We start from the raw sequence: 68,693 nt of genomic DNA on the forward strand, positions 1-68,693 counted from the left end.
GCACTATCAATATTGCCAATACATTTTTCTCCATTCCTCTAGCAGCAAAATACCAGCCTCAGTTTGCCTTCTCCTAAAGAAACACACAGTACACCAAAAACTGACTGCCCCAGAGGTAAAAGCACAATCCTACCATCTGCCATAGACTGAGCCAAAATGCACTAAAAAAAGGTAAGGCTCCAAATCATCTACAATATATTAATTACATCATTGTGTAAAAAAAACTAACAACAGCAAAAGTGTTTAAGAAAAAACACTCGGGTGGCACCAGCCATTGTGCTGCCGCTGTCCCAGCTTGGTGCCCACTGCCACTTCCCACCCTGGCACTGCCACATGGCCACAGGAATGGCTGGAGCAGGGCCTGCTCTGCCTGGTTTTCCCCCCGTGCCACGCTATTTCAGGCTGGGTGTGCTGGTGTGGCAGCCTGTGGGCAGCGGGAAGGGGAACACGTTAAACCACGGAGCGTGGGCAGCCCCGGCCGTGTTCTGTGTGTGTGTGGGGAGCTGTGCTTCCCCCGGTCCTGCCCCACTGCCCCTCCTGGGCAGCTCAGCCTCCTGCTGGCCCCCTCCCACAGACCCACAGGCCGTGGTGCTGGGGGAATTGAGTCTCTGAGAGGGGTGCCAGCGGTGATGGGGATGCTCTGGCTCGTGGGATGCGCACAGGAGCTCCAGGACCTGCAAGAGCCATCTCGCAGCGGCCTGACTCACTGCCCTGCGTCCTGAGCAGCCAGCCAGCCCAAATCTGGGCTGCCACTGTCCCTGGGGCACTGGAAACCTCTGAGCTACAAGTGTCATTGTGCCCCAGGGTGACACCGGCACCGAGCCCGCGCAGGAGACCCTCACCCAGGCGCGGTGCCTGGGGCAGGGATGGTGGGGATGGAGCTGAGCTGAGCCGTGCCAGCACGGAGCCGGGCTGTTGGGGATGGAGCTGAGCTGAGCCGTGCCAGCACGGAGCCGGGCTGGTGGGATGGAGCTGAGCTGAGCCGTGCCAGCACGGAGCCGGGCTGGTGGGATGGAGCTGTGCCGAGCCGTGCCAGCACGGAGCCGGGCTGGTGGGGATGGAGCTGAGCTGAGCCGTGCCAGCACGGAGCCGGGCTGCTGGGGACGGAGCTGAGCTGAGCCGTGCCAGCACGGAGCCGGGCTGGTGGGGACGGAGCTGAGCTGAGCCGTGCCAGCACGGAGCCGGGCTGGTGGGATGGAGCTGAGCTGAGCCGTGCCAGCACGGAGCCGGGCTGGGTCTCTGCCCGCTGCAAACCCGCCCGTCCTGTCGGGGCAGCCGCTCGGCCGCGGGGCCTGGAGCAGGGCCAGGGAGCCGGGCTGGGCTGGGCCGGGATCGCTGCGAGCTGGGCGGCCTGAGTCACACACAGCGCCCGGGAGAGGTGCGGGCTGCCCCTTTCATCATCGTCATCATCGTCATCAGCCTGCCTGCTCACCTTCATCATCATCTTCATCATCATCCTCAGCCTGCCTGCTCGCCTTCATCATCATCACCCTCAGCCTGCCCGCTCACCCGCAGCACCCTGCCCAGCATGGGGCTGCAAGGGACACTGCTCCCTTCATCATCATCATCATCCTCAGCCTGCCTGCCCACCTCCATCACCCTCAGTCTGCCTTCTCACCTTCATCATGATCATCTCCCTCAGCCCGCCTGCTCACCCTTTCAACCCAATAACTAATCACTCAAAGTCCACAATGCGGATTTTTCTGTCCGGTTCCAAAATACCATTTGAACTTATGAAGAATAAGCTGCAGAAGAACAGCTAGCTGTTGTTCTAAAACTTCTATTTTTCTCCATATATATCACTATGTTTTAAAACTTTAAACTCCTAAGTCTTCTACTTAGTGATATTACACACATCTAATCAAACTACAGAGTCATAATCCCACTGTTATCAATTAATTTTGGAAGCTTTTTTCACGGCCTCAGGTCAAATATGGTATTTTTTTTTTTTGTGGGTCTGTGCCCTTCAGCACAGAAAGTTTAAAATTTTCAGTATCTAGGATTCCAACAACCATTCTCATCCTTCCTGCTCACCCTCACCACGCTCAGCCTGCCGCTCCAGTGGCTGCGTGGAGCAGAGTTCATCTGCCACACAAATAAAAAAGGTCCTTTTGTTTTATGGAGCACAAGGCAGGGCAGGAACGAGTGTAGGTTTATTTTGGGGCACGGCCAAGGCAGGGCTGAGTTAAGGAAGACAATTTCCCACCTGGCAGTTGCAGGAGAGCGAGGAGCAGGAGCTGGGCCGAGCTCTTTGCTGCACCCTGAGCCTGGTGGTGCTGGGATAACCCTCCTGGAGCAGGGATCAGTGCCACCCATGCCAGGCCCCTGGCACCCACAGCCCTTCTCGCACCAGGGACCCGTCCCAAACACGATCCAGCCCCGGTGCTTCGGTTTTCTTGTCCCCGCAGCTGCACGTGGCACAGAACTGACTGAGCCAAGCCCTCGACGCCAGCTGGGAGCACCCAGGCACTGCTGTTTGCCCACGGGGCAGGGCCCCAGCTCTCCTCACCCAGCCCCATCCTCCTGTTTGGGTTCTGGGGGAGCCAGGCCTGCAGGACCCCTGGGGAACAGGGGAGATCCCCTTGAGGGTGTCAGCACACAGACTGATCCCGCCAGCATTTCCCCAAGCTCGGCTGAGCACCCCTTATCCCTGCTGGGCTTCCCTGGGGCTCGGCTGAGCACCCCTTATCCCTGCTGGGCTTCCCTGGGGCTCGGCTGAGCATCCCTTATCCCTGCTGGGCTTCCCTGGGGCTCGGCTGAGCACCCCTTATCCCTGCTGGGCTTCCCTGGGGCTCGGCTGAGCACCCCTTATCCCTGCTGGGCTTCCCTGGGGCTCGGCTGAGCACCCCTTATCCCTGCTGGGCTTCCCTGGGGCTCGGCTGAGCACCCCTTATCCCTGCTGGGCTTCCCTGGGGCTCGGCTGAGCACCCCTTATCCCTGCTGGGCTTCCCTGGGGCTCGGCTGAGCACCCCTTATCCCTGCTGGGATTCCCTGGGGCAGGCTCTGTGGCATGTGGGACCCTTGTGGGATCTGGGACCTCAGTGGGATTCTGGGCACAGCAGGAGCGGCAGCTCTGGTGCAGAAACCCTCGGCGCAGGGGTGACATTTCCTCTGCCACCAGCACCAGTTTTGGGCTGTGAGCTGGAGCTGTTCTTGCCGGTGCCAGCAGTCCCAGACCAGGCCAGCATTCCCAGGCTGGCATTCCCACTCTGCCATTCCCACTCTGCCATTCCCAGGCTGGCATCCCCAGGCCGGCATTCCCAGGCTGGCATTCCTACTGTGCCATTCCCAGTCTGCCATTCCCAGGCTGGCATCCCCAGGCCGGCATTCCCAGGCTGCCATTCCCACTCTGCCATTCCCACTCCGGCATTCCCACTCCAGCATTCCCAGGCCGATATTCCCAGGCTGCCATTCCCAGCCCGGCATTCCCAGCCTATATTCCCACTCCGGCATTCCCAGGAGCGGAGCAGGGCCCCGGCCGAGCCCGCAGGAGGCTCCCGGACCACGCGTGCCCGGGCGGAGCCGGCCCGGGTGAGGGAGCGCAGGAGCGGGGGATGAAAGGCGCCGAAAGGAGGTCACGGAGCTGCCCCTGCTGCTGCTGCTGCGGGCCCGGCACCCCCTCATTAGGCTGATTACAGGCACCGGCTCTGCTAACGAGCGCCGTGGGCCCCAGCGAGCCCCGGGGCTGTTGTGGCACGCTCGGCTCGGCTCGGCTCGGCTCGGCTCGGGTGGCAGCCGGGGAGGTGCCCCAGTGCTCCAGCCCGTGCCAGCGCCCTGCCCTGCACAGGGCACCCCAAATCCTGCAGGTGCAGTGCACCCCGGGCTCTCTGTGCATCCTTGGGGCGCTCCCTCAGCCCGGAGCTGGGAATATCGAGGAGCAGGGAGGGCCCAGAGCACCCAGAGCACCCTGTTCCATGGAATTTACAGGGGGTGAATATTGAGGAGCAGGGAGTGCCCAGAGCACCCAGAGCACCCTGTTCCATGGAATTTACAGGGGGTGAATATTGAGGAGCAGGGAGTGCCCAGAGCACCCAGAGCACCCTGTTCCATGGAATTTACAGGGGGTGAATATTGAGGAGCAGGGAGCGCCCAGAGCACCCAGAGCACCCTGTTCCATGGAATTTACAGGGGGTGAATATTGAGGAGCAGGGAGCGCCCAGAGCACCCAGAGCACCCTGTTCCATGGAATTTACAGGGGGTGAATATTGAGGAGCAGGGAGTGCCCAGAGCACCCAGAGCACCCTGTTCCATGGAATTTACAGGGGGTGAATATTGAGGAGCAGGGAGCGCCCAGAGCACCCAGAGCACCCTGTTCCATGGAATTTACGGGGGGGGGGGGGGGGGGGGGGGGATGAATATTGAGGAGCAGAGAGCACCCAGAGCACCCAGAGCACCCTGTTCCATGGAATTTATGGGGGGATGAATATTGAGGAGCAGGGAGCACCCAGAGCACCCTGTTCCATGGAATTTACTGGGGGCTGAATATTGAGGAGCAGGGAGCACCCAGAGCACCCTGTTCCATGGAATTTACTGGGGATGAACATTGAGAAGCAGGGAGCACCCAGAGCACCCAGAGCACCCTCTTCCATGGAATTTACTGGGGATGAACATTGAGAAGCAGGGAGCATCCAGAGCACCCTGTTCCATGGAATTTCAGGGTGATGAAGGGGCTGCACCTCGGGGCAGTGCACAGGGGGCTGCTCACAGGCTGAGCATCCAGGAGCTGGCTCAGCAGCACACGAAATGCCTGGGGAGGAGCTGCAGAGGCTCGGGATGTGTTCGGGAGAGCTCCTGCCCAGGAAGTGAACCCTTACCCGGATCCCACCCATCCTGCCTGGCCCCTGGGCTGCGGACAGAGCAGGAACATAAAGATGCTCAGCCTGCAGCCCAGAACCTGCAGACGCACGGGAGATGCTCAGCCTGCAGCCCAGAACCTGCAGACACACGGGAGATGCTCAGCCTGCAGCCCAGAACCTGCAGACACACGGGAGATGCTCAGCCTGCAGCCCAGGAGCTGCAGCAGGACCCCCAACCCCTCCCCGTGCCGAGGATTCAGCCCTGGGCGCTTCAGCCTCTGCCTCGTGTGGCTCAGGGAGCGTCCCAGGGCTGTGTCCCCAGGGCTGCTGCCTTGGATAAGGACACGAACGAGCGGGAGCTGCAGGGCTGACAGCTCTGATAAGGCACCGCAGTGAGCGCAGTCCCCAGGCTGGTGGCATGGTGGCATCGTCCCCAGGCTGGTGGCACTGCAGGCATCCCATCCTGCCCATGGCACAAGTTCGTGGTCAAAGCCATTGGATCACAGAAAGACCTTAATTAGAAAATGATGCACATTGGGCGGGGAAAGTGTATTTTCTCGAGACAAATAAGTCACCCTTGTTGCAGGTTCATGTTGAGGGATTGGCCTGACAGGTGCTGCTTCAGAAAGTGGTGGCAGGTCCTCGTCCCCTCGTGGCAGGTGGAAAGCAGTGTCACCACATCCCGGTGACACGGTGACATCCACGGGGCTGCTGCTGCCCCACGGGACATTGCTGCTCCGTGAGGCCAGGCAGGAAGCAGCTCCCTGCAGCTGCCCTGGGGCACGTGCTGCTGCATTTTTCTGCTGTTTCATCACCTCTAATTCCTGCTAAACAGCTTCTGGGCTTGGGGCACAAACCCCGCATTCCCCCACAGGGCTCCCCACTCTCTGCACCACTGGTGTGGAGGTGCCACGAGGATGGGATGTCCTGAGCCCCATCCCACCCTGCTCCTGCCTCCATCCTCTCCATGGGATGGTTTCTCACCCTTTTTCCTCTGGTTTTCAGCCCAAGTGTCTCCCTGGGATGGTGGTGGCCCCCAGCCTGCAGCCCCACAGTGGAGCACGGGGATCAGCACAAGCAGACCCTCATCCCACTGCTCCCACCGGGCTCTCCACGTCAGGATCCCGTGGCTAAGGCTGGACTCACCGTTCTCTTTTTCCTTACTGCAAAATCACGTTTAAATTAAAAAACAAACGCGTTCTTCCCCCGCGCGGGAGCCGCCGGGTGCTGCCCCGGCCGCGGCCGCCAGAGGGCGCCAGAGAGACGGCGGCGGCGTGTCCGTGTGTCTGTCCCTGTCCTGTCCGTGTGTCTGTCCTGTCCCTGTCCCTGCCGTGTCCGTGTGTCTGTCCTGTCCGTGTGTCTGTCCTGTCCCTGTCCCTGCCGTGTCCGTGTGTCTGTCCTGTCCGTGTGTCTGTCCCTGTCCTGTCCGTGTGTCTGTCCTGTCCCTGTCCATGTCCATGTTCGTGTCTGTGTCCTGTCCCTATCCTGTCCGTGTTCTGTCCCTGTCCGTGTTCCTGTCCCATCCCTGGCCTGGTCCCTGTCCCATCCGTGTCCCTGTCCATGCCCCTGTTCCTGTCCCTGTCCGTGTCCCTGGCCTGGTCCCTGTGTCTGTCCCTGGCCCTGAACCTGCCCCTGCCCCTGGCCCTGTCCCAGCAGGGACCAAACCCGGGCAGGGCTTCTCCAAACCCATCCAGCCTGGCCTTGGGAGGGATCCAGGGGCAGCCACAGCTGCTCTGGGAATTCTATTCCAGCCCCTCTCTCCAGGTGAGCCCCCCCAGGTGTCCCAGCCTGGCTCCAGAGGGGCTCCAGCCCTGCAGCAGCTCCATGGGTTCCTCTGGGCTCTCTCCAGCAGCTCCAGGTGCTGCTGATGTTGGACCCCAGGGCTGGAGGCAGCTCTGAAATAGGGTCTCATGAGCATTTTTAAAATATTATTTCTTTTAGTTTATATTTTTTAATCTGCTCTCAAATAAACACCTCAGTTCCATTATCTCTACTGCAGCAACCATCAAACCCTGGGCTTCACTCCACGCTCCTTCCTCTTTGCTTTCCAGACACTCTTCCCACTCCACGCATTTCTAGGAGACAAAACCAATCCAGATTAACGATTTAACGCCCCCTGAGCTCCCTGCTGCCCTCAGGAGCCCCAGTGAAGGTCACTGAGAACCACCCCAGCTCCCTGGTTCCGTGTGCATGGCTGGGGCTGGTTTGGCTCTGCTCACACCGGAGCTCTCCTGCACGCTGGGAAATCCAAGGAAAACCTGGGGAAAAAAGGGAACTTCGCTGCGGGAGGCAGCAGGGGCTGCTGGCTGGGAGGTGATTCCTTGTGGGGCAGGACAGTGCTCCCCCATGGAAGCGCTGCTTTATGGCCCCACGCTGGATGGACAAAGTTTGTTTTCATTCCAGCGCCGCTCTCCGCGTCCCCAGCCCGGACTTTGCCCGGCCTGGGCGATTCCCACCGGGGCTGCCACGCGTGCCCGGCGTGCCCAGGAGGGAACAACACCCGTGCCTGCAGGGAGAGGGGACTGGGGAGTGCATTCAGAGCAGGGGAATGTCCCCAACAGCAGCAGCACAGGATGGCAGGGCAGGCACAGGGAATGTCCCCAACAGCAGCAGCACAGGATGGCAGGGACAGGCACAGGGAATGTCCCCAACAGCAGCAGCACAGGATGGCAGGGGCAGGCACAGGGATTGTCCATGCCAGCAGCAGCACAGGATGGCAGGGCAGGCACAGGGAATGTCCCCAACAGCAGCACAGGATGGCAGGGCAGGCACAGGGAATGTCCCCAACAGCAGCAGCACAGGATGGCAGGGCAGGCACAGGGAATGTCCCCAACAGCAGCACAGGATGGCAGGGCAGGCACAGGGAATGTCCCCAACAGCAGCAGCACAGGATGGCAGGGACGGGCACAGGGAATGTGCCCGCCACAGCTTTGTCACAGGAGCCCAGCAGGGACTTGCTGGGGAGCACCTCACAAAAGATATCCCAGCTGGAAATATCCTTCAGCAGAAGGAAATGGTATTTCAGGTGTTTAGGCAGGGGGGTGGGACATGGGTGATCCATGAAATCACAGAATCCTGGAGTGGTTTGGGCTGGAAGGGACCTTGGACCTCACCCGGTCCCAGTGCCTTGGGGAGCAGGCAGGAACAGCTTCTCCTACCCCAGGTTGCTCCAAGCCAGCCTTGAGCACTTCCAGGAATGGAGCAGCCGCAGCTGCCGGGGTCTCACCGCCCTCACAGCCAACAATTTCCTGCTATCTGTAATCTCCACCTGCCCTCCTGCAGTTTAAAGCCATCCAAGCCCTCCCAGCTCCCGCTCCGCTCGCTGCTTGCAGAGCTGCTGCAGCAGCCAGGGCGACCCCGCTCCCTCCCAGCGCTGTCCCAGCTCCAGGGAGGGCAGCAGGAATGTGCTGAGTGCGGGCGAACCGGCCGGGACAAACACATCCACATCCACATCCACATCCACATCCACATCCACAGCCCCCTGCCCTGCCACCCTTGGGGAGCCGAGCCCAGGCAGGAGCCTGCAAAGGAGCCCGTGCCAGGCAGGAGGGGCCAACCCCGCTCTGTGCCCACCCTACCCCGTGCCAGGGAAGTGCCAGCCCTGCTCCGTGCCAGGGAAGTGCCAGTCCTGTTCCATGCCAGGGAAGGCCAGCCCTGCTCTGTGCCAGCCCTGCCCCGTGCCAGGGAAGTGGCAGCCCTGCTCCGTGCCAGGGAAGTGCCAGTCCTGTTCCATGCCAGGGATATGCCAGTCCTGTTCCATGCCAGGGAAGGCCAGCCCTGCTCTGTGCCAGCCCTGCCCCGTGCCAGGGAAGGCCAGCCCTGCCCTGTGCCAGCCCTGGCCCATGCCAGGGAAGTGCCAGCCCCGCTCCGTGCCGCCGAGCCGGGCTCTGGGCTGCATTCCCGTGCCCTGGGCGTTGGGAAAGCCGCTGGCACCGTGCCCGGCTCCGGAGCCAAGGCCAGGCGGGCTCAGACATCCCTGGGGCTGGCCAGGGCCAAAGCGTGCCAGCAGCAGGGGTGGCTGCAGCTGAACCCCGCTTCTGGCTCCACCAGGGACGGAGGGACTCCAAGGAAAACTCGGGAATTGTCTTCTTGCTCTTGTGCTGCCCGTGCTGGAGGGCACTGGTGGTGCCAGGGCAGCCGGGTCCTGGGGCAATCCCGGGCAATCCCGGGCAATCCCGGGCAATCCCTGCTCTACGGGAAGCCCGGGGTGGCCCTGGCATGGCAGCCCGGGGTGGCCCAGCAAAGGGGCACGGCCAGGGCATTTTCCACCGCAGCGGGATGGGACAAAGGTCCCGCGTGGGTAACAAGGGAGAGGATGAGGGACACCCCAAAAGGGCCAGCAGGGGCCAAGGGACAGGGAGCAGCTCCTGGCGCTGCTCCGGGCTCGGGGGCCGGGACACCCCGAGGCAGCCCCGGTGGCTCCGGCGGGGATGGGGCTTTGTCCCCTCTCGCTGACACCGTTTGGTGGCTGGTCTCATTCCCAAAAACCGGAATTAAACGACTCGATGCTCTTACGTGCAGGAAGCGCCTCCGCAGCTGGCCCAGACGCGCTCCCCCACCGAGGGCTCCAGCGGGCATCTCGCACATCCCTGGGTTAACCCATTGCTCCCCGAGCTCCTCCGGCCTCGGGCAGCCCAGCGAACATTTGGGGCGAGGGAAAGAGGAGCTGAGCCCCTGGGCAGAGCCCGGCACAGCTCCTGCCCCCCCGACTTTGTGATGCCAGGCACGGAGGGGAGGGCAGGCCCAGCCTGGAGAACGATGAAAGTCAGGATTAAAGGGCGGGGGGGAAGCGAAGCGCCCCGGCCGCTTTTGGCAGGCCGTGAAAGGGAGGTTCGGCAGCAGCTGCTGCCGGCTGGGAGCTGACGGAGAGACAACTGCGGGTCCGGCCCCATCCCGGAGCCCGGCACCGCACACCCCGCACGGGCAGCCTGGCCCCGCAGCGGGACCGGGGCACCCGGGAACGGGGGAACCGGGAAACGGGAGAGACGGGAAACGGGAGAGACGGGAAAACTCCGCGTTCCTGATGCTCCTCGGGAAAAGGGACAGCCGGGAAAAGGGACAGCCGGGAAACTGGAGAGCCGGGAAACGGGACGGCCGGGAAAAGTCCCCATCCCTGCTGCTGCTCGGGAAAAGGGACAGCCCGGAAAAAGCTCCTGTGTGAGCGCAGGGCCAGCGCGGTGTCAGAGCTTTGCTGCCGGCCCCGGAGGGACAGCAGAGGCTTCAGCTGCTCCCCAGCTGCCCCCACCCATCTGAGACAGATTTAGCTCAGGGCCGGCGCAGATGGGGCTGCGGGGCCGGAGCCACAGGCGGAGCCCTCGAGCCCGCATTGCTAATAGAGATGGAGCAAATTAAGCGAACTTAATTGGGAGGGTCACCGCACAATGCCCCCACCTGTTCCGCGGCGCTCCGGCCATCTGCCGCCCCGCACCTGATGCAAAAAGCGCTTTTCTCGCTTTGCCCCGAGCCGTGTCGGGTCTCACCAGCGGCAGGACGGGGCAGGGCCGGGCGGGGGCACAGAACAAACCCTGGGGACAGAGAAATCGCCCTCCGTATTCTGCTGCACAAACGCGTTGATGTGCCCCGAATGTTCCAGGCTGGACAGGACACGGAGCAGCCTGGGCTGCTGGGAGCTGTCCCTGCCACAAAACCATCCCTGGGGTCCCTTCCAGCCCAAACCATCCCAGGGTTCTGTGATATCCCATTTCCCACACGGCCAGCTCAGGGTTCTGCAGGAGGTGCACGGAGCCAGCATCACTCTGCGCTGTGCAAACCAGCTCCGGTGCTCAGGAGCTGCAGGAAAACCCTGACACAAGCCAAACTTTAAAGGGCACGCTGCCAAAATCCCCGTGAGGGACCACCAAGGGTCCCAGTGCAGCCCGTGGAGGGGGTGGGAATGTGCCAGCCCACAGCCAGGATGGGAAAGAGCTCTGGCTGTGGGAGGAGGGAGGGTCTGGGTGCAGCAGCTGAGAAAGCTCTGACACAGCAGCCATCAGGGGCCCTGCCCGGAGGTCTCAGGGCTGACACGGGACATCTGGAGCGGGAGCAGCTTCCCAGAGGAGCACCGAGTTCCTGGAAAGCTGCAGAGGGAGAGATCACAGAACCACAGGCTGGTTTGGGGTGGGAAGGACCTTAAATCCCACCCAGTGCCACCCCTGCCATGGCAGGGGCACCGTCCACTGTCACAGGCTGCTCCAAGCCCCGTCCAGCCTGGCCTGGGACACTGCAGGGATGGGGCAGCCACGTTGTGTCCTGTGCCAAACTCTGGCCCTGTGTTTGAAGTTGCTGAGGCTGAGTCTGAGCACAGGGGAGCTCCTGCAAGGAGCACGAGTGCAGTCCCTGTGGGGGCAGAGAACAGCATTCATCCAAGGGGGAATTCTGTCCCACTGCCCCTCCCAGGTGAGGCCCCACCTGCAGAGCTGCCCCAGCCCTGGGGACAACATCAGCAGCACCTGGAGAGAGCCCAGAGGAACCCATGGAGCTGCTGCAGGGCTGGAGCCCCTCTGGAGCCAGGCTGGGACACCTGGGGGGGCTCACCTGGAGAGGAGAAGGATCCAGGGAGAGCTCAGAGCCCCTGGCAGGGCCTGGAGGGGCTCCAGGAGAGCTGCAGAGGGACTGGGGACAAGGATAGAGGGACAGGACACAGGGAATGGCTGCCACTGCCAGAGGGCAGGGCTGGATGGGATATTGGGAATTGTTCCATGGGAGGGGCTGGGCTGGAATTCCCAGAGCAGCTGTGGCTGCCCCTGGATCCCTGGCAGTGCCCAAGGCCAGGCTGGGTGGGCTCGGAGCAGGGCCCCTGTCCCGGCTCCATTCCCGATCCGGGTCCCGCTCCCGAACAGGGCCAGGCCCGGCCGGACTTGGCAACGTTGTGGGCGTGGTCTCATTTGCATGACCCAATGGGAGCGGTGTATGCAAATGAGCCCTGCCGGGGCGGGCGGGGCGGCGCGCGCGGGGCGCCTTTGTCCGGCTCGGGCGGCGGGGCCGGAGCGGCCGCAGCGGCCGGAGCGCGGTGTCCGCCCCTGGCCCCGGCCGAGCCCCGAGCGGCCCTGGCCCCGTGATGACTCTGGAGGAGCTGCCCGGGGAGCGCCGCGCCACCGGGAGGTGAGGCCGGGGGGCGGCGGGGGCCGGGCGGGGAGCGGCGCGGGGTGGCCGGTGACGGCCGGTGCGTCCCAGCGCAGGATGGAGCAGGCGGGGGACGCGCTCGAGGAGGTGCTGAGCAAGGCGCTGAGCCAGCGGAGCCTCACCCTGGGCGTCTACGAGGCGGCCAAGCTGCTGAACGTGTGAGTGCCCCCCCCCCCGCCCGTGCCCGCCGGTGCCCGCTGCCCGGCGCGCTCGGTGACGGCGGTGCCCCGCAGGGACCCCGATAACGTGGTGCTGTGCCTGCTGGCGGCCGAGGAGGAGGAGGCGGGCGACGCGGCGCTGCAGATCCACTTCACCCTGCTGCGGGCCTTCTGCTGCGAGAACGACATCAACATCCTGCGCGTCAGCAACCCGGCGCGCCTGGCCGAGCTGCTGCTGCCCGCCGCGGGCCCCGACCCGCCCGCAGACCTGCACTGCGTGCTCGTCACGGTGAGCCCCGGCTGCCACCGCGGGGGGACATCCACGGCTCCCCGGGGCCGCTCCGGATCCCCCCGAACCGCCGCGCCCGGGACTCGAACCCGCGGCCTCAGGGGCTCCGCGCCGGGGGTCCCGCGGTGCCTCCCGGGGACAGCGGCTGCCTTCGCCCCTTGTTTGCTGTGGTTTCCCCATCTTCCTCCTTTGTTTCTCGCCTTTTTCTCTTGTTCTGTCTTTTCTTTCCCTTATTTTCCTCTTTCCCCCCTTCCCTCTTTATTTTCCCCCCACTCCCTCTTTATTTTTCCCCTTCTCTTTCCCCCTTTCCCTTTGTTTTTCTCTCCCTTCCCCCCGCTTTTATCTCTCCCTCCTCTTTTTTTCCCCCGTCCCTACTCTGCCCCAGAGTCCAAAGCTAAACTCCTCACATGCTCCCAGGCCTGACTTGTTTGTTTGCCTCGCCAGCAATTTAAGATGATTCACACTCCTGCTCTCTGTGCTGCGCTCCCCCCCCCCGCCGCTCTCGGGTTGTTTTTGCTGCCGTGCCGGAGCTTTTTGCCGTCCCCTTTCCAGAACCCGCAGGCGTCGCAGTGGAAGGACCCGGCGCTGAGCCAGCTGATGTGTTTCTGCCGGGAGAGCCGGTACCTGGACCAGTGGGAGCCGGTGATCAACCTCCCGGAGCGGTGACCCCGGCCCTGCCGCCAGCGCGCACTCTCGCTCAGGAAGGAACTCCCTGCCCCGGCTCCGCGAGGGAAAATAAAACCCGGCAGCAGCAACACAAAAAAAATAGATATAAAATAATAAAGCTAAACCCGATGTCATTGGGGGGTTTTGGCTGGAGCTGAGGAGAACAGGGATGAGCCCAGCCCGATTTCCTCCCCTCACTCCTTCTGTCCTTAAGTGCCACTTAAAAGTTCCTGCTTTAAACACCTTAACGAGCAAACGAGGTTAATCGAGGCCTTTTGCCAGCAATGTTGTTGTATTTTTGGGATGTAATTCTCACGTTTTTATGCTAAGATATAATAATAATAAGTTATTTTCTGATATCAATGGAGAAATTATTTATACTTGGAGGTTTGAGAACCAAAACGCCCTTGAGCAGTTGGTCTGCAACCACGAATCTTCTCCCAGCCGGCTGCAAAAGCAGTGCCATTAATATAATTGTTTGAAATTCGAGTGTTTTTTGGGGTTATGGTGTTCTTGTTTTGTGGGTTTTTTTTTTTTTTTGGAATAAAGTGTAAAATCAAACCTTTGGCCCGGGCTTTGATTTCCTCGCCCCACGAGTGCAGCAGACACAGGGGCTGAGCAGCAGCTGCTGCTTCCTCCTCCTGGCCATGGGCAAGGTCCTGTTGAGCAGCTCCAGTGTGGGTTCATTCCCGGCCCCTCCCAAGCAATTACGGGCTGAGGCAGCCCATGTGCTGCAGGAAATGTTGGGAATGCTATTCATTTATTTATTTATTTAGTTTGCTTGAGAGCTGCCACAACAGGAGCTTAAAAAATAAAATAAAAAAGGGCTTTGCTGCTGAGGTTTTTATGCTCCTGCAGCTCTTTGGCAGGTGGGAATCCTCATTCCCTGGGGAGGAAAACGTGGCCTGGGTTTTCCTTACAAAGCCCTGGGATTTGTTGGCAGCCCCAGCTGCTCCTCAATGCCACGGCCAGGCTGGCACGGGTGGCATTCCTGCGTGTGGCAGGACAATGGCGCTGCCTGGGGACAGCGGTGACACACACTGTCCCCCAGCCCGGGTCGCTGTGTGCCCAGCCCGGCCAGCAGGGGAGGCTGGACCTGTTCTCCCACTCCTGGGATGCTCCAGCACCAGGCCACCCTGTCCCTGTTGTCCCTGTGTCCAGCCCAGGTGCCACCCTGTGCCTGGGGACACTGCAGCAGCAGCAGCAGATTTATTTCTCCAAGCTCAGATTGAATCCAAACCCCTCTGGTTCTTCCACAAACTGGGGGGGTCCTAGGGGCACCTGGCCCGGCACACAAATTCCCATTTTTCTCCCCAGATCAGCACCCAAATTCTCATTTTCCTCCCCAGATCAGCCACCTTGGCCAAGGACAAGAGGGGCAGCCCAGTGATGCCCCTTGGTGGGGTCTCACCACGGGTTTCTCCCAGCACCTGTGGATGCAATGGCTTCACTTCTTTTTAAAAACATCTACTAAGGCAGAGTCTGCATTTCCCCAGATTTTACAACTCCTGTTCATTCTGGGGGTATTGATGGCAAAAAGCAAAGTGCAAACACAACCACTCCAGATTTCAGGGTACACTGCATTTTAAAAATGGCAAGTTCACCAAGAATCCCTGGATTAAACGCTGTCAGATTTGGGCAGGATAACCAGGCAGGATCCCACATCTGGATCAGCAGACACCAAAACATCCATGCAGCCCCACCAGGGATCTCAAACCAAGCAAAAAAATCCCAATTTCTTCCCAGATTCCTGGGAAAACAGCCACCAACAGCACGGGGCCTCTTCCCTGCCCAGAGCCCCCTGCAGCTGGGCACAGCTGGATCCCCTCAGCCCCAGCTGAGCAATTAACAGAGTCATTAATTGTGACCAGGGCTGTGACAAACACACACACAGGCACGGTGAGGAGGAATTAGTGCAGAGCCACGTCGTTGGGTTTTATCACCTGCCACTAGAAAAATACCCTGATTACAAAAATAATTGGCAGCCAAGCAGAGGGTAAGCAGCAGGTTTCTCTGTCAGGCTGATTTCTGGGGCTCTGCCAAAGAGATTTGTCAAGCAAAGTTGAATTTTTTTATTCTCTATCAAAAGTGGGTCTATAATTCCATATAGAAATGACAAATGTGCAACATAAATGACAAGTGGTTCATGAATTCTGCGGATATCCTCCCAGAAATGCAGGGTTCTGGCAGATGCCTTCAGCTGCCTGCACAGGAGGACATTTGCAGCCAGCTGAAGGCAGGATTATTTTTGAACCCTTCAAAATTTGCTGTTAATATATAAAGTTTATATATCTGCACATACACACACAGAGAAAGACTTTTTTATTATGTGTATATATAAAATATATACTAGATGGAAAGGCCCTCAATTATAGATGCATAACCACAAGCTGGAGCTAATTTGGCATTTTTCCTGTTTAAAAATGGATTTTTTTATAAAAATGAGTCAAGTTGTGACTCCCTGCTCAGAACTCAGCTGGGATTGGGAGCGAGGGCAGCGTTCCTCCAGCTCTGCCAGGGCACTTCCAGCCTCTCTTTCTTTTCTCATCTCTTTGAGGATGTGTTTTATACTAACAGATGTGGTTTTTTGAGAAAAAAACGCAGCAGAATCCAAGCTGGAAATTCTGCTTTTCCAGCTCACAGAAAGCAGGGGAACATCCCTGATTCCCATCTCTATCCTTTGAAAGCCCTGGGATGAGAGGCCAGCAGGAGGAAGGCTGAGGCAGAGCTCCCTGGCGCTCCCCAGCAGCTGCTACAATCGTTTTGCAAGGTAGATTTTGCTAGAAAATGCACTTTAGGCGTGCCTGCGCACAAACAGGTGCCAGGCACGACCCCCCCACCCTCCCCCCCAAAAAAAAACCAAAACAAAAATCCGTAATTTTATAAAATGTAAACCCAGTGATTCCATCAGGTCTCTACAGCTCTGCTTCGTCTGCAAAGCTCAGGCAACTTTGGTCGTGCTGGAGTTGGCAAATGCCACCAGGACCCCCCGTGCAGCGCAGAGACCCTGGAGCCCATTCCCTTGGCCAGGACAGAGAGGCAGAAAGCTCCTAAGGGGGACAGGGCCAGCAGGAATGCCTTGGGGAGCTCAGGGGGTGCCCACGGGGTGCAGGTACCTGGGGGAGCGGTGGTGCTTGGCCCAGGGGCTGGGCAGGAGGAGCTGCCCCTGCCCTATAACAAAATGCAGGTTTTCTTGTCCTTGAAGGGGTTCTCGGAGGCTGGAATGCCCATCAGCAGGGGATCCTTCTTGGCGTGCTCCTCACAGTACAGCATCAGGTCAGCCGAGGCCTTGGACACCTGCAGGGCACAGGGAATCAGCACAAAATGGGGTTTGACATGGAGGTGGCACCAAAATGGGGCACAGGGCTCAGGGAATCAGCACAAAGGAAATGGCACCAAAATGGGGCTCAGGGAATCAGCAAAAAGGGGGTTTGACATGGAGATGGCACCAAAATGGGCTCAGGGAATCAGCACAAAGGAAATGGCACCAAAATGGGGCTCAGGGCACAGGAATCAGAACAAATGGGGTTTGACATGGGAATGGCACCAAAATGGGGCTCAGGAATCAGCAAAATTGGGGTTTGACATGGGAATGGAACCAAAATGGGGCTCAGGGCACAGGGATCAGCAAAAATGGGGTTTGACATGGAGATGGCACCAAAATAGGGCTCAGGGAATCGGCAAAAATGGGGTTTGACATGGAAATAGCACCAAAATGAGGCTCAGGGCACAAAGTGGGGAAATCAACACAAAGGAAATGGCACCAAAATGGGGCTCAGGGAATCAGCAAAAATGGGGTTGGCCATGAAAATGGCACCAAAATGGGGCTCAAGGCACAGGAATCAGCACGAAATGGGGTTTGCCATGGAGATGGCACCAAAATGGGGCTCAGGGCACAGGGAATCAGCAAAAATGGGGTTTACAATGGGAATGGCACCAAAATGGGGCTCAGGAATCAGCACAAAATGGGGTTTGATATGGAAATGGCACCAAAATGGGGCTCAGGAAATCAGCACAAAGGGGGCTTGCCATGGGAATGGCACCAAAATGGGGCTCAGGGCTGGGAGGGAGCCTCGTGCGGTGGGAGAGGTGCTGGGCATGCACTGTTCTGCGGGGCTCTGCCTGCTGGTGTGATCCCCAGGGAATGAGGGGAAGGATGGAGCCTGGGGGCCCTGGGGCTGCTGTGACACCAGGCAGGGAAAGGCTCCAGCTGGCCCCCACAGGACTCTGAAAACAGGAGGGATTCACACCACCACCATCACAAAGCAGCCATTTCCTAACTACACCCTTCTTCACCTATCAACATTTACCATACCATAAATACCTTAAAGCAAATAATCTAAAATCATCCTCATGATCCATCTTTCATAATTCTATTTCTCCAAAGTATCTAGTCTTATTTACAAAAGCACCCTTTAGAACTTGTTTCTAGTTCCATTTCTCTCTCAACAATATCTATCCTATTCCATTTCTAAATCAACATTTCTTATCTCAAACTTTACATACAAATCCACACTATATGAAACTGCTGTTGGGGTTTAAGAACTCTCTACAAATCCGTTTCCCACAGGGCTTCAAAATAATTCCAGGGGGATTTTCATCTCTCCTGGAGGGTCAGGACAAGGCGGAACAGCTTCCCACTGCCAGATGGGATATTGGGTGGGATATTATCTACAAGAAGTGTGTTTATTTATTATTATTTATTATGAATAAATTTTATTAGTTATTATTATTTATTATTATTATTCACTATTATTTTTATTTATTGTTTTTACTATAATTTATTATTTATTATTAATAAATAATTTGATATACTTTATAAATATATAAAATATTCTATATATAATTTTTATATGTAAATATATATTTCTATATGTATTAAAAATATATATTCTATGTATATTATTATTTATATATTATTTTTGTTTATATTATTTCTATATTATTATTATGTTTATATATTATTAATTATCAATAAATTAAATTCTTTATTATTTAGTATTATTTATCATTCACTAATATTAATTATAATTTATTATTATTTACAATAATTTATTACTTATTATTTATTATTATTCACTATTATTAATTATTATTTATTGGTTTTACTATTATTTATTTATTATTAATAAATAATTTTACATACTTTATACATATATAAATTTATATATTTTAGATATAATTTTAATATATATTTTTATATATTTTTGTATAAAATATATATTTATATATATTATATATTATTATTTATATATTATTGTTTATATTATTTATATATTATTGTTTATGTATTATTATTAATTATCAATAAATTATATTATTTATTATTATTTATCATTCACTAATATTAATTGTTATTTATTATTATTTATTAATATTTACTATTATTTATTATTTATTATTTAGTATTATTCATTATAATTTATTATTTATTAATAATTTTATTATGTATTATTTATTGATTAATTATTATTGACTATTATTTGTTATTATTTATTGCTATTTATTTGGAATTCTTGAGCTTTGAGGAGGCAAACGCTGACCTGTGAGTGCACAAAGACACCAGACCCACACAGACACTGTGCAATGTCCCTGTCCTGCAGCGAGGAGCAGGACGAGGAGCAGGAGGAGGAAGAAGAAGAAGGAGGAAGAAGAAGGAGAAGAAGTAGGAGAAGAAGAAGAAGGAGGAGAAGAAGTAGGAGAAGAAGTAGGAGAAGTAGAAGTAGGAGAAGTAGAAGGAGAAGGAGAAGAAGTAGGAGAAGAAAGAATAAGAAAGAATAAGAAAGAATAAGAAATAATAATAATAATAATAATAATAATAATAAAAATAATAATAATAATAATAACAACAATAATAATAATCCCCCTGAGCTCACCTTTATCCTCTCGATGGAGGCCTCGATGCGGAGCTGCTGCACGGTCCTGCGGGCCTGGGCGATGTTGTTGCTCGTGGTGGCTGTTTTGCCTGACATTTTCAGAGGGGCAGGGAAGCTCTGCAGGGAAACGCAGGGGTTGTTATTGCAGCAGGCAGCACAGCGCCCTGAACTGCTGCTACACACAGGCATCCACCACACACACTGCAAAAAGGGGTTTTTAAATGTTATTGTTGTGGCATCCAACAGGAGCAATCAGCCAAAAAACATCTCTGGAGGTTAAACACGCTCCAGAGAAAGGCACTGAGCTGCTGGGCCGTCAGGTTAGGCCCTTTCTGACACAGAGATGGGGCAGCTGAGAGGTGGTGTAAAAACTTTTATTCCGTTTCCAGTCTCATGAGAAGGCTGAGACAACACAGATGTTACAATTCACACAACCAGAAGCTGGCTGTTTTATATGTTTGAGAATTCTCACAAATTCATTTCCCACACTGTGCAGGTCTCTGAGGCTGTGGCACAGCTTGGGCCACTGGATCCCCCCTGTGCAGCTCCCCCTGGGCTTCCAGGGATCCCAGAGGGTTCTGGAAAGCCACAAAATCCCCGAAAGCTGCCCCAGGAGAGGGGACGAGCTCCTGAGCCCTGCAGAGTGAAAGGAGGAGTGAGCCAGGGTGGAACCACAGGATATTGGGGCTGCAATATCAGACCATCCAGTCCAACCATGGCCAGCACTGCCAAGGCCACCCCTGCCCTGTGTCCCCAGGTGCCACATCCACAGGGGTTGAAATCCCTCCAGGGATGGGCACTCAGCTGTGCCAGGGCTGGGGAACCTTTCTGGGGATAAATGCCACCCCTAGCTGATAGAAACGCCACTCCTGGCTGATGGAAATGCCACCCCTAGCTGATAGAAACACCATCCCTGCTGATAGAAATGCCACCCCTGGCAAACAGAAATGCCACCCCTGGCACAGGCTGAGCCCAGCACCCCTGGCTGGGGTCTCCACCTTAGTCCTGAGTGTCCCAGGCCAGGCTGGATGGGGTTTGGAGCACCTGGGACAGTGTGAGGTGTCCCTGCCACGCCAGGGGTGGCACTGGGTGGGCTCTGAGTTCTCTCCCAACCAAACCAGTGTGGGATTCCAAATCATCCAGGTCTGCAGGAATCTCCAGCCCAGCCCTGCCCGTGTCCCTGTCCTGTGTCCCAGCAGGGCCCTGCTGGCTTTGCCCAGCTCCAGGAGATGAGGGGAGCTGTGTGTGAGCCCCTCAGGTGTGTGACAGCTCCTGTGCGTCCCCACTGTGTGTGACCCTCCTGTGTGTGCCCCCAGCCAGCCCCGTGCCCTTTGCAGCAGGCTCAGGTTTCCCTCACCCAGCCTGGCAGCAGGGCTGCTCCCCAGTGCCAGCCCAGCAGGCTGGCAGCAGCATTTTCCTGCCCCTGTGGGCAGGGGACATTCCTTGGGAAAGCTCAGGGCAGGAAACGCTGGGGGAGGCACAGTCACTCCTCGGGTTGGGCGCCACTAAAAACTCGTTTCCTGCAGTGAAACAGATCCCCCTGCAGATCCAGGGGTGCTCCAAGCCCTGGCCTTGGGCACTGCCAGGGATCCAGGCTCTGGGAATTCCATCCCATCCCAGCCCTTCCCCAGGAACAATTCCCAATTCCCAATGTCCCATCCAGCCCTGCCCTGTGGGAGCCATTCCCTGTGTCCTGTCCCTCCATCCCCTGTCCCCAGTCCCTCTGCAGCTCTCCTGGAGCCCCTTGAGATCAAAAATGAATTTTCCCAGCAGGAAACTCCAACAGGCACCGCTGGGTTCCACAGGAACCCTGCCCATGCAGCCCCAAATCCCTCTCTGGGATAACAAGGAGCTGTTTCACGTGGACACAAAGCACAAATCCACCACAAACGGAGCCCAAAGTCCCATCCAGCCCCTGCAGCTTCCCCTCACAATATTCAAAACCTGCAGTGTGAAAAACCCAACACACAGCAATTTATTTTTGTCCAGTAACAAATGCAGCTCTGAGAGGGCAGCTCAGGAGCTGCTGATTCCTCTAATTTTAGTACTTTTTTTTTTTTTTTAGGTTAAAAAGTTGCAGAATTAAAAGATACACCATTATCCTCTCATTTAACTGGGGAAAGGCCACACTCAGCCTTCCCTCCCCAGCCCCAAACCCCCTTTTGCCCCATGAGCTGTTGGATCTCTGGATCCCTTCCCACCCCACATGGATTGACCTCCTTAGGAAAGTTCCAGTGCTTATTTTCCCAGCTGCTTAGCTTTGTTAATAAATGAGATGGTTGGAAAAAAACAAACCAAACCAAAACAAGCCAAACCGTAAGATTTGAAAATTAAATTGCTGCGTTTGCCCATCTCCAAACAAACAGGAGCTTTAATAGCCCTCCTAAGATTACTGAACCTCTTCTGCAGGGAGATTTACAGCAACTAGGTCAGCTGCCCATAAATCTGTTTTCCTTCCCAGCTCCTGGCAATGGATCCGGGCTGCTGCAGCCATGGGATTTCTCCCAGGGCACCCCAGAGCTCCCCAGATTGAACTGGAGGTGCCAGAATTCTGCAGGATATGGGGGTTCGGAGCCCGGGGCAGGGTTTGCTGGGCCAGGAGGATCTGCCAGGAGAAGAAGCTGCTCCCTGAAGAAAGGAGCCCTCAGCTGGAGAGGGCACAGCTCTGATTTCTAGGAAACGATCCCTGGTGCTCAGCCCTGGGAGCCTTCCCCATCCCAAAACCTTCCCTTGGGACCTTTGGTGTGTCCCAGCTCCTCCTTCTGTGCTAGATGCACCAAAAATGAATTTTCAACAAGTTTTTCTGTTCGCCACCTAAATCATGGCTGGTGATTCAGGCCAGGCTGGACACTGGGGCTGGGGACAGTGGGAGGTGTCCCTGTCCTGGCAGGGGTGGCACTGGGTGGGATTGCAGCTCCTTTCCAGCCCAAAGCACTCCAGGATTTCCTGCTGTGACTCAGGCAGGAGGGGTTCCCTGTGGGGACACTGGTGACAAGCTCGGCCCCCTGGCTGTGACACAGCTGAGCAGGGCCCGGGCTGGTGGGGACAGAGATTCCCAAAGGCCAGAGCAGCTGCAGGCACGGCTGCAACTCTCCCCCCTGGGTCTGACTCAGAGCCTAAAAGCAGACAAAGGATCAGACCCAGAGCAGCCTCCCTGGCACCACCCTGCCATGGCAGGGCCACCTCCCGCTGTCCCAGGGCTCCAAACCCACCCAGCCTGGCCTGGGACACTGCCAGGGACACAGGGACAGCCACAGCTGCTCTGGCACCCGTGCCAGGCCTGCCCACCCTCACAGGGAAGGGTTTATTTCTCATTCACCCACTGCAAACTGCACGGGAGGACTCCCACCAGCCACACGCTGCCAGGGAAAGCGAAAAGCACAGGAAACGTGCAGTGCACTTCCTGCAGCCACACCTGCACCTTTTCCTGGCCCAAAACACCTGCAGACAGGTGGGGCTGCCCCTCTTGCGGGGAACAGCCCTGTTCTTCCAGGCCTTGCCCCATTTCTTTCCCCAGGCTCTGGGTAATGAGGTTGCCATGCAGCAGATCCCCAGATCCGCCTGGGCCGCCTGCCAGAGCCCAGCTCCAGTGGGATAATTAAACTCTGGACTGTCTTATTTACTCTCTCAGATCCAGGACTTGTGAGGCACCCGCTGAGGGAAAGGTAATTAAATCAGCCCTGCACAGGCAGGGCTGGGGATCTGCTGGAAATCCCAGCAGCTCTGCCTGGAACACAGCTCCCAGTTTGCTCCAGTAACACCCAGCCAGCTCCTACTGGAGCAGCAGAGCCTGGCTGGCAGCAGGGCAAACCCTCAGAGGTGTCTTGTAACTGCTTCTTTGAAATAAAGCAGATTTTGAGGTGAATAACTCGGAATTTGGATCAACACAGCAGGCTGGGCGAAACACAAACCAACACCAGTGACAAGGACAGCACCTCCAAGTGTAACACCCTGGCAGCCCCTGGTTTTCCTGCCCTGGTTTTCCAGCCCCTGGTTTGTTTTCCAGCCCCTGGTTGGTTTTCCAGCCCCTGGTTTGTTTTCCAGGGCTGCCAGCAGGGATCTAAAGTTACAGCTGACCTGCAAATGCAGGCTCCAAAGGGCTCTCCCTTTGCAGAGCCACTGGAGCCCAGCTGGGCAGGGTGGGAAGGAGGATGGACGTGCCAAACTCGCCAGGGAAAGGGCAGGAAAAGGACACGGGGTGTTCCCAACGTCCCACTGGCCCTGCACACCCTGCAGGTCCCTGGGAATCCATGGAGCTGCTCCATGGAATCCAGGCTGGAGCAGCTCCAGCCCGGAAATGTTTGGATGCTGCTGCCTGATAAACCAGAAACAACCTCCACCCTGGGAATGATCCCACTTCTCTAAAATACACAGGAACGAGGGGAAAAGAGGGAAACAAGCAGCTGGACAAGCTCAGAGCTGCTGCTCCCAGCTCGTTCCCAGCCCTGAGCTCGAGTTAGAGGTTTCAGTAATTCCACCACGAGTGCTGCAGGTTTCCAAGTGACCATTTCCAATCCTGCAAACTTCCTGCTGTTTGCTGGGAGACTTTGAAGCCGGGTCTGGTTTGTCACCACACTGACACGGGCTCTGGCTGCTGCCGTTCTGCTCCCTCCTTCCTCCCTGGCACGCTCTCATCCCGCTGCCTTCAGCTGGCACCCTGCAAACAATGTGGGAACAACACCAGCAAAACCCCAAATCCCGCTGCCCCTTGCAGCAGTTCACACCCCCCAGAGCTCACAGGAATTAAAAGAATAAAATTTTGCTTGCGCAAATGCAGGGATTTGTCGGGCAGGAAGGCGTTGGGAGGAGGAAGAGGGGATGCAGGGAGCGGCACCAAGCTGAGGGAAATCCCTATGAAGAACAGGGAGAAGGAGCCCCAAAGCCCTCTGGAGGGGTGGCAGGAGCACGGGGCGATGGCAGAGGCTGTGCTGGCCCCCCTGCAGGAGCAGGCAGGAGTGGGTGAGGCTGCCCTGGTCTCAGGGTGCTCTGCACTGATCCCTTCCCGGAGCCCTGCGGGGGCCGGTCAGGACTTGAACGCCGGGGTTGGTTTTCCTACAGGGCACCCTTGGGAGCTCAGGCTTTGTCAGCACTTGCAGAACCTGAAAGTGCTCCCAGCCCAAGCCAGGAGGCCACGGCTGGCACTGAAGGTGGGGGCAGGAATGAACAGCTCAGCTCTGAGCAGGCACGGGAGCACAACCGGCCACAGCAACAGCTGAAACGACTCCACAGCAGCAGCACCAACCCCTGGCATTGGGACATTCCCCAGTTTTGATCTCTGATTATCAGGCCTCCAGTGGAAGAATGTGCTGGAGGAATCTCACTGTGCCCGGCTCTGTTTCCAGCCCAAGTGCTGCAGAGGATTTGGAGGCGCAGTGGGAGCTGAGGTGTCCCCCTGGTCCTGCACACCCCGAGCACAGCAGCACCTGGAACAAGGAGAGCCAGGTGGGCTGGCAGAGGCACAGAGCCCCTGACAGCCCTGCAGGAGGGACAAAGGAGCACCCAAGGGGCGCCCCTGCCCACCTGAAACCCAAATGGAGCTGCTGCATCTCCCCAGCAAGGAGCTGCCCTGCCCTGGCAGGCCCAAGGATTTTGGAAAGCACTTGGGAAGAATGGATGATTATTCAGGGTGGAAAACGAGTGGAAGGGCTGTGTGGAGGGGAGCACCTTGAGCTGTGTGCCTGCAGCACCTCTGGGAAGGCTGGGTGCCATCCCATCCCCACTGGCACCTTCACTGGGAGCACTGGGAGCACTGGGAGCACTGGGAGCAGGCAGGCACGTCCCAGTGCTCCTGCTGGGCAAGGAGGGAAGGCAGGGAGCAGGAATTGCAGCCCAGCAGCCCATCCCTGCCCCGGCCATGCTGCCTGCCTGGTTCTTCCTCCCAGCAGCCCAGGGGAAAGCCCAGGGCTCTGAGCGGGGCCGTGCTGACACCCAGTGGAAGCTCCGGGGCTGGAACCTTCTCCTCCTGCCAGAGACAATGGGAACGGACCTGGGCAGCAGGAAAACAGGACACTGAGGGTGGGGCAAAGCAGGGATTCCAGATGCTTTTGGGTCGGTTCTCTCTTGATGATGCTTCTGTCCCATCCCTAGAGGGGTCCAAGGCCAGCATGGAGCAGCCTGGGACAGGGGGAGGTGGCTCTGACCACAGCAGGGGTGACACTGGGTGGGCTTTGAGGTCCCTCCCAACCCAAATTCTGGAATTTCATGATCCTTATTCCCCACACAAGGAGCAGAGAGACAAGTGGTGCCATATTCCACAGATTTCTGGGAGCACTGGGTGGGCTTTGAGGGCCCTCCCACCCAAATTCTGGAATTTCACGATCCTTACTCCCCACACAAGGAGCACGGAGACAAATGGAGAGACAAATTCCACAGATTTCTGGGAGCACCCCGAGCCACTCCTGCCCTTTGCAGACTGAACACAACACCCACAGTGCAAACTCCCCAGGAAAAATGGCAACAGGGGGCACCCACGACCTCCCTGCTCCCATCAAGGAGAAGAAGGATTTTTCCACACCTACCCCAAACCAAGCTGTGAGCAGCAGCTCCCTGGTTGAGCAGGTGAGAAGGGCTGGATTTTTAAGCAGGACTGGATTTTTAAGCAGGATTCAGGTGAGATTTACAGGCACAAATACCTTACATGCATTAGAAAAAGTTTAGGTTTGGTGAAAGAAAGAAAGATCCTCCCCAGACAAAATCCTGCCCCAGCAAAAGGAAAGCTGGAGCATGTGGCAGCTGCAGGATCTGCAGAGGTTTTGGGGAGGATTGGGGTGCAGCACAGCTGAAGGGGCTGGGGGAGCTCAGGCAGCTCAGATTTCAAAGCCAATTTTGCAGCAGAAAAGGCCCAGCAAGGCCCAGCTCTGCTGCCATCCCCTCCTGGAGAGAGGCTGGATGAGAATTGGGAATTGTGGCAGATCCACCTGGTTTGCTGTCAGTGCAAACACAGAATGAAAGCCCCTTAAAGCACTGAACATCCATTTGTGGTGTTTCCTCCTTCAGAGAATTTACACTTGAGAGTACTGAGAGATTCTACACTAGAGATCCTTTTTTTTTAAATTATAAATAACGCTGCCAGTGTCTTAATTGGGGATTAAAACCCTTAATGATGTGAAATGAAAGGAAACAGACAACTCCCCAGATCTTCAATTGGACTTGGTGTTCTGGGTGTTTAATTAAGGCTGTGCTCCTCCATGGCCTCCCGTTTTTAAGTTATTCCAGCACCATCCTGCTGATCAAACTGGGCTGCAGCTCCCTTTGATTTCCAAAGGCAGCCCCCACTGTGGGATTCTGTCAAACCCAGTGCACATTCTGGGAGAGGAGCAGAGGAAAAACCTACTTTTGCTTTCCTCCGCATTTCTCCTGACTTCACTTTTTGTACCTTCAGCACACACAAAAAGCGACTTTTAGATCAAGGTTACTTTGAAAAACATCTGAGCAGCGTTACTTCAGAGACACTGGAAAAGGCAATGAACTGCAGGGCACAGAAGGTCCCTGCTCCTCCCCACAGGGAAAGGAGGGAAAACTCCAAAGAGACATTTGCAAAGAGACTTTGAGCTGCATGAAAATCAGGCTGCAGAGCAGGAGAGGCTGTGCTGGCAGCTCCAGCCTGGCCCCAGGCTCTGTGACCTTCAGCAGATCCTTTGTCTGGCACAGATAAAGCCTGGGATGCTCTGGGGAGAGCCCCACGGGGCTCAGCTCCAGGAACTGGGCAGGTGGGAAGGATTTCACCTCCTCCTTGGCTGCAGGAATTTATCCAGGTGCCTGTTTGTAAGGATGGGGGGAATATAGAATAATTTGCATTTTTTGATGGTCAAACAAAACACGTGTAGCACAGCAAAGACACAAGTGATGAAGATTTGCAGGCTGGTAAGAAATTCCCCCTTTTCAGGGGAATAAACAAGGAAAAGCTTAATTTCTGTGGGAAAAGCAGGTTTTCCTGCCCCCTGAATCCAACCCAAAAGCAGTCAGGCAGTTAAAATAATGAGGTGAAAAGTGTCGGCAGTCCTGCCAAGGACTTTATATTTGCTCTGCTCCAGAATAAAATTAAATCACCAGGGTTTGGGACCTGTCATGCTGCTTTGTGTTTTGCGTGAAATAAAAGAACCAGAGTGGACTGGAAACTCACCTACATAGGCAGACCTGCTCCCTGTCCAGCTTGCCTTGATTTTATCAGTGTAATGATCCTGAAACAAGAATAAAATCAGAGTTATAAGGATTTCACTGCTCAAGGAAGCCAAAGCTGGGGGGGGGGGGGGTTGGCATTTGTGGCTTAATGCTAATCACAAAACCAATATTTTGAGATTGGAAAATCCACCTCAAACTTGGAGCAGCCTGGGACAGCGGAAGGTGTCCCTGCCCAAGGCAGGGAGTGCGACTGGATGGGGTTTAAGGTCCCTTCCAACCATTCCAGGATTCCTTTGACCCTGGGGCTGTCAGCCTGCAGTGATGTGTCCTCACAGCTGGGTGTAAATCAGTGCCCAAACAAATCTGAGAGCTCACACTCCCTGTGCAGGCCTTGCACACCCAGAGAAACCTGCAATTCTACCAGCCCTCACATCCCTCCAGGCCCTGGCAGGGCTCTGAGCTCTCCTGCATCCTTCTCCTGTCCGGGTGAGCACCCCCAGCCCCTGAGGGTGTTGGAGCCATCAGGTGATGGGAGCTGGGTGAGAGCTGGAGCAGGGAGGGATTTACAAGTAAAATCACCTTTCCCTTCACCATGCTGGCTGTGCTGTGCTGCTCAAGCCCTGCAGTCACACCCAGCTGTGTGCCAGGCTCCAGCAGCTCCCAATGCACCGGGGGCTGGCACTGCCCCTGGCATTCCCAGTGCAGGTACCCCATATTGATGTTTCTGACTCGATTTTAAGCGTGGAACTGGGACCAGAGGCACTTCCTGAGCTGGCACAGCCAGGGCACGGCCAGATCTGGGATTTCAGCCTTTGGCATGGATCCAGCCTGCACTGCCGGGGCTGCAGCAGCCCTGGCACCCAGCCCTGGGGCTGCTCCGTGCCCACCACAGCCATCCCTGCCCTCATTCCCAGGGAAGGACGAGGCAAAAACCCACCTGAAATTCCCCAGGGATGGCCCTGAGCGAGGAGGCAGCTGTGGTAATTTACTTTGGGGAATTTTAGGAGGAATCAGACACAGGAGTTTTGAATTGTTTTGGATGATGTGGTTTGTTTTCCTTGTCTTCTGCATAGGCAGGAAGGGGAAATTTGGCTCTTATCATTACAACATGGTTTAGAAGGTCTCAAGACCCTTAGTTATAAGACTTTTTAAGGAGTTGTTGACTAATAAAACACTGTCAACAAGGATATTTATGTTTTGACTCAATCTTTAAATATTTTGTTTTATGGACTCATGCTACAGTGTACGCTCTTTTAGCCAATCATGTTATGGCACACAAACCCACAGTGCTGCACTCTAAACTCTTTGTTTACTTCTGTAATTACTTTTACTTTTTCGATCTCTTAAACTCTAAAACTCTGAACTTCTTTTATTTAGCTAACATGTCTCTGCTTTAAACTATAAATCCACATTCTCGCTACTGGCATCTAAGTTTGGGAGCCTTTCCCAAGGTCTCAGACCAAATGCTGGGTTTAATTCCAAGCTTTGGCTCACAGGCCCAAGGTTCTGAGAGTTCCCTGCATTTCAGATTGCAGCAGGCAGCACGGGCAGTGTTCCCATTACAATCACACCCCACTTCCCGTGCTGGAAACGGGGTCACACTTTTAACAAGCGCTGCTCTAATCACCGTGTGGAGGAGGAAAATAAATTGTGCTAAGGACAGTCTGCCTTGCCACAGTCCTTGTCCCTGTGCCAGGCTTGTCCTGTCCACATCCAGCAAGGAAACCAAAATAAATAAATGTGACACGTAACCTCCTCCGGGGACGTGTGACCACTGCACAAAACCAAAGCTGGCATGGAAAAGCTGCTCCTCTGCTTATCTGTGCGACATCCCAACCTGCTCACACCCCCTGGACGCTGCCAGGGAGAAACAAGAAGAGTTTTTAAACTGGCTCGTGCATCCCGAGGGGGAAGCAAACACAGCCACAAGAAGCAGGAATGGTTTGGGCTGGGAGAGAGCTCCAGGGACGAGCCAGCCCAAGCCCATCTCCAGCTCACCTGAGCAGAGATTCCAGCTCCTGGGGCTGCCCTCCAGCCCAGAGCCACACTGCTGCTCCTGCCTGATCACAGCTCCTAAAGGCACTCACAAACCCCCACAAAGGCAGCATTGCTGGCATAGTTTGAGGCTGCAGTAATGCACCCCCTGCAAAAGCCTCCACTGAAAGGCCAGGCCCTGCTGGGGAAGGAATAAATCAGGGAAGGGCACGTGGGCTGAGGAAATTCCACGGCTGGATGGGTCCCAGTCCCTGTGGCCAAGGCTGGCAGCACCAGCCAGCTCCTCCTGCTCTGCAGGAGCTCCAGCTCCAGCATCCCTGCTCTGCAGGAGGAATCCCTTGCAATGTGAACCAGATTCAGCTGGGAAAAGGATGGTCCCTGTCCCACAGGAGTCAGGGACACTCTCTGCTTATCCCAGCTCCAAGCTCAGACCACAAACCCTGACCTCGGGAGGGGGCTTGAAGCTACAAACACAGCTGAAAATGCAATTTGGGATCTGCTCAGAATTATTCACAGCAACCACAGAATGAGAGACTGGTTTGGGTTGGGAGGGAGCTCAAAGCTCACCTCATCCCAGCCCCTGCCATGGCAGGGACACCTCCCACTGTCCCCAAGTGTCCAGCCTGGGCACTGCCAGGGATCCAGGGGCAGCCACAGCCGCTCTGGGCACCTGTGCCAAGGCCAAACCACCCTGCCAGGGAGGAATTTATCCCTAATATCTCATCCAAACCTGCCCTATTTTTCCCTTTCTATGATAACCACCCCAATGTTTCCCTGGTTCAGGCAGCAAGGGCCGGGTCCCAGGACATCCCCTTGGCATTCTGCTGGAAACTGGGAGGGAGAATTTTCCCTCCTCAGCTTACAGCACCAGGAAACCTCCTGGTTACGTGCTCTGGGGGTGGCTGGGTACAAGGAAAACCCTCCTTTGGATGGGAACACCGGACGAAACCTCCCCCATGAGCTGCCAGTGGCTCTGCAGAGCAAAGGGGTGATGGCACAGAGCAGCTGGATCAGGGAGCAGGCTGGGAATGCAGGCTGGGAATGCAGGCTGCTCCCTTCTCAGCAGGACTGAGAGGGGCTTTTCCACCTCCAAACCTCTGAGAGCCAGGCTGGAGAACAGCCCCTGCACAGGCAGGGCTCCTGAGAGCAGGGCAGGATCACACACCCACAGCAAAGGGTGCCAGAAACTCACCTGTCCCTGCACAGCACGACTGGAAACCCACGGGAGAGGGATGGGAAGAGAAAGGGGGAAAACAAAGGGGGAGCAGGGCTGGCTCAGCCTGAGCTGAGGCCAGCGTTTAAACAAGGAGCCGATCCCAGCAGCCTCAGCTGCTGCAGCACAAATAACCCTCACAACACACTTTCTTCCCTTTCCCTCCTCCCCCTGGAACTGCAGCACATGCCAAGACGCTGATACGGACACAGGAAGCTGAATATAAACACATTGCCTGTTTTACCAAATATTCAAAGGAACACAACTAAAAATACTCAGCTGCTGGTGTCCAGGAACATCCCAAAGCTGGGATCCAGCCCCAGCCAGGGAGCTGGGAGTTGGGGCACACTGAACCCCAGGCCCCAGCTTCCAGAGAATCCCAAATGGCTGGGGTTGGAAAGGGACCTTAAAGATCTTGTTCTGTTCCCTTGCCATGGCAGGGACACCTCCCACTGTCCCAGGTGCTCCAGCCCCAGTGTCCAGCCTGGCCTTGGGCACTGCCAGGGATCCAGGGCAGCCACAGCAAATCTGGGAATTCTATTCCAGGGCCTGCCCACCCTCATAGGGAACAATTCCTAATTCCCAATCTCCCATCCATCCCTGCCCTCTGGCAGTGGGAGCCATTCCCTGTGTCCTGTCCCTCCATGCCTGTCCAAAGTCTCTCTCCAGCTCTCCTGCAGCTCCTCCAGGCCACACTGAGGTCCCCCCAAAGCTTCTCCTCTCCAGGTGAACAATCCCAGCTCTCCCAGCAGAGCTGCTCCATCCCTGGCACCATCCTGGTGCCTCCCCTGGACCCCCTCCAGCAGCTCCAGGTCCTTCCTCTCCTGGGGGCAGCTCTGCAGGGGGGTCACCACAACATCCACGAGTGCATCCTCTCCTCCCCAGGGACACCTGGCTGGAAGGGGCTCAGCAGCTCCCCAGTCAGGAATGCTGGATCCCCTGGGATTGCTGGATCCCCTGGGAATGCTGGGTCCCCAGAGCCACGTGTCTCCCCAGGGGCTGGATGGACCCCACCACATCCCACCTCCCGTGGGTACCCCCACTGCTCCCCCACCCTCCTGCTTCTACCTCCCTCCCCAAAACCCCATGGGGAACCCCAGCACACCCCTGAGCACTTCTGTCACAGCCTCTGCTCTTTCTCATCAATCCTTGCAAAACACAGAATGGAAACTTTCTGCTTTTTTTCCAACTTTCCTTTTTTCATGTCACCAGTGCAGTCTCACCCCTCCAAGCTCCCCCCAGGTGATTCCTGGGAGCAGAAATGATGAGGGACCAAGAGCTCCCAACACTGAGAGCAGGGGGAGCTCTGAGGTTTATAAAAGCGAGCCCCAGCTGTGCAACAGTGCAAAATTCACCAAGCAGCGGCACAGCTCCGGCAGAGCAGCAATCCCAGGAGCCACCACACATCTGCAGCTCCCATTTCCCAAGAAAAACCGAGTCCATGACGACTCTCAGGCACCGGGGGTGCTCCATCCCAGCTAACGGAGCTCCACTCCCAGTCCTGCCCTGCTCAGGGGTATTTCTGTGCCAGGCCACAGCAGCCTTCCCCTTCCCCAGCGTTTGTGCAAGCTCAGAGGGAGTTGCAGCAACTCAATCCTCGCAGGAATCCGGCCCTGTGCCTGGGCCAGGGCCGTGCTGTGCTTCCCTGATAACTGCAAACCTTTGGAAGCGCTTCCCTCCGCCCCTGCCGCGATCTCTGCTCCGGCAAAGGGCACAGAGGCAAAGGCTGGGCCTGGATGGGGCTGAGCTCTGCAGCAATGTGGGTCTGCTTTCACAACAGAGCACGGCCACACAGGGACACGCTGGGGTTGGGGAGCTGGGGCCAGGGAAGGAGCACCTTCCCAGCCCAGAATGTCGTGTTCAGCATCTCCCAGCAGCTCCTGCAGGGACGGTGGAGCACAGAAAAAGGAGGGAGAGGGATTTTTAACACAGGGGAAGGCTCCCATTGCCAGAGGGCAGGGATGGATGGGACATTGGGAATTGGGAATTGTTCCTGTGAGGGTGGGAATGGAATTCCCAGATTTGCTGTGGCTGCCCCTGGATCCCTGCAGTGCCCAAGGCCAGGCTGGACACCCCGGGACAGTGGGAGGTGTCCCTGCCATGGCAGGGGTGGCACTGGGTGGGATTTGAGGTCCCTTCCAACCCAAACCATTTGGGATTCAGTAATTCTACTGTGTCACCCCAGACCCTGCCACAGAGAACTCCACATGAATCTGGTTCAAATATTCCGAGTCTTCAGCAACAGAACGTAAAACCTTAAGAACTTTCAGTACTTATAAAAACTATCACATTATATGTGAAATGAAAGCTACAGCACAAGTCAATAATTTGATTTAACACCAGCAAGGCATGAGAGACCAGCTGTTCTGCTGCCTGGGAGCCCAAGGAACTCCTCCGGGGCAAGAGGAGAATTTAGTCTTTCAAGGGAAAATCCCCCACCAGCTGGGTGATTATGGAATGAGCTCGCCCCCAGCACCAGAGCATCACTGTTCCTCTCTGGAACTGATTGCTCCTTGATTAGAGAGACCCCAAATGCTGTGGTGCATCCCAGCCAGGATGGAATACGGGATTGAGGAGTCATTAACTCCACACTAATCCCTCAAGCTCATTTAGTGGCACCGAGCAGCACAAAATCCTGCCACTGTCCACTGCCCACCCTCTACTCCTAGAACCGTGCCAATCCACAATTTCTGAACCAATTCACACCCCAGACAAACACGCACAAGTAAAAGTGTCCCTGATCCTGGGGGGTTCCGAGCCAATTAAAACCCTGGATAATTCCATTTTGCCACTTCCCAATTGCCACACTAATTAAGCCACAGAATCACGGAATATCCTGAGCTGGAAGGGACCCATAAGGATCATCAGGTCCAGCTCCTGGGCCTGCACAGGACGACCCCAGAATGTCACCCTGAGCCCCGGCATTCCCAGGGGATCTGGGCAGTGCCCACCACCCTCTGCAGGAAGAACCTTCCCAAAATCCAACCTAAACCCCTGACACAGCTCCTTCCTAAAAACACCAGGCTAAAACCACAATATACAAAACCCTCTTCCCCCCCCAACTCCCAAAAAAGTAAAGAATTCCAGCTTGCAGTAGAGAATCTCAATGTTAAAGTTACTAAAGGAACTAAAAACTTCCAAGAGTTGAGCTCGATGATCCGTGTGGGTCCCTTCCAGCTCAGGATGTTCTGCGATTCCATGATCCCGAGCAAACCTATTACTGCAACAGGGTGTGTAATCTCAGTATCAACACGAAACCTCCTGGAATAATGACGCTTCCCACTAATTAACCTCCTTCCCACACTCAGCCCACAACTCCCCGCACGTGGGAAACTTCCTCCGCCAGGCACAGCTCCGTGATCCCCAGGAAAACCCACGGGCTGGGAACGCTAAAATCGGGGAAACTGAAAGGATTTAGCTGAAAGCTGGGGCGGCCCCCGTGGAGTCGGAGCCGCCAGCTCTGCGTGTCTGTCGGTGCCACGGGGAAGGTCAGCAGGGAAGGAGGCGGGAAGGAGAAGGAAAGGAAGGAAAAAAATTGCCTATTTTAGGATTATTTCTGCCTAATTAAGCACACAAATTTTTACACAATTAAGCAGCTTTTCCCTCACTTGTTGAACCACACCACACCCGCCGGGAACCCCCCTTCAGCACAACCAAAAACCGCTTAAAAAACCCCACAAAAAACTCCAGACCCACCCCAAAAGCCGCCAGGCACCGCTCGGGCCCCGGCCCGCCCCGCCAGGCCCCGCGGCCGCAGGGGCCGGGCCGGCGCTCCCCGCTGCCCCCGCGGGGCCGGGCGGGCTGTCCCGGGTGGCGGGGCTCGCTGTTCCCGGGGGGAACCCCCCTGTCCCGGGCGATCCCGGTACTCACCGAGCGCCGCTCCCGGTGTCTCCACGGGCGACCGGAGCGGGAGCGGAGGCCACGCCCACCGAGCCAAGCTCCGCCTCCATCCCCATCGGCCCCGCCCATCCCCGCGTGGCCCCGCCCCGCCCCGAACGGGGCGGGGCGGGGCCACGCGGGGATGGGCGGGGCCAGGAGAGTGGTGGGCGTGGCCACGCTCTTCTCCCAGTGGTGCCGGCGGGATGGAGGATTTGGGAATTTTGGGAGTCGGGGAGGGGCAGATGTGGCATTTGCAAAAACTTGTCTGCTGCCCGGACGAGCCCGGCGTGCCCGTGCTTGTGGGGCTTTGATCACCTGGGAATTCATTTGTCTGCAGAAGGAGAGGAGGGTGTGGGTTGAAATTTAAATGCGGGCTCCTGCATGGGAGATGCAGGAGGGAGAAGGGTTGGGAGATGAGGGTGGAGAGGCAGGATTGTCCAGGGAAAATGGGGCTGCTCCATCCCTGGAAGTTGGGGAATGGTTGGACAGGGCTTGGAGCAGCCTGGGATAATGGAAGGTGTTCTTGCCATGGAATGGGATGAGCTTTAAGGTCCCTCACAGTCTGGGATCCTACAAAATTCCAGGAAAACTGGGGAAGATGCTGCGCTCATCCCTATCCCTCTGCCCAGAGTACGTCCCTATGGAGCATCCCTGCCCTGAGAGCACCAGGAAAACCTCTCGCTCCTCGCCCTTTTCCATGGTTTTGCCCGCTGTTGCTGTCCCTGGCACTGCCAGGCTGCCCCGGCTCCAGCCTGTCTCCAGAGCAGCTTTTATGGGAGAGGAGATGGGATCACCAGCCTGGCCGGCTCCTCTCGATTGCCATTCCAGCTGGGAGAGCAGGGATGCACAGGAGGACCTTGTCCTGCATTGTGCCCCAATGAAAAAAAAACAAAAAACCAAACAAAACCTTTAGGAAGACTGTAAGAAGGGAAGGAATTCCTGGTGCGATTCCCAGTTAAAAACACAGGAATCCGGGTTTCCCGAGTGTGGCCACCAGCCAGGGAAGCGTTGCCCTCTCGTGGGCTAAAGCAGCAGCAGCTTCCCACCATTCCCTCCTAACCGAGAGCTTAATTAGGCAGCGTTAATTAACTACCTGTGTGCCCACAGTGCAGCATTTGCCAGCGAGCAGCCCCTGACCCGAGCAGCAGCTCCTCGGCCTTCCCTGGAGCTCGGCAGGGATTGCCAGGAGCTTTGCTGGGGCTCCTGTCCCACCCTGGCCAGTTTGTCCCGGGGCACACACCGGGAGGGCACCCTGGCATTGAACTGGGCACGCACTGGGAGGGCACCCTGCCCATGGACTGGGCACACACTGGGAGGGCACCCTGGCATTGAACTGGGCACGCACTGGGAGGGCACCCTGCCCATGGACTGGGCACACACTGGGAGGGCACCCTGGCATTGAACTGGGCACGCACTGGGAGGGCACCCTGCCCATGGACTGGGCACGCACTGGGAGGGCACCTTGGCCATGGACTGGGCACGCACTGGGAGGGCACCCTGGCCATGGACTGGGCACACACTGGGAGGGCACCCTGGCATTGAACTGGGCACGCACTGGGAGGGCACCCTGCCCATGGACTGGGCACACACTGGGGGGACACCCTGCCCATGGACTGGGCACACACTGGGAGGGCACCCTGGCATTGAACTGGGCACGCACTGGGAGGGCACCCTGCCCATGAGCTGGGCACACACTGGGGGGACACCCTGCCCATGGACTGGGCACGCACTGGGAGGGCACCCTGCCCATGGACTGGGCACACACTGGGAGGGCACCCTGGCATTGAACTGGGCACACACTGGGAGGGCACCCTGCCCATGAGCTGGGCACACACTGGGAGGGCACCCTGGCCATGGACTGGGCACACACCGCTCGCACTGGGGCTTGGACTGTGCATACTGGGAGCACTGGGACATGCAGTGGACACGCTGGGAGGGCACACTGGTTTGAACTTTGTATTTTCTCTATTAAACATTTCTTTTCCTCTCCACCAGGGGCGGGATAAAGGCTCAGCTAGAGGGGATCTCTTGTTTTTCCTCCCTTTTGCTCCCTCTCAGACACTCACCCAGTGGATGTCCCACCTTAGTCTGAAGGCAGGACTGGGCTCCTCATATCCTGGTGATACAAGCACGGGTTTCCCTTTCTCCTACAAGCACAAATATTTATGTAAATGTTTATTATTGTTATTAGTGTGTGCTAGTAGCCTAGATCAGAGCACTCACTCTTAGATACCGGGAAGAAATTGTTCCCTATGAGGCACAGGATTCCCAGAGCAGCTGTTGCTACTCCTGGATCCCTGGAATGTCCAAGGCTGGGCTGGACAGGGCTGGGAGCAGCCTGGGACAGTGGGAGGTGTCCCTGCCATGGCACTGGATGGGCTTTGAGATCCCTCCCAACCCAAGGCAGTCTGAGGTGAGACACTGGGAGGGCCCTGGCGCAGTATCCAGGGCGGAATCCTGTCCCCACCAGCATTTATCTGCGTGAACTCTCGTTATTTCCTGCACAATGAGGTTCAGAGTTCAGCCAAGGGCTGCCTGCAGTGCTCAGCCCGGGAGGGTTTGCAGCAGCTCTGCTCTCAGGGTGCACTTTGGCCAGAGGAAGCAAAGCCAGATTTCTTCTGCCTGTTTGACAGGGCTGCTCCTTCCCACCCCGTGTCCCCTTCCAGGGAGGTGGGGGATTCACTGAATGAACCTGGGGAGCTTTCCCACATGGATCATGGAAATCTGATGCTGGGGAAAATGAGCCACACCGCTTCTAGTCCCAACAATCCTGGCAGGAGCAGGCAGAGCAGAAAAATCTTAATTCTTGGACAAACTCACCAAGATTATACCATGTTCCCCCTCAGAACCCCCTCAAAATCAGTGATTTTTCCCCTGGATCTGTGCAGAACAGGAATTTTGACTCAGTTTTCCCAGGATCTTTGCAGAATGGGTATTTTTGTTTGGTGGCTTGTATTTAACCAGAAATGCAGAGAAAAATGATCCTGAAATTATCTGGGAGCAGGCAGGGGCTCGCTCCTGGTTAGGGGCTGGGCAGGGTGGGGGTCACTGTCCTGCCTTTCAGGAAGGGGGTGCTCCCACAACCCTGGGCATGGAATCTGGAGTGGCAGTGGCAGGAAGGCACCTCCCAAGCCAAGCGGGCAGCTGTGCAGAGCCAGCAGCCAGGGAAGCTTTCCCGGAGCAGCAGAGTAATCGAATTGGGCGCGGGAGCAGCGGAGGGGCAGCAGACGGCGCGGGGCGATTGCCGGGGCAGCCATCCCTCACGGCTGCTCTCTGAGGGCCACAGCCCGTCCCCGTGAGCCTGGCCAGCAGCAGCTCCTGCTCTCCCATCTCCATCCCTGCCACGCCAACAGCTGCCGTTCCCTCCCTCCCTGCAGCGCCATGAGAAGGAGCGGGAGCCCAGGCTCCCCCGGCTCTTCCCACCCTTGTCCCAAAGAGCCAGCCCCCAGGAATATGGTCTGAACCCCCCCAATGTCGCAGACATTTTTTCACAGAAATCCTTTCTTTCAGATTTCTGCGTTTTCTTTAGGAAGCAAAGTCTCTAAAAAGAAAATGTAAACAATTGTTATCAGCTGCTGTAAAATGCAATAAGATGCACCTGTGATTGGTTCATGTTCCCATGTTTATAATTAAAGGCCAATCACAAGAGCAAGCTGGGGACAGAGTCCCTAGACACAACTTTGTTATATTTTCTTTCTTTCTATTCTTAGCGTAGCTAGCAGCCTCTGCAACTTCTCTCTTTATTTCTATTTAGTATAATTATAATGTATTATATATCATATATCAATAAATCCAACCTTCTAATCAAGAAACAAGATTCTCGTCCATCTCTCACCCCCAGCGACCCATTCAGACCGCTGTAATACCCCAATGCTTATTTTCCTTTATTATTTATCATGTGTCCCTTCCACAAAGGAATCCCTTAAATCCCCATCCCGGGGCTGCTGGACCCAGCCTTCCCTGGAAAAGGCTGTCCAAAAGGAGCACGTGGGATAAACTGTCCCATTTTGGGTGTCCATGCTGGACACCCCCAAGAAGAGCCTTGCTAAGGCTGTTTGGAGCAATCATTAATGAAACAAAAATTATTGAACAACAAATGTCCTCGTGTTCCACACAGCAAACACCAGCCACCCTGCAGCATCCTCTTTCTTGGACGTAAAGACTTATTTTTCCACTAAAAATTAATGAAATGAATCAATGTCTGGAATTACGCCTGTGGGAATGAGTAATTTCTTACATTTCATACAAATATTTCCCATTTTTCAGCCCTATTCTGGCTCATCTTTCCAGATAATCACAAAACCAGCCACTCTCCCCTAGTTCCAGCTTGGCCAGCTGGTAAAGCATCTGACAGCAGAAATAGCTACAACAATCTGAGCATGAACATTCCCTTATTTATTAATTTTCTTCCCTATTTTTGGGCTTCATGTTGTCGAAATCAGGACCGCCCAGGGACAGAGCAGTGTGCTGCAGCTCAGGTGTGCTGTTCCTCGGGGGCACAAGGAGAACATCCCATTGTTCCCTCAGCTCCACATCAATCCCAGCAGGTCCATATGGACCGGGCGTGGGTGCAGGCTGGGATCTGCTCCATCCCTGCTCCAGGGATGCTCCAAGCAGTCAGGAGGATGTGGGCAGCAGGATGTGGGCAGCCAGCTCTGGCAGAAGAAGCCTTTTCCTCACTCCCAATCCAGATGAGACCTTGGTCTTGATCCAAGGACTCCATGTGATGGATGGGTTTTTCCCTCCAAGGAGGGATTTTCACTGCCTGGGTGCGAGCTGCTCATCCTTCACCCACGGGCAGCCTGAGGCAGATGATGGGATGCAGGGGTTGGAGGAAAACATGTAGGAACAAAGGAGAACCACAACGTAGGAGAGAAGAGTTTTCATATCTCCATCCTTAGGTATTTTTAGTCTGAAAGGCACAAATGCATCACTGAGCTGTGAAAGGAAAGCTCCCTGCTGCTCTCCATGCCAGGGGCTTCAGAGCAGTGCTCTGCCTGCTTTGGAGGAGGTACCTGTGGGCACCTATATCCAGGTGGAGGAGAACCACATCCCTTTAGCTGGAGGAGCCATCGCTGGCAGGGACACCTTCCCCTATCCCAGGCTGCTCCAAGCCCCGTCCATCCTGGCCTTGGACACTGCCAAGGATCCAGGGACAGCCACAGCTTCTCTGGGCATCCTGTGGCAGGGTCTCACCACCCTCAGAGAGAAGAATTTCCTTCCCAATATCCAATCTCAACCTGCTCTTCTTCAGTTTAAGTCCAATCCCCCCTGTGAAAAGCCCCTCTCGCAGCAGACCAGCTGCATCTGCCCTGTGCTCAGGGCTTGGAGCCAGTTCTCAACACAGGCTGCCAAGAGGAGATGGGCTCTGCTGGGACCCCATGCCCCCTTTCCCACCCAGATAGGAGCTGAGGGCAATGGGAGGAGCAGTTGGGATGGTTGGGTTGGAAGACTCTGGATCTGTGCTAATCCAGGAAAACACAATCATCCCTTTCCCTCTCACGTTCAGACCTGCTGGAAGTGTGATGAGGACAAAGAGCAGCAGATGGGATGGAGGCAGCCACCCAAGCCAGACCCCGTCCCAGTGCCCAGCTGTGCCAGGGAGGTTCGGCTCCACCACCACGGGACTGAACAAACCCAGCTGAGCCACGGCAGGGCTGGGCTCCCCTCCTTCCTCCATCCTTTTTGCATTGTTAAATCTACTCCCATCCAACAGGATTTTATGTCATTGTTTTTCCCCAAAGTGGGAAAAAGGAAACAATTAGGGGTGGCAGGTCTAGCCTGGCATGCAGCAGCACCATTAAGCAGGAGGCTGTCGTTGGTCTGGAGCCTCTTTAGCATTTTCATTAGCTTCCAAAGCTTTTGATGTCCCTTATTTACGGCACAGACACTGCAGAGGAGGCAGGCGATGATTAAGACGAGCTTTTACTCTTCTGGAGTGCGCCGGGCACCTCGTGGCTACGGACCCTGCATATAAAGCAATATTGCTTATTATTCCGAGCTGTTTGTTCCATTAATCATGAGCCTGCTTTGCTCTGGGAAGAGGAATTGGAATACAGCAGTATTCTGTCTGCTTGTTTTTAAAATACATGTGTGGGTGGACACTCCAGCTACTGCTCACATTTTTCTCTCGCAAGAAGAGCTGTTCGTGATTCTCCTCCCCAGTGTTTTCTCCTGACACTGATTTTGGTCGTCGAACTCGGGAAGGGAACTGCCGCAGGCCTGTCAATGAGTGTTGTATGGAAATAAGGAGTACTGACTGAGAGATGCTTGAAATTCAGCATCCCAGAGAGGAAAAGGATTTCTTCATGGAAAGGGTGGACATTGGAATGGGCTGCCCAGGGAGGTGGTGGAGTCCCCATCCAAGGAAGGGGACACTCAGTGCCCTGGGCTGGGTGGCAAGGGGGGAATTGGACACAGATTGGACTTCATGGTCTTGGAGGGCTTTTCCAACCTCAATGATTCCATGATTTTGTGGTTCAGGTCAAAGTCACTCACTGCCCTCACAGTCCCAGCCTTCACCAGGAGCAGCACCAGGCAGCAGCAGGTCTGGGGGTTCCTTCAGGATATCCCAGAGGGAATTTTCAGAGTGTTCAACTCGTGATCCTGAGAAGACACTATGGAGGCATTAAAAGCAACTCAACAAGTTGTGTCAGCATCTTCTGTGACCTTGTCTCACCACATCTGACCTCATGAAGAGCCTTCCAGAAAACCAGAGAGTTCTACGGTAGAACAAAATGAAGAAGGGAATAAAAAAACCAGCTTGAGAATTATTAGTGAGTTCCCATCCAGCTCTCTAGGCACAGACAATGTGTCAGGGCATGTCTCCAAGCTGAAAGGTTTACAGGACACATAAACAGCTCCATAAAACAAACGTTGTCACCAGCTCCTGGAAAAGCACTGCTGGAAACAGCAGGTAAGGCCAGAGCAGCTCCATCAGACAGCAGAGCTGCTCCTTCATTGCTGACAGATGGCTTCACCTGAATGTCCTTCATCAAAAAATCAACTGGAAAACTACAGGTCTGTTGCTTTTCTAACCTGCACTTATTCAATCCTTCCAATCCAATATATACTCTCACTCCAAAACACAGCATCTGCTCCAAGGAAATGAATTTCCCTTCCTATAAGAACGATAGATTGCACACACGCAAGCCAGGTTAGTTCAGTTCATATGGAAACGGCCAATTACGTAATTTATTTATTAATACAGTTTTAATTTACAGTACAGTTGAGCTGCACACCCAAGACATAGCTTATTTACAGAGCATGCCAGGCAGACACAGCAGGTGTCCCTTGTTCCCCAGCTGGTTTGGGTTTCTAAACTGGGACACCCCCAGGAGCACCCCAGCATCTCCATTGCCACACAGTCTTGGTCTCATGGCAACCAAGGGAAGCTTGGAATCATGGAGTTGTTTAGGTTGGAAAAGTCCACTTAGACAATCCAGTAGAATCATTTCTCCAGCACTGCCAAGGCCAGCACTGCCCTGTGTCCCCAAGTGCCACATCCACAGGGATTTTAAATCCCTCCAGGGATGGGGACTCCTGGGCAGCTGTGCCAGGGCTGGGCAGCCCTTCCAGGAAGGAATATTCCCAATATCCACCCTGAGCTGCCCATGCCCAGCCTGGGGCTGTTCCCTCTGCTCCTGCCCCTGTCCCCTCCTGTCAGGAGCTGTGCAGAGCCACAAGGGCCCCTGAGCCTCCTTTGCTCCAGGCTGAGCCCCTGCCCAGCTCCTCAGGGATTCTGCAGCCCCTGCCCAGCTCCTCAGGGATTCTCCCGGGTGCAGGAATGCCTGAGCCCGCTTTGTTCCGATGGATTGTTGCTCTGACAGATCCCAGCCCTCAGAGACCTCCGCACCCCGCACAGGGAACACACAGCAGTGCTAATGACACATTCCAGAACATCCTGGCTGTGTGAGTAATTGCAGATCCTTTGCACAGGCATCTCCATGAAGGCAGTGGGAGTTGTAGAGACATTATTAGGTCTCCTGACATTTTAAAAAGGCTTAGACAGAAAACTTCTTCGAGGGGTTTCAAAGGCTGCGATGGAACTGAAATAGTTTTTGTAATAACAACCAAACAACCCACGAGGAGCTTTGTGTAACTGCTTGGACGTGAGAGAACAGAAAGAGAAAATCCATGCACAAAGCCAGAGAGGAGAAAGGAATAGTTATGTCCAAGCAAAGCCATCAGGGCTGCTCCCACAGCCCCCTGGCCACCCCAGGAGAGGTCACACACAGGGGTGACACCAGCCAGCACCACAGGTCCAGTACTGGGAGCTTGGGGGTCCCTTCTCCAATAAGGAAAATCAGGAGCAGAGCCTTTGGGCTGACTTTGGCAAGTGAGCATTACCTTTTGGACAGCTCCACACCCTCCTGCAGAAGATGGGTTTCTGAAATCATAAGTCATATGTTTTTCTGCTGAGTCAAATGGTGTAAGGGCTCCAGATGAAAGTGGGGCAATCTTCCCTGGCACACATGGAGCCATCTGACCCCATGAGTGTGTAGGGACAGCCTCAGGAGACTGGAAAAGCTGCTCGGGGACAGCACAGGGGACAAGGGAGCGTCAGCTGCCAAGAGTTGTTAAAATCTCATATATTTACATGGATACAAATGTCATGGGTTTGTGTATTAGCCTGCAACATGAGAAAAGATGTCTGGAAGACCATTCTATAGCACCTTCCATTGAAACCCAGACTGGTTTGGGTTGGGAGGGACCTCAAAGCCCATCCCATTCCACCCCTGCCAAGGGACACCTTCCACTGTCCCAGGGTGCTCCCAGCCCTGTCCAGCCTGGCCTTGGGCACTGCCAGGGATCCAGGGGCAGCCACAGCTGCTCTGAGGGAATTTCTGTGCCAGAGCCTCCCCACCCTTACAGGGAGGAATTAATTCCCAATATCCCATCCACCCCTGCCCTCTGGCAGTGGAAGCCATTCCCCCTTCTCCTGGCCCTCCAGGCCCCCATGTTTCTCACAGGCTCCCCTCAGGTCATTCTCGACACGAATACTTTCACAGAGAGAGCCTGAAAGCCTCCAGCACCTCCTGTTCCATATCGTGTTCACCTTCAGCAATGAAATCACTTGACTGAAAAAGTCCTATAAAAAGTAGCAATTCCTCTCCTCCCGTGTCTCATGTGTCAGGACCACGTTGTTGCTGTGTAAAAATCAAACCTACGGTGTGACACTGAGGCCTTGCAGTCTGCTGCTTGGGCTGAAACACACCCAAAATAGGAGACAGAATCATGGAATTATTGAGCTTTGAAAAGCCCTCTAAGACCATGGAGTTTGACTGTTCCCCAGCACTGACCCACATCCCCAAAGCTTTTAAATCCCTCCAGTCCCTCCATTCACATGAAGTGTCTGCCAAAAGTTCTCATCAGAGAGGGGTTTGCTTCCAGGTGGGGCTGCTCCTTCCCCAGGCAGTGTTGTCTGAACTGACTCATCCCAGGTCTCAACTAAACCCTGGGAAACTTGGATGGAGGGGGGAAAATATCTGATAGAATTGCAGGAGGGCTGGGAAAAGGAGCTTCAGACAGCACAACCAGGGTGATGGCTGGGCAAGGAGAAGATAACCAGCTTCTACATCAATGGGCACTCAGAACCTCCCAGTTACCTTCACCAGGAGGCAGCTCCTGCTCAAGGACACCAAGGATCCCTCCTGGACTGGGAGGGAGAGCACGTGGAAAATCCTGCCTCAGTGAACAGAGGAAGTTGGGAATGCAAAAGCAAAGCAGGAATGAAAGCCTGATTTTATACAGCTGTAATCACTCCCAGAACTGCACAAGTCCCGGGAATTGCACAGCACACAGGAAAACTTCGCTTCTGCCATGCAGAACTGCAGCTTGGGTGGGCAAGCCAGTGTGTCAATCAAAAATTTAGGCACGCAGAGCCACACACATGTTCGTTTTTAGAGCAAATGCCTCACTTCGTTAGAGATTTGCTCTGGTCAACAGATTCCTGAAAACAATTTAACTCTACACATTATAGATTATTTCCTCTGAGTTAACAGGCTGGAGATATTTAAAAACTGGCATGAATAGAGAGGTTTGTTCTGAGAGACGTTTTTTTCCTCTGGAAAACTTCTTACATTAAAAACTTCTAGCCATAGGTAATTGCTAACATGGAACATTTATTGGTTTAAAAAAATAAACATGCAGAAGCCATCCTCCTTAAAAACAACACATACAATTACCCAGCGGGGATTTTAGAGGAAAGCAACAACCCTGCAAGGCGTGAATTCCTCCAAAATCTCCAGCAGAAATGTATTTTCTGTGGGAGTCCACGCTCCAGCTGTGCCGTGCAGCGAGTCCAGCCAAAGGCAATCACATTACAGAGCATTTGCCTTGCAGTTTATCTTTCTTTTTCTGCTGTTTGGATTTCTTTCCATCCACCTGGAGACTGATAGTTCTCCTCTGCTCCAGATTCAAGAGCTCCTGGAAGAGCTCCTGCACGTTGTAGTTCATTTTGGCTGACGTCTCCATGAAGGCACACTTCCACTTGCTGGCCAGCGCCTGCCCCTCGCTGGCATCCAGCTCCCTCTGCGCGTCGTCACTTTTGTTCCCCACCAACATTATCGGGATTTTCTGGATGTCGCCTTTGATCTGGCAGATCTCATCGAAGATGGGGTGAAGATCTTCCATGGATTGCCTGCTGGTGACGGAGTACACCAAGATGAAGGCATGCCCTTTGGATATGGAGAGCCGCTGCATGGCAGGGAACTGATGGCTGCCCGTGGTGTCCGTGATCTGCAGGGTGCAGATGCTCTTGTCACAGCTGATCACCTGCCGGTACGTGTCCTCGATGGTGGGGATGTAGGTTTCCCTGAAAGTGCCTCTCACAAAGCGCAGGACCAGGGAGCTCTTGCCGACCCCCGCTGCTCCGAACACCACCACCCTGTAATCATTGCTCTGCTCAGGCATGTTCGCTGCGCCGAGACGTGAGGGGAGGTTTTCACACAAAAAGCCCGAGTTCCACCAAGTATACACACCCCTATGCAGAGGTGGGCTGCGGAGAGGGAGAGGGAAAGGGTGCGTTATTGAAATCAGCAATTAATAAATCACTCCCATCCTTTTGCCGTGAAATAAACCACGGTTCCTCCCCACCCCAGCCATGCAGCCCATGCACGTTTAACGCTACGAGACGAGAATAAGAATTCACCTGCAGCCATCAGCTCCACCGAGCAGCGAAAAGGGGCTGAAACCGCCTGGCAGCCGCGGGGAAGAGGTGTTCCGGCTGCAGGGAACCCGTGCTCAGCCCCGGGAAAGCCGCGCTCAGCCCCCGGGAAGGCGTGTTCCAGCCCCCGGGAAGCGGCACCACCCTCGCCCGGAGCCGCGGCAGGGGAGGGGAGGCTCCGAGCCTTCGTAAACCCAGCCTTCCACTCAGCCGCCCCGTGAAAATAAATAAATAATCAACCAACACGACCGCCTGAATTAAAGCCGCTGCAGCCGAGCTCTGCTGCTCCATCCCTCACTCCGCTGCTCCATCCCTCACTCACGCACAAAGGCGAGTCTCGCCCTCCCTCAGCCCCCCGCACCGCAGACCCCCAGGAACTGCCGGGCTCTGCCGTCTTCCATCCACCCTGCGCATCTCCCAGCTTAAATGTAGGGCTGATTTAATTTAAAAACTTCAAATCCGGGTCTGATTTTCGTCCCCATTGGCATTAAGCGGGGCAGGGATGCCCTGAGCAGTTTCTCAGCCCTCCCCGGGTAAACCACCGAGCTCTGAGGCCATGGCCAGCAAGGTCCACTCAGGACCTTCTCCGTGTATTCCCTTCCAACTCAGGATATTCTGTGATTCCACTGTTTGGTTTGTCTCCCTCACATCGCCGGATGAAATAAGAGTAGCTGTGTGTCACAATCGCAAGCCGTGTTTCTCTTCGTTTATTAGGTATTTCCTCCAACGCAGTCTCTCCAAACGCCCTCATGCGGGGACACCGGAGCTCGCACCACCCCGGTGCCTGACAGGGGCAGACGGCCGTGTGTCCGCACTGTTCCACCTCCGGCACGGCCGGGGAGGAGAGCTACCCCCGGCTCTTCTCGGCCGCCGCCCCGGGCTCGGCTCTCCCCTCACGGCCCCTTCCTGCCTGTGGGGTCCTGCCACGGGCTCGGCTCTGCCCTCACGGCCCCTTCCCGCCTGTGGGGTCCCGTCTCGGGCTCAGCTCTCCCCTCACGGTCCCTTCCCGCCCTGGGCTCAGCTCTGCCCTCACGGCCCCTTCCAGCCCCGGTCCCGGCTCTCCCCTCACGGTCCCTTCCCGCCCCGGGCTCGGCTCTGCCCTCACGGCCCCTTCCCGCCCCTTCCCGCCCGCGCGTTCCCGCCCAGGCACTGCCCGCCCTCACGCCCCAAAATGGCCGTCGGCCTCTGAGGGGATCGGTCCGAAGTCAATGCATTTTTATGAAGTGTTTCTGTTTGTGGGTCACCTACGTTGCAAAATGTGGGATATGTAAAATTTTCTTAAGAAATTATGGTTTTTTGGTGTTTGATCTTTGCATACTTGCAAGCCTAGTCGACAAAAAGTGAGATTGAATCTGTGAAACAGCAGCCAACAAGCTCTAAGTGATGGCCATGTATTAAAAAAATAACTGAATTGTTGGTAGAGTTGTTATGGTTAGGGCTGGACACGTTTCTCTGCTCTCAGACGTGGGGGAGTTGAACAAAGCTTGGGAAGAAGGATGAACCATTGATAGTGGGCACAGGGAATGCAGGATTTATGGACCACAAGGACATCTGGCAGAACTCCCAAGATGAGGAAGAAATTAATAAAAACAACTCAGTAACTGTGCTGAAATCAGCACTTGTGGAGGAAAACTTCCCAGTCCTTCCCCAAGCTCATTCTTCTCAAACCATTTGTGGTTTTCCGGGTTATCATTTCTTATTTCTCTGATCCTTGTTGCATTCCTAACGCTGTGGTATTCTCTTATTATAAATCCACTTCTATCAGCCTTGTTATGCTTCTATCCCAGAACAACAAAAAGTAGATCTATTTCATAATGCTGTGGAGTTTTTTTGTCTGACACAAAAGAAAACCTCAGAGGAGTTTCAGTCTTGACATGAGGCCGAAATACCTGGGATAGAACTTGGACCAAATCCATCCCCATGCAAGGGGAACTAACCTGAGACCTTAAAAAAGAAATGGCCTCTCTAAAGCCAGGTGCTCATTTGTACTGAGATGCTTTGAAAGGTACTGTCTGAATTAATTATGATAATAATGAAAATAGGAGAATAAAGCAGAACTGTGAAAGTCCACTAATCAACATTAGTGGGGGTCAGGGATCATCCTTCACCTTCCTTTTGCTGTAAAAAATTCCTGTTCATCTTACATTTGCTTTTACGGTTCCTGTCTCTCCAGGCAGGATGACTTGCCCGTGGCAAGGCTCAACCTGCAAGCCATTCACTTTGCCTGAATCCCATCATTATTGGGGATTTTCAGAGCAGATTTGCAAACTGTCATTTCTGGAGTTTATGGGGTGTTTCTAAACCTTCATTTCTGGTGTTTATGAGGTATTTATTAGCCACAATGAAATGCTGGCTAGAAATGAGTAGCTAATTCGCTCTCTGTGCTAGCCACTTTTGCTCAGTTATCCCATTTTCCAAGCTTTCCAATGGTTCTTTCTAAGAGGTGTTTTATTTAAACCTCCAGATCTAAAGCCTGAAGCTGGGATTGATTTCCTATAATAGGCTGTGACAAGGGAAGAACTCTGAGAGCTCTTGCACAGTGTGGTGTCAGGTGCTAAGTGGGAAGCAGACCCGTGACACGTCCATGTGCCCACCACAGATCAAAACCTTCCAGAAATAAATCTGTCGCTGCTCATTGCTTATTTTACCCCAAAACGTGCTCTGACGCTGTCCCGTTGTCAAGAGCAGGTGACTGTCATTATAGCCAGAACTGGAGCTCCTCTCCTGCAGCTCCATCTCCTGCTGTCTGTCCCCAGCAGTGCACCCCATCCTTCACCGCCATCCTGACAAAATCCCAGAAACAGCTTTGGGCTGCAGGGTTTGGGCTGGGTCAGGGGACGCCTTTCAGTGTGCCACAACATACAAATTATTTGGGGCTGCTGGAAGTGGGTTTAAACCCCGGCAGCTGCCTCTGCTCAGTGCTGGCAGGCTCAGGTGGCTTTTCCCATCCCTGCCTGTTCTCATTGTGTCCCTGCACAGCCACCGGACACACCAAGCTCCCGGACAGCCCGGACCCCGAGCAGCACCGTGCAGGCAGTTGTGGCTCTCTGACATGCCCAAATTCCCGCATTTCACTGCCGAGGGATCGCTCAGTCCAGCCGGAGCTGGGGTCTGGTGGCAGCAGGTGGCAGCAGAGCCCTGCCACGGGGGTGGCGGTGCTACAGGCACTGAAATCGCATTTATTCGCTCTTTTGACACTCCTTAGGTACCAAGAGTTGCACTGCCTGTGGCTGGCTGGAGCCAGCACAGGCTGCAGCGGGAACGGAGCCACAGACTCTGCCTAAAGCTCACACCCAGGCCTTCAGGCTCTGCATGCTGAACTTTGTCTGTTTTCATCAGATTTTCCACTACTCCCTGAGTGCAAGTCAAAGAATCATGGCATTATTTAGGTTGGAAAAGCCCTCTCAGACCACTGAGTGCAGTCATTCCTCCAGCACTGCCAAGGCCACCACTGCCCTGTGTCTCCAAGTGCCACATCCACACGCCCTTCAAATCTCTCCAGGGATGGGAACTCCACCCCTGCCCTGGGCAGCTGTGCCAGGGCTGGACAACTCTTTCCATGAAAAAATTTTCCCAAATATCCAATCTAAACTTCCCCTGGCATGACCTGAGGCTGTTTCCTGTTGTCCTGTCACTTGTTCCCTGGGAGAAGACACCAACACTTTTTAAAAATTTATTTTCCCTGGATTACAGACAGCAAGGCAACATGGGGAGAGCAGGCTCCAAGCAGTGGGCAGCAGCACCTTGAAATATGGCAGCAGATGGAGGGTGCTGCCCAAATCAGCGCTGCAGTGGGGCGATGGCCAACACACAAAGGTCACAGCACAGCTGTGACAACTCCAGGGCTGGCAAGCAGGGACAGGAGAGAAAACCCTGCAGGGTTGTTCAGCCTGGGGAAGAGAAGGCTCCGGGGAGACCTTAAGAGCCCCTTCCCATAATTAAAGGGGCTCCTGGAGAGCTGGAGAGGGACTTTGGATGTGGGTCTAGAAGAACAGGACAAGGGGAAATGTCTTCCCACTGCCAGAGGAGATTGGAGATGAGGATAAATTCCAACAACAAATCCACAATATTGTATATTTTATTTAAATTAACAAAACTACATGTTTTCCAGGTTGCTTAAAGCATTCTGTAAAAACTGAACTCAACCTAAACAACAACAAAAAAAGGATATATTTTAATAAGACCCAGGGACTATTTCCAAGACATAGGAGTTGGGCTGAGGAATGAAGAAATAAAAAACCCACACACGCACGCACACGCGCCCCGTAAACAAACTGTTAGTGTTTGACACAGAATTTGGTTCGAAAGCTGCAGCTCCCCGTTCGTGGGCAGCCTTTACAAAACGCAATGCTATAGTCTAAGCTGGAAAAGAACCCACGGACACAGCTATGGCAACAACATAAATATCACGTAAGAACCCAAGGGAAAAGGGATGGCAAAGTTGCAAAGTCGAGTGTTCAGCTGGGAACGTTCCGGGGTTGCAGGGATGTGCGTTGATTTAATTCACTTCTAACGGAGTAGCTACTACAGCAGGAACACTGCTTGGCCTCCAGGGCAGGGGGAGCTGGGCATCCCGGGGAGGGCAAACACAACAAACAGAATTGCTGTAAGAACATCCAGTAGGAGCTGCAATGAACACTCAGGGAGCAGGCCTTTGGCAGAGGGCTCTGCCTGGTGTAACACCTCCTGACTGGAGGAGCCCCATGTGATGGTGCCCAGCAATCAAACCCACGCAAGGTGATCTTGTGGTGCCACCCTCTCTTTTTTCATAGTATTGAGCTTTAATAAATGGATGAGGGTAAATGGATAAATTCTGGGGTGGGAATTGTTATGGTACCGGGAATCGTGATGGCACCTGGGCTGACAGGAATGAGTTTCTCCTCTGTGCCTCCCCCGTAATGCTTCAGCAACGCACAGCAGCAGCAGATTGTTATCTTGTAGGGCCGGAACTGGGAGGGTGAGTTGCATGTTACCAGTAGTTAGCACAGACGTTTGCTCCTGCCTGCTCTCTGGATGCTCCCGGCCATGGAAGGTGTGCCCTGAGCAGCACAGACCCTTCCCCACCGTTCACTTCTCTGAACTGGGCCCAGCAGGGTTCAGCTCCGGCCTCCAGCCCGGATCAGTTCCCACTCCCCTCTCTTTGCCAAAGGCCTCCCAGCACGGGGCTGAGCGAGCCCGGTGCCTGTGTCTGCTCTGGGAAAGCAAAGATCCACATTAGTGCGTGACCAGCGGATCCTTTCAAGTCCTTAATCCCTGCAAGAATCCAGCTCTGCTCCAGCCTGCCAGCGCACAGAGCGAGACTGCCCAGCTCCCAGGGATGCACTGTAACAAAAGGGAAGGTGGAGGAAGCTACAAAAGCACGGGGAAGCCAAAGGGACTGAGAACAGGGAGGAGCTGGCTGTGGGATCAGCCAGCTGGGAACTTGGGTCAGGAGTGCTCTGTTCTCCTGCAACTCAGCATCCAGGCAAACAGCTGTATCCAGCAAACAGCTGCAAAACCTGCTGAGAAAGCAGTCGCTGCTTCTACTAAAGCCTTACTAACGGCCTACTCCTCTCCCAGCTGTGCTTCATCCAGCCACAGAGGGTGGCTGCCCCAAAGACTCGGACAAGGGTCGGTACAGCCACGGCGGTGGAATTAAAGGCTTTTACAGCAAGGCTCCCCCCCCAACCAACACCTTGTGTAAGCTGCACACAGGAGCAAACCCAGAGTAGTGAGCACGTGCTCCTGGCTGAGCTCCCTGCAGCAGCTTTGTGCACCAGCACACCCAGCAAAATCAAACCAGCCCCACGGCAGCTCTGCCCCGGCCCCACATCCGCACCTGCGACTTTGCAACCTCAGCGCCCTTCCAGCGGGGTTTTACGTGCCCGAGTGTAACACAATATACACAGCCCTCCCCCCAGGAATAACTACACCATAGTAAAGAGTTACAAATGTTCTGCTCGCTGTCGCTGCCCTGTGGACGCACCAGGGACGGGGCGCTCGAGGAGCGGGTGCGGCCGGAGGGGTCTCCAGCCAGAGGGACTCGCGTGTCCTCTGCTCCCCACGCCAGGCCGGTCCCTGCTGAGGCACCTCCGTGTCACTCCTGAGCCTCCTTCCGAGCCAGCTTGTACACCTCCGTGGGCCCGTCCACGTGGGTGATGGTGGTGGTGAGCTGCAGCTCCTCCCCGCTGTTCACCCCCAGGTCACCTGAGAAACAAAGGTGTTCCGTCAGTGCGGTCTCACAATGCAATATGGGACTATTCCAAAGGAAAAGATCCACTTGATTCCCTCCAGCCGCTCAGCTGCCTAAGCCACGAACCAGCAACTTTCCTATAAATTGTTTTATTTACAGCTCTTTAAATGGAAGCACAACAAACACATTGAGGGGCCGTAGCACATCCAGAGAAGGGAACGGAGCTGGGGAAGGGGCTGGAGCACCAGGAGTGGCTGAGGGAGATGGGAAGGGGGCTCGGCCTGCAGAAAAGGAGGCTCAGGCAGAACCATCTGGCTCTCCTCAACTCCCTGACAGGAGGGGCTATTTTCTCCACTCCTCATCCCTCCATCTGAGCTGCACAGTTCCATCTGGGCAATGCTAAAAGGCACAGAAACCACCCTGAAGGTTCCACCCAGCCTTGGCTAAAAGTCAAACCTGTATAACCCAGCCATTCATTCAAATGCCTGCTTGGAAACCCAAACCATCATTTGCAAAACTTTTCAAGGCGCCGAGTGTGCACTTGGACCAATGAGGGCAGTGAGGAAAGCCAAGCAATCAATTAATATGATTGGTAAAGCAAGCTTCTGTTTATTTTGAGTACACCAGTACTTTTATATTGTTTTCCAGTAACTATGCATACTTGTTGTTAGTTTATTGGTTTAATTGCTTATACATGTCCTGAGTTTATTTGTTTAAAGCAAGAGATTACATTTACATATTCCTCCTACTTTGTGGTTATGCATACTTTATGGTTTCTATTCTCATCGCTGTCCTTGCCCTCTCGACCTTGTCAGCAGGCAGGATGCAGCATCTTCCTATCCTGGCGTGTGGCCTGGTTATGCTAGGTACAGCTCACTTGTGCTAAGCTGCTAAGTTAACATGTATGCTGAGTTAACATGGGCTTTGCTTGTACAACATTTCCACGGATCCATGGCCCTTTTCCTCCAGCCCTTCTTCCACAGAACAAAAAAAGGGCACAGAAGGCACACCCTGATTTGTACCCCTTTGTCCCCTCGAGAGCCCTCAGGTCATTTGGGGACATTTACCATTGGACTGGTCTTCGCCGTAGTTCTTGTGGGATGGCGCGTACAGGAACATGAGAGCGAACACGTAGAGATTCCACATCCCGTAGATGCCGGTGAAGAAGGCACTGTTCACCTGGATTGTGATGTCCCCCCACTTCCAGTGGCCTTCTGTCACCTGTCCAGAGAAAACAGACACGGACAGGCCATCAGGAAGAGCAAAGTCCATAAAGACACGGCCTTGGAGTACATCAGTGAGAACAGCATCAATTCAACAGGATAGAGGAAATGGAGTGTAAAAGGTTCAGTGAGGCAGAAGTCAGGCTGGGATTCTCCTCTTCAGGCTCGGTCTGCAGGGACAAAATGCTCCTAACAAAGTGAATCCCTCAGGACTCCTTCAGCTCTGAAGTCTCATTTACTGCGACCGAACCGCTGCGCTCTGCGATACCCCTGCCGCAAGCATGTGCTCAGCACAGACTGACACACAAAGGGCACTACCTGGGGACACCACTGACATCCCTGAACATCCACCTGCTAAAAATAGACCTTTTATAGCAGGAAAACCAGCGTGAGTAATGGGGGAATTGATGTGCTGAGCACGGCTGGCTGAGGAGAGGCCAGGCTGACAGCACCAACCTGCCACACGCTGAGGCCTGTCAACATCCATGAAAATATCATCAATATTAATATTCCTTGAAGGTACACAGACTGCTCAGGCTGCAGTGTTGCTTTCTGTTAAAGAACAGCATAAAGACCAAGAAGAAAACTACAGTAGCTTAAAAAGAGATCCATGGAGATGCTCTGAGGCTGGAACCCCTCTGCCATGGAGCCAGGCTGGGAGAGCTGGGCTGCTCACCTGGAGAAGCAAAAGATGCAGGGAGAGCTCAGAGCCCTTCCAGGGCCTAAAAGGGCTCAAGGACAGCTGGAGAGGGACTGGAGGGACAGGACACAGGGAATGGCTTCCACTGCCAGCGAGCAGGGATGGATGGGAGATTGAAAGGAATTGTTCCTTCGGAGCGCGGGCAGGCCCTGGCACAGGGTGCCCAGAGCAGCTGTGGCTGCCCCTGGATCCCTGGCAGTGCCCAGGGCCAGTTTGGATGGGACGAGGAGCAGCCTGGGACAGTGGAAGGTGTCTCTGCCCATGAGATGGGCTTCAAGGTCCCTTCCAGCTCAAGCCAGTCTGTGATTCCATGATTCCAGCAGTGGTAAAAGCTCTGGTAAAAGATGGTAAAAGATCCGTACAGAGGTGACATGGGAGCTCAGGACAAACAGGTACAGCTCCTGCTGGGCACAGCAGGCTGCAGTCAGCCCAGGGAAGGTTGGATGCCGTCACATCTCCATGGGCACACAAAGCCACCCCAGTGTTTCAGTGTGAACAGAACATTTTCCTCTCGCTGAGTTCTCAGAAATGACTAAAGCCTGTTGGCCGATTTCCGCACGGCGCGGCCCCGACGCTCCCCGGGAGCCAAGGGCCTTTGTGCCGGCTCCAGCCTCAGCAACTGCATGGCAGAGCTTCAAATAAACCAACACAACTTCTTCCAAAGCAACTCGTTATCAAACGTGCTCAGAACAGGCCAGGCCAGTCTGACCAGCAACGCGTGGCGTCGGGAGCGGCCGGGACGCGGCGCTGAGGCTCTGCCAGGAGCCCAGAGCCACCCCTCACCTGGCTCACGATGAAGAAGATGACGGTCATGGCTGCACAGGCCAGGGTGATGAGCATCATGAACTTGAACCTAAAAATCAGCCCCTGTTTAGAGAGAAATGTCACCGGTCACATTAACAGAATCCACAAAACCCATTTTTGGTTTTAGGATAGACAAGACACGAGGATAAAAAATAAAAAATAAAACAAGGGTCCAACCCACGAAACCCCAAAGCAAAACAACCTCCACCCACTCGTGTGCCGTGCTCAGCACAGCCCATATCCTCCGCTCCCCACACGTCTGCCGGAAGCTCCGCGCGGGGTGGGCGCGTCTGGCAGCGCTGCCTTTCCGTGACATTTGCCCAGTGACTGATTGAGCAGCAGTTAATTCAGGGGAAGAGGTGGCACTCCGGGCTGCAGGGGGCACGGCCCGACAGCTCACGGCCCTTGTAAAACAAAACACCAGGTGGGGTCGGTGCCCAGCGTGGGCTCGGGCTCTCACCACACTCATCCTCGCCCCAGCCCAGCTGGGAGGGAGCTGCAGCGATTCCAGTGTCTGGAAAACCTGGCTGGCTAGCACAGAATGGGGATTCTGAAACAAACTCCTTGGCTGGCAATCCCACGGCCCACCGCCCCTGCTTTCACTGGTTCTACATTTTTACTTACAAATTCTTCTGGTTTTGGGTGAGTGCGTGGGTTTTTTTAACCTGGTTCTGGAATTTAGGTGGAAATGTCAGTGTCTGCGTAATTACCCTGCCACACCACGACAACAAAGGACTATTAATTTAACTCTTCCACACCAGATCCCTGCTCCCCAAATGTTTGGATGTGGAGTGTGGCAGCAGCACCTCTGCACCACAAGCTGAACCCCTGTGCCTCCTGCTAGAGGGAAAAACACTGAGTATCTGCTTCAAATTCTTTCAAGTCCAGTTTTCTGAATTTTTGATGTGCATTCTTGATGGATGATAATGACTTGTTTAAAGAAGAAGTGACCATAATTAAACAGAACAACTTTGGGGATAAATATTTGCACCCCTGCAGAAGCAGGTTAAGCACTCAGGTTTGGCAGCAGGCAAATCAGGTAGGACTGAAAAACATACAAACTCATAGGCTAAAAATGGGGATAATGGGGGGAGCATGTTGTGGTTTGACCCTCCAGCAATTTCGTAAGGAAATGACAATCCCCAAAATCCAAATTTGTACAGTGAAAAACCAGATGGTCTTAGCAAGACCTCCCATTAAGCACAAGAGTTAATATTAAAGGAGGAGAAATGGAAGTATGAGGATATTATGGATAAAGGGGGTCTCAGAACAGACTGTGAGTCCAAAATGTCTTTTAAAAACAAGGAATCTGTGCCCCAAGGAGGGCCCTTACCTCGTAGTGAAGGCGGCGAGCCTTGCTCATGGCAGGGAGGCTTGACTGCTTCCCACTGATGTTTCTGAACACTTGGAAGACCATAAAACACAGGAAGAGAAAATAGAGGCACAGGCAGATCCCTGCGACTATAATAAAGGCCATCTGTGCAGAGGAAGTTAAGGGAAAATGGTACAAACTAACAGGAAATCCTAGAAAACATTACCCAGGGAAAATGGTACAAACTAACAGGAAATCCTAGAAAACCTTACCCATATTCAGCTCCCCAGTGATCTCCTGCAGTGCCTGGCCAGCCCCTGCCCCACAAAAGCAGGGAGTTTGCCCACAGCTCCCAGGGACCTGGCAGGAGGGAGCACCTCCCTCCCTATCCCACAAGCAGGGAAAGGATACAGCCAGCTCCGTGCCCACCTCGGTGGTCCAGATGCTGTAGAAGGGGTTCTTGAGCTGCACTCCCCTGCAGAGAGGAGAGAAAACACCAACTGTCAGAGGGCTCAGAGGGCCCCTTGCCCACTCTGCAGCCTGGGAATCACAGACTCAGGGAACATCCTGAGCTGGAAGGACCCACAGGAATCGCTGATCCAGCTCATGCCCTGCACTGACACCCCAAAAATCCCACCCTGTGGCTGAGAGCATTGTCCCAGTGCTTCTGAAACTCTGGCAGCCTTGGGGCCGTGCCCATTCCCTGGGGATCTGTGCAGTGGCAGCACCCTCTGGGGGAAGAACCTTTTCCCAAGGCTCTGCAGAGGAAAAGCCAGCAGTGCTGCTTTGCCATGTGGGTGAGGAGAAGGTGGGGTGGGAAGTGTTTCCATGGCCAGCACAGTTGGGAGCACTCCAGGAGCCTCCCCTGGCTCTGGGAGATGGGGCTGTGCACCCAGCCATGGGGACCCAGCTGGTCCCTGCTGCAGGAGGGGGCCAGGAGCATTCCCTGCTCTGGGATGGCCGGGCCTGGGCAGTGCAGCTGCACCCACCTCTCACACATGTCAAAGATGAAGAGGCAGAAGGAGCCCACAGCGATGGGCCCAACCTGCTTCCAGTAGCCCGAGAGCCGGTTCCGCTCGTTCTGGTCCTGGGCACCAGGTGGGGAGGAGCAGAAAAAGGAAAAGCAAGTTAGCCTCAAATCCCCTCAGCTGGTGCAAGTCCCCCCAGCATCATTTCCAACCCACAGCTGCCAGGTTTTCCTGGAAGTGGGGCTGGAAACCACGTTCCCATGGGGGTGGTACCCACCATCATGTGCTCCCCACAGAAGATGATCCAAAACGAGAGCAGCATGGCATAGAAGATGCCCTGTCGAATGTCCCCAAAGAGCAGCATCCAAGTCCAGTCAAATCCGATGGAAAACCACTCCACGGGGATGTTAATGAACGTCATGGAAATTCCCAGAGCAAAGATGACCCTGGAGAGGCACAAACACCATCTCTGTCCAGTGTGCAAGGGAAGGACAGAGCCCCAAAAGCCAAAGCTGCGTGTGGAGAGCAACAGAAGGAAATCCAGCACTTTTTGGGAAGTGTCACCTCCTGCCACCAAACCCCTTAGGACTGAGCTCCTCAGAGCAGCTCCTTTTTCTCCAGGGGTTTAACAGGAAAGAAAAGAGAAGCTGTGGAGGTCTCCAGCTCCCCAGGTGCCTGGGTGGAGGGATGGGATGGAGAAGAGACAATTCCTATCTGCCAACCATGGGCTCTGCCTGGGAGCAATGACCACCTCAGTGGGTCCCCTGGGCCACCACAGGTTCCTACTCACTTCTCCAGCAGGACAGGAGCACGTGTCATCAGCGTGATCCTCCTCCAGTACCACACCATGATGATCAGAATGCTGGGCGTCAGGAAGGTCTTCATGGCAAACCACACCTTGGTGAAGCCCCCGTTTTGGTGGATGCCCTGAGGAAAAGCAGGGTACAGGGTTTGACAACATCACCCTGTGCTTCTCCTCATGGAGTGTCAGGAGAGGCACACATGTGGGAGTGCATCCCAATGATGGTTTGGCCAATGATGGACAGAGAACAGGGGCCCACTGAGCCCCCAGGCCACCTGGGCAGGTTCCAGAAGGTCTGAGAACAAATGCCAGCAGACACAGCTTCCATGGCGAGGGAGAGGGGGAATTCTGACACAGCATGGAAAAAGCTGGCAGAATCCCTCCCAGACAAGTAACCAGAGCCTCATGGAGCCAAGTCACCCCTGGTGGGAAGAGCATTGGCTCATTAACGTGTTTCTCCAGCCACGCGTCCTCCCACCGCTGTCTGCAGCCACCGCAGCCGTGGTGGGAGGGCTCCAGCTGGGAAAAGCATCCCTGCTCACCCAGCCTCGAGGGCAAGGATCACTGACAGCCTTCCCACACATGGCCACAGCCAGCTGCAGGCAGACCAGGCCCCCTCTGAACCCTCCTTAGCTCCTGTCTGTAGGAAGGACTCTGCATCGCAGGCAGACTGCGGTGGGAAGCAGAGGACACAGGGAGCTCGGGGCCTTGGGAAGAGGAGGAGGCCTGGGGAGGGCTCCTGCCAGGAGCAGGGCATTCCCAGGGAGCAGGACAGTCCCCCTGGAGGCAGAGGAGCTGGGGCAGCCCGGGCACAGCGGCTGGGTGCCAGGGGAGGGCAGGACGCTCACCACGAGGCGGATGTCCTTGATCTCGCCGATGCCCACGTTGATGCCCTTCCTGTCGTTGACGGGCAGGCGGATGTTGATGAGGTAGTACTTGTGTGCCACACTGCCGATCTCCATGAAGGGCAGGAAGTCGCAGTCGTAGTGACGGCCCTCGGACTCCACCGTCTGCAAAGGGCAGCAGCACAAGCACGGCCCTCAGCCCCGGGGCCAGCACGGCACACAGCCCTCCAGCTGGGAGCACTGGGAGCCTGTGCGTGAGGGACACCTCTCCTCGTGTTTTGGATTGTGTGGGTCACTGAGCAGGCAAGGTTTGACCTCAGACAGGTTCACATTTCAGGCTTCAATGGGAGCCTTCCTACATAAACCCCATACAGCTCCCTAACAGGAGGTGGGAGCCAGGTGGGGATTGGCCACGTCTCCCAAAAAAAGTGACAGGACAAGAGAAAACGGTCTCAGGTCGTGCCAGGGGAGGTTTGGGTTGGATATTGGGGAAAATTTTTTCATGGAAAGGATGATCCTATGGTTCTGTGATTGGAAGAGGACAATTCTCACCCATCCCCACCAGCAGTGTCATTGAAATTCCTTACTTTTGGAGAGCCAAAGGTGCACTTCAGCTTCCTGATCTCTATGGCATGTGCTATTTCCTCCCAGTCATCGAACATGTCATCACGATAGGCCAGCGACACATCCAGGGTGATCTCTGCGTTTTCCTCTGCAACAGCACGGAGACAGGAGGCTAAGAAGGTTCCCAGAGTAATTAAAAAACACGACACAAAGTTCCTTTATGAAGATAACTAATGAACTGAAGCCGGGAAAAACTCAGAACCCGCCACACACAACAGCATTGATGTTTTCTATGTGCCTTGTTTAGCTTCAGTTGCTCTACAGAAGGGTTTGGAACTCTCCCTTCCTCACCTACAGAACATTTCAGAGCCCTCCCCTGCTCCTCCACACCTGCCCTGACTTGTTCCTGCCTCTGCAGATGGCCCAGCTTGCACGCCAGTGACACACATGGAGTCATGGCCTGGCAAGGTCACACACCCCTGCGGGACCAGCAGCTCATCCCCTCCTGGACGTGTGCACAGTGACAGGCTGGGATACAGCAGCGGGAAAGGTGCTCCTGGCAGGGCACTGCCAGCGGGACTGAGGCTGGATCAGGCTCGTTCAGGCTGGAACAGGCTCACTGAGGAGCCATAACTGAGTGAGTTCGTGCACTGGAGCAGCAGCTGAGGCTGCCAAGGAGCATCCACACGTTTAAAAACTTGAGGCAAGTCTGTACCAGCTCCACCAGCTGGAAAATCCTCCTGTTTACCAGGCACAGATCCCAGGGAAGGCTCTGAACGAGGAACACGCTCCAAAATGAGCATGTGCACGTTACAGCCCAGCCTCCTTTTGTAGGGCACCAAACCCTTAACAACCACAGCTGCTGGAAAAGCTCCAGAACCATCCACCTTGGAGAAGCACTGGGAGATGGCTCCAGAACCATCCACCTTGGAGAAGCACTGGGAGATGGCTCCAGAACCATCCACCTTGGAGAAGCACTGGGAGATGGCCCCAGAACCCATCTTTTCAGCTATATTTTTGTTGGGAATAGGTGGTGGCACACTCATCCCACCGGATGGGAAGGGGTGTGGATGGGATCTGTGGTTGGCAGTTCTATTTTTACGCCCTTCGGAGGTGGCTGGGTTGTGCATCTGATGTGGACACCTCAGGATTTTTCTGAGCGTTTTCTGGTGCACGTGATCTGCACCATCCAGATCCACATGCAGTCCCTTTCCAGCGCTGCCAGCAGTAGGGTTTCCATGAAACACGAATTTGCCATCTCAGATCCGCTGTTTAGGAGACCAGCAAAACAGATAAATGGGAACATAAGGTTGAACTTGGCCAGGCTAAAAAGAACCATGAACTCCATTTCAGAAGCCATAAAACCAACTGGAATGCTTGGGATTTAATCCAAGAAAAACAGCTTTCAGTATTTCATCTTTGCAGTCCAAATGTTGCTGCTGCCATGGAGTATGAAAACCAGAAGGCAGAAGATGAACTGCTGCGTGCCTTTCCAGGCCAATGGATTAGAGGCTCCCTCTGGAATTCCATCAGTCTCTCTGCTGGGGTGGCACCTCCCCTTGGAAATGAGTTTTGTGCAAAGACCCTTCAGGGCTGTCAACATAAAATACAGATATATCCATATATCCATATATTTCAGCACAGCAGACTGATGGCAGAGCTGTGTTAGTGGTTGGATTCCATCTTAGAGGTCTTTTCCAACCTAAGTGATTCCATGAGAATCCTACGCCAGCCTTCCATCAGCAACTCCCATTGTGCCTGAGCAACAAACAAGGACAGTGACAGAGAACCAAACCTTAAGGAGATTCGTGCCTTATTCCCATTAATCAGATGGTGAATAGACAATTTTCTGGGGAGGGGAGGATGTCCTTTTCCTGCACAGCATTAAACTGAGAGGGAGCAGGACCAGATTTATCAGGGATAAATCCTTCCCTGGCACAGGGTGGCTGTGGCTGCCCCTGGATCCCTGGCAGTGCCCAAGGCCAGGCTAGAGCAGCCTGGGACAGTGGGAGGTGTCCCTGCCATGGCAGGGGTGGCACTGGATGGTGTTTGAGGTCCTTCCAACCCAAATGAGGACAAGACACTCTCCTGGAGGTTTCCCAGCCCTGAGATCTATGCTCCTCCCAGTGAGGGACTCCCTGCTCATGCTCCAAACACCACCAGTGTCATTTTTCCCACTGGCATTTCACTGCCCAGGATCTTTTCCATGAATCACTTTATAGGACAATACTTGCCCAGGATATCTTCACTCACATTACAATGGCCTAAAAATAGTGGAGCAGTTTCAGGAGGGGGCTCTGTGCCAGCTGCACACTAACACAGCTGGCTGGGGAGAAGCCTATGGCAGGCAAGCAGAAATGCTGGAATTATTTCCATTACACTTCCATGCTTCAGCAGCTCCCTAAAATTACAAAACCTACCAAAAAGCCCAAGGCTGGGTGAATTAGAAAAGGAGGCTGCAGCACTCTGCCCTCTCGCTGTACACAGTTGCTTTCCAGCTGCAAAGAAACTCCATCTCCTTCCTCTGGCCCCCTCCTTTCCCAGTTCTGGGAAGGGGTTTTAATAATTGAGTGCACAATGCATCAAGAAAGGAAAGGGACAGCACAGAAATAGAAATTGCCTCTTCCTCAGAGGAACAGCCTGATTCTCTCCCAGCTTTCTGGGAAGGATAAACTCAGCTTCTAAACATCTGCATTCCAAAAAAATCTGTTTCAAAACCACTGGAAGTCCAGAGGGAGCTCCCAAGGTGAGGTGATCAGGGCTGGCTGCGCCTCAGAAAGGTGAGATCCCATGGGGTGTTCCAGGAGGCTCAGCCCCTGCCAGGCTCTCTCAGGGCACCTTACCAGGGCTGCCCTTCCCCTGTGTCCCTGAAAAACCCTTTCTGGCTGGATGGGGAGAGCTGACAGGTCCTGGATGGGGAGAGCTGACACAGGTCTGACTCCAGCTCTCTGTGGATGAGGAGTCAGCCATGAGTCACCAACATTTCCCAAGAGGCACAGCCCAGCTGCCCCTGCCCCAGGAAGGTTTTGGCACCCAGCACCCTGAAGAAACCAAATGCAGGTTTACTCTGTGCCTTGGCCTTGCTTAGGAATTGCAGGGGAAGAGGACAATGAAGGGCCTTGGAGGAAAAAAGCAGGAGACAGTTTGAAGTGGCTCAGAAACCTCCCTGGTGAAGGCCAAGGGGAGCTGGCAGAGCCCAGGACTGTGCTCAGCACCTTCAGACCCTGCAGAGGAGCAAGATGTGCCCCAGGCAGCGGCTTCCTCAGGAGGATAAACCCTGTGCAGCTCCCAGCAGTGCTGCTTTCCTGGATGGTCTGAGGCAGCTCCCAGAAGTTTTCAGGACAGTGAGCAGAGGCCTCAGCAGCTGTGGTGCCTTCCAGGAGTGGCCCTGGCTTGGCACCAGCCCCTGCTGGCATCAGCCACAGCAAGAGGAGGCCTGGAGGGCTCAGAGCCCCAGAGAGAAGAAATTGAATTGTTGCTTTAAAGGAAGAACTGAGGTTATTTCACATCCTTATTGCTGTCCCTTTCCAGGAGCTCAGCCCAAGCACCTGATCAATGGGGCCTTTTCATTTAACAGCAGGGGCAGACACACAGGTGCAATTAATTCAACTTAACAAGTCTGCTGTTTATTTCTGTAAGAGCTGCTACAACACAATCTAGCAAGCAAGAAATGTGTTACTTGTTCCTGAGATTCTACACTTAATTTACACCTGCTTGCAGCTTGGTACACGGTGTTGGACAATCCCCAAACCTCCTTTTTATTACCCAGGGGGCAGCCCTAGATGAGCTGTTCTGCTTTGAGATCTCAAAGAAGCCCCCCACCAGTGCAGGACTCAGTCACTGAAGGGCTCAAAGCCCAAGCAAAGGCTCTGCTCTTGCAGCAGAGCTGCTGCCAGAGGCTGGGTCAGCATTCCAGCAGCTGCTCCAAGGGCTCGGCCAGCTCCTGACTCCAGCACGGTGGTTCAGCTTGAAAATCCTTGGAATAAAGAGCTGTTTCCCTAATGCAATCATCTGTCCAAGTGGAGGGAGGTGAGGCCTTAATAAAGGCACAGAGCTGCTCTCTCTGTATTTCAGAGATAATTATAGGGATAAGAACACAGGTGAAAGCTTTCTGCAGTCTCATTTCTAACTTATCTTAATGATAATGTGTTAAATCATCCCTGCTCCATCTCTGCAAGTGCTGAAGGTGAGACAGGCTTGGAGAAGCCTGGGATAGTGGAAGGTGCCCCTGCCCAAGGCAGGGGGTGGGACTGGAGCTCTGAGGTCCTTCCCAACCCAAACCAGTCCGGGATTTTGGGATAAATAGCTGGAGGAACAGCTCCACGCTGAGCAGGAAGGGGTCAAGGACACAAAGATGGCTAAAAAAGCTTTTAACTCCAACCAACTCCCTGAACTGATTCCACCCCACAGATCCCTGAGCATGGAGCCAGCCCCACAGCCAGGCTGGAGCCAGGGCAGCAGCTCCACACAGCCAGCCCGACCAGTCTGGAAAGCAAATTGTTTATTCACTGTGCCTTATAGTTAGAGAGGGATTTCCCCAAACACTTTAAAACATGCAAACACATGGACAGCTTCCCTTCCAGGGAGGGCCAGAGCAGTGCTGCCCTTGCTGCTCTCAACATGATTTTGCAGGTTTTAGTGCAGGATTATTTCTGACTTGGGGGGGAGTTGTGCGTTTTGTGTGTCAGGGAGGGTGTTATATATTTACTTAGTATTTATGTAATAGCTTCAAACAGAGAGAAGGGGAATTAAAGTTAGATATTGGGAAGGAATTCCTGGCTGTGAGGGTGGGCAGGCCCTGGCACAGGGTGCCCAGAGCAGCTGTGGCTGCCCCTGGATCCCTGGCAGTGCCCAAGGCTGGGTTGGAGCAGCCTGGGACAGTGGGAGGTGTCCCTGCCATGGCAGGGGTGGCACAGGATGGACTTTGAGGTCCCTCCCAACCCAAACCATTCCAGGATCACCAATTCCCAGATTCAGGAAGTGCTGCAGCACCACCACAACTCACACACGAGGTAAAAACCCCTCTAGGGGAGGCCCTGTGGGCAATGAGAGCCAAGCTCCCCGTGCCAGGCACTTACTGAGGTCGTTGTCCATCTTGAAGGCGATGTCCAGCTGCATGATGAAGAGCATGAACTGGAACCAGGGGCTCATCTCCTTGCTGGGCAGCGGGATGTGCACGGCGAACACGATGTCGTTGGCCTCGATCTGCCGGCTCACGGCCTCGTCGAAGTCCTTCAGCTTCTTGCAGTGGTTGGGTCCCCAGGGCATCAGCCACTTGGCTTTGTGGTGGTTCTTCCTCACGTCAATGCACTTCACTGACATGTAGGGAACAGCTGTCGTGGGGCTGGGGGCTGGCAATGCGAGAGAACCACACTTGTAGCATCTGCACAATCTGACACGGCGGCTTCCCCACCCAAACTCGCAGCTCCCCGCTCGCCTCTTTGAAGGCAATTTAAAACAAATGCACCCAGTGCTGCTCCTTCACAGCCCTTTGATCTCACAGTCAAGTAATTAAGTTTATTACATCCACAGATGCATTACTGACTTTGTAGTGGGATCAAATTAGGATTAATTGAAGAGCTGGGATCTGCCGGTTCAGTCTCAGATACCTCGGTCACACAAAATCAGCCTGATTTACTGAACTCTTCTCCTTTCCCTGTGCTCACCCAAGCAAATCCACACAGAAAGCATGTGCCCAGAGAAACCTGGATGGATAAACTAATTCCAGACCTCGTGGTCCTGCAGGGCAGGAAGATTTACCACGGGGATTTGCACCGTGCAACGCCACACATCTCCTCGGGCAGGAAGATTTTCCCCTCAGGCAGTGAGTGGCATGGGACTCTGCAGAAGGTGATTTTCATGTTGTTACCATCCTCATTCTGATCATCCAGGACTTCCCTTACAGATCACAGCCCCCCCCAAAACTCCAGCAGCAGTAACACCACCCTACAAACTCCCAATATTCCAAGGAGGAAAACAACCCCAGAGTGAGCTTCACCTCCCAGCCAGGGCTCCTGGCTGCCCCCAGCCCTGCACTGCTACACCCAGATGATTCAGCCCTGGCTCCCTTGTAATTTGGGCACAGCAGGATCATCCCAGCAGCTCTGGAGCCTTTGGGATGGCAGCCAGGAGCCCTGTGGAGCACCTTGGCCAGCGTGCCACCTCGGCACAGGGTGACATCCACACGGCTTCCCACGGGCAGGCAGCGGTGACTCAACGCCAGGCAGGAGGAAGTTACTCAAAAGCCAAATGTTTATCAACTGCATTTTTTCCATTTTTTCACAGCACTGAGTTTCTTCCAGCTCCAGAGGCACAGGGATGCTGGGATAAGGGTGGGCTCCAGGGCACTGGTGTGAGCAGGTGGGTTAATGGTTGGACTCGCTGACCTTAGAGGGCTTTTCCCACTGAAAAGGATTCAGGAGAACTCCCAGATGGATCCCAGCTCCTGGGATGCATTGTTGCACTGCTGCATTCCAAACCCTTGCTACATGCGGGAATCACACAACACTCGGACAACCCCAAAACTGAACAAGTTAATGATATCAGAATCAGGACATATCCTGAACTGGAAGGGATTCACAAGGATCACTGATCCAGCCCCTGTCCCTGCACAGACACCCCAAATCCCACACTGAGCATCCCTGGCAGCGCTGCCCAAACCCTCCTGGAGCTGCTCTGGCAGCCTCAGGGCCGTGCCCATTCCCTGGGGATCTGGGCAATGCCAGCACCCTCTGGGGAAGAACTTTTCACAATATCCACCCTAAATACTGCATCAAGAAACAGCAAAGTAGAATAAAACAAAGCCCTCAACAAACAAACACAAATGAAGCTGCAAGTCCAGGGTTACTGAACTCTCATGACGTGCCCACAGTGCATAAAACACTGCAATAAATGCTGATTCCTCTGCCGTGCCTCCACACAGAGCCCAGTAACCACAGCTAGAGCTGCAGCTGGAAGGGAGTATCAGGAATATTGCTGTGAAGTAAGCCAGGCATTTCAGCCGAGCTCTCTGAGCTCTTTAACTCTGACACATTCTGGGTGATTTCGAAGGCATTTCTGAATTAAGAGACAGCGTTCCCTCTACAGAGAAGCCGAACGTTTCTTGCTTTGATGCAACTCATTATAGCCATAAATACATGTTTTCATCACTGCCTGATTATGATTTTAAACACTTGGCACGCTCCCTGCAGCCTCCCCTCTGCCAAAGTCACAGCTTTGAGGAGCATGAGACAATTACTATACATATTCCTCGTCGGGAATCGCGCACCAAACAAACGCCGGCACTTGGCTTCCATTGCTGATCTGGCTCCTGGCCCACTCAATCCAAGTGAGCGTTGAACCAAGTGGAAAAAAAATGCTTTGTGGAGCTGCAGCCAACTCAGCCAAGAGCATTACAAAGCGCTATGCAAAACAAAGCTCTCACCCAGGGATTTGGGCTGTGCTGCGGTGCCAAGGGCTGCCCCAGCCCCTCTGCCCCCAGCCCGGGGGTGCAGCAGCCCCACGGATCCCAGGATCTCTGTCAGCCTGTAAATAATGGAGTGACTGAACAGCTCTGTGTGCACAGCGCGGTGCAGCAGCCTCGTGCTGCTGGCTGCCATGAGAGTGCAGGAATGCAGGTCCCACTTGGAGCACGAGGGGAGCAGAGCTCCCAGAGCAGGGTGGGCAGCAGCCAGGGGAGTGCAGCTCTCTGGGAGCCAGCCCAGCCAGGAGCCTCCAGCAGGGAGTCCTGGAGCAGCCGTGGGGCAGAGAGCCCTCGTGCCAGGGGGCTGGACACCAGCAGTGCCAGAAGCCATGGGCAGGAGGTGCTGGAGCTGCCAGCTGTGCCACAGCATCACAAAGAGACCTTTAAGTTTGTCTCATTCCAAAGCCCTGCCACGGCAGGGACACCTCCCACTGTCCCAGGCTGCTCCAGCCCCAGTGTCCAGCCTGGCCTTGGGCACTGCCAGGGATGCAGGGGCAGCCACAGCTGCTCTGGGCACCCTGTGCCAGGGCCTGCCCACCTTCCCAATATCTATTTATCTAAATTTCCCCTAGACTTCTGCCTCTGCATCTCCTCCAGCTGGGCCTGCAAAGGTGCCCAGCTCACTGCAGAAATCCCAAATTGCAGGAGCAGAGCAGATCCTGCTGCTCCCTGTGATGGTTTTAGCCAGCAAACACTTGGAAAGCTGGGCACCTTCACCAGTGTGGCCACCACTGCCCAGGGAGGGCTTCCCATGGACTGCCAGGGCCACCTCAGCTGTGTCTCACTGACTGAAACAGTCCTGCACAGAATTTCATCCTTTCCATCCAGCCAGGAGGTCAGGGCAGGGTGCTCAGGGCCTGATCCCACCAGAAAACAAGGTCCAAGGGGCTTCCCTCAGGAGCTAGTCCTCAAAGAAAGAAAACTACACTCCTTCTCTGGTTTTAGACTCAAATCTGGGTTAAAAAAATACTGAGACAACTGAGCTCAACTTCTTAGCATTTTTTGGGGGTATATTACATACACCTAGGTTTGGGTAAGAGCCACCATCACTCAGTATTTTAATTTCAATAAATTCAGCAGATCTTCAAAAAGCTCCTGTGATGGAGCCTGGAACACTTCCTTCCTCCTGCCCTCAGGCTCCAGGATTCCCACTCCCTCTCAGCTCACCTTGGCAATCACATCCTGCACCTTCTCATCCCAGCACCTCCAGCACTGCCATTAACCACCGACCCTTGCTCCAGCACCATAAACAAGCCCTTTGGAAACTCTCAATTGCATTGTGTCCACACTGATTAAAGGCTGAATCCCCCTGACCTCGGGGGGATTTAACTTCTCCCGGCACCGGGAGCATTCTGCTTTTCTACTCAATTACCCCCTCCGGAGCCAGCCAGCACTTCCCAGCGAGCACACACAAAGGGCTTCTGCTTCATTACCCTAAGCGACTGCAGGGTAGGAATAAACAAGCTAATTTATCATGGACAGACCCAGCTTTTCCAACTGGAACAGCCACAACCTGGATAACACCGTGCATGCACTCAGGATTATAAATATGGGTTTATTGCAGCGTGATTTTTTTCTGCCTCCCTCTTTCCTGACCTCGATGGCACCAGTTTAATAAATTTGAGTGACACAGAGACTTTTAATTACTACTTCCTTGATAGCTCTTATTTCACACAGCTTTCTGGAACATTGCAGCAGCTTTTATATGCAGAATAATCGTATGTTTAAATAACGCCACTGCCTACTGGAAGCCCACTCCCCTTGGGAAAGGTTTTTCATTCTTATATTTGAGTTCAGGCTTTATCCAGACCAAAATCCTTTAAAGCCCCGGGGCACCAATTCCATCCTGATTTACAGTGGGAGTTTCCAGATATCCCGTTGCAGCTGAACACCCATATTTCTGTTGTTTCAGAGGCATTTTATCAGTACTACAGGATTCTCTGTCCTTTTTTTTTTTCAGACCACAAAAATGAACCTGTGCAAACCATCAAAGCCAAGTTTGCTGGATCAGAACAGAAACTTTGCGGCTGCCCCACAAAGGCTCTCTGGGACAGGGACAGGCTGGGAGCAGCCTGAGACAGTGGAAGGTGTCCCTGCCATGGCAGAGGTGGGGTAAAAATGGGATTTAAGGTCCATCCAACCCAAACCATCCTGGGATTCTGTGACTCTACAATCCAGTCACATATTGCTGGGTACTCTCATGTCCCAGGGGTTGTGTTTTTCCTCAAGGTTTGTTCTCCAGTGCTACTTTTGCAGCCTTGCTAGCAGCAAAGCCTCTTCAGAGCAGCACAAACGGGAGGTTTTTCCCAATAATTCAGTTCCCAAGGAGCTGCAGGAGCATCCGTGCCCACAGCCCTTAGAACTGAGGGAGCAGGGGATTCCCAGCTCCCTGATAAGCAGCCAAAGGGCTCCTGGGGAACAGAGATAAGGAATTATTCCCTCAGCCCCAGGCAAATCACACAGCAGGGAAATCTCACGAGGCACAACTTGCAGGGAGAACTGAATGAATGATCTGCATGATTCACATCCATATTCAACAGCAGCAACGAATACAAATGA

The 68,693-nt window shown here is 54.5% G+C and overlaps 4 protein-coding genes across 5 annotated transcripts in view; 1 reads left to right on the forward strand and 3 right to left on the reverse strand.

The window, feature by feature from the left end:
• Positions 1-11,775: 11,775 nt before the first annotated feature.
• Positions 11,776-13,125, forward strand: GADD45A (growth arrest and DNA damage inducible alpha). Its single transcript, XM_054294546.1, has 4 exons — positions 11,776-11,897; positions 11,975-12,076; positions 12,152-12,365; positions 12,918-13,125. Exons 1-4 carry the CDS (start codon positions 11,854-11,856, stop codon positions 13,029-13,031), a joined length of 474 nt encoding a protein of 157 aa, XP_054150521.1. The 5' UTR covers positions 11,776-11,853; the 3' UTR covers positions 13,032-13,125.
• Positions 13,126-15,889: 2,764 nt separating this feature from the next.
• Positions 15,890-34,181, reverse strand: GNG12 (G protein subunit gamma 12). 2 transcript variants are annotated; one of them, XM_054294552.1, is made up of 4 exons: positions 34,107-34,181; positions 27,030-27,087; positions 18,908-19,024; positions 15,890-16,328 (listed from the first exon to the last, which is right to left on the reverse strand). In XM_054294552.1, the coding sequence occupies exons 3-4, from the start codon at positions 19,001-19,003 to the stop codon at positions 16,203-16,205; spliced, it is 222 nt and encodes a 73-aa protein (XP_054150527.1). In that variant the 5' UTR covers positions 19,004-19,024; positions 27,030-27,087; positions 34,107-34,181; the 3' UTR covers positions 15,890-16,202. The 2 variants fall into 2 exon arrangements, with proteins under 2 accessions (XP_054150527.1, XP_054150526.1); XM_054294551.1 differs by having other exon boundaries at positions 18,908-19,108.
• Positions 34,182-44,219: 10,038 nt separating this feature from the next.
• Positions 44,220-45,431, reverse strand: DIRAS3 (DIRAS family GTPase 3). The gene is made up of 2 exons (XM_054294545.1): positions 45,268-45,431; positions 44,220-45,114 (listed from the first exon to the last, which is right to left on the reverse strand). Exon 2 carries the CDS (start codon positions 45,027-45,029, stop codon positions 44,433-44,435), a length of 597 nt encoding a protein of 198 aa, XP_054150520.1. The 5' UTR covers positions 45,030-45,114; positions 45,268-45,431; the 3' UTR covers positions 44,220-44,432.
• A 3,911-nt stretch (positions 45,432-49,342) lies between these two features.
• Positions 49,343-68,693, reverse strand: part of WLS (Wnt ligand secretion mediator) — a 25,842-nt gene continuing 6,491 nt past the window's right edge. The window contains exons 2-12 of the mRNA XM_054294527.1: positions 63,751-64,023; positions 58,696-58,820; positions 58,112-58,273; positions 57,252-57,388; positions 56,739-56,907; positions 56,483-56,580; positions 55,905-55,968; positions 55,515-55,658; positions 54,161-54,244; positions 52,522-52,675; positions 49,343-51,468 (exon numbers count right to left, since the gene is read on the reverse strand). Coding sequence (XP_054150502.1) covers positions 51,359-51,468; positions 52,522-52,675; positions 54,161-54,244; positions 55,515-55,658; positions 55,905-55,968; positions 56,483-56,580; positions 56,739-56,907; positions 57,252-57,388; positions 58,112-58,273; positions 58,696-58,820; positions 63,751-64,023 — 1,520 coding nt within the window. The 3' untranslated portion in view covers positions 49,343-51,358. The remainder of the gene's footprint in view (positions 51,469-52,521; positions 52,676-54,160; positions 54,245-55,514; positions 55,659-55,904; positions 55,969-56,482; positions 56,581-56,738; positions 56,908-57,251; positions 57,389-58,111; positions 58,274-58,695; positions 58,821-63,750; positions 64,024-68,693) is intronic.

This window comes from Melozone crissalis, unplaced genomic scaffold (genome assembly GCF_028551555.1).
Source record: "Melozone crissalis strain CALT ecotype California unplaced genomic scaffold, PUWL_Pcris_2 ptg000254l_1, whole genome shotgun sequence".
Taxonomy (NCBI): Eukaryota; Metazoa; Chordata; class Aves; order Passeriformes; family Passerellidae; genus Melozone; species Melozone crissalis.

Excerpts from the sequence above, each read along its gene's own strand:
- GADD45A (XM_054294546.1), top strand. The coding sequence starts at position 11,854 with ATGACTCTGGAGGAGCTGCCCGGGGAGCGCCGCGCCACCGGGAG. Across the intron at positions 11,898-11,974 it reads GAGCGCCGCGCCACCGGGAG|GATGGAGCAGGCGGGGGACG; the intron begins GTGAGGCCGGGG and ends GTCCCAGCGCAG. Across the intron at positions 12,077-12,151 it reads GCGGCCAAGCTGCTGAACGT|GGACCCCGATAACGTGGTGC; the intron begins GTGAGTGCCCCC and ends GGTGCCCCGCAG.
- GNG12 (XM_054294551.1), bottom strand. The coding sequence starts at position 19,096 with ATGCCTGTGTGTAGCAGCAGTTCAGGGCGCTGTGCTGCCTGCTGCAAT. Across the intron at positions 16,329-18,907 it reads CCTCCATCGAGAGGATAAAG|GTGTCCAAGGCCTCGGCTGA; the intron begins GTGAGCTCAGGG and ends TGTGCCCTGCAG.
- DIRAS3 (XM_054294545.1), bottom strand. The coding sequence starts at position 45,029 with ATGCCTGAGCAGAGCAATGATTACAGGGTGGTGGTGTTCGGAGCAGCG.